This window comes from Sinohyriopsis cumingii, chromosome 4 (assembly GCF_028554795.1).
Source record: "Sinohyriopsis cumingii isolate HCF-2022 chromosome 4, ASM2855479v2, whole genome shotgun sequence".
In the NCBI taxonomy this organism is placed as follows: Eukaryota; Metazoa; Mollusca; class Bivalvia; order Unionida; family Unionidae; genus Sinohyriopsis; species Sinohyriopsis cumingii.
This window is the reverse complement of record NC_142964.1, coordinates 104,016,092-104,071,029: the sequence shown is the minus strand read 5'-3', so window position 1 is coordinate 104,071,029 and position 54,938 is coordinate 104,016,092. Positions and strand designations below refer to the sequence as shown.

Sequence of the window (54,938 nt, the reverse complement as noted above, 5' to 3'; positions counted from 1 at the left end):
TTTATTTAAATTTATTAATATAATCATTACGTCACCCGTTTGTGAGGTACTAGTTAATTCCATTATACTTTGTCAGCCCTTTTACTGATACAAGTTTTTATTGTACTAGAAGTAAAATATATATTTACATATTACAAATTATTACTATCTATTCAATAAAAATAGGTAGGTATGTAGGTAGATATGTTTGCAGTTGGGGAAGTAACCTTATGAGTACGGACATCTTTAATTATGGACGATAACTATAATATTATTGGAAGAACATGTATTTGGTAATCACATCCATGACAAACATAGCTTTGGTGATGAAATTTATCAAACAAGTTAAATTATACATGGTAGTAATTATTTTAACACAGACTCTCTCTCTCTCTCTCTCTCTCTCTCTCTCTCACACACACACACACACACACACACACACACAAGCGATGTGGTAGGTTAGTGGTTATCGTGCAGAACTCGCGATCCAAAGGGTGCTGGTTTAAATCCTACCATCGGATCAATACGGATTTGCTACCATGTTGTGTCCTTGAGCACGGCACTTTATTCCAATTGCATCGGCACCAAGTAACCTACTTGTGTCGTTCTACTGATGACCGAGCCCGAGACTCGGACCCACGCAGACACAGGTGAGAGGACATTACATTTAGTATATGTTTTCAAGGTTGTAAATAACAGTGCAGGCCACACAATGTGAAGGAGTCCGCAGCGGGTTCGACATGCACGGCTGTTGGTGTTGTTGTTGTAGGGTTTAACTGCATTTTTCAGCACAAAATAGGCTATACATGGCGGCAAGTATAAATGGTGGAGGAAGAACCCGGGAAAACCCCGGAAAGAACCACCGACCCACGAGAAGCTACTGGCAAGCTTTCTTACGTACCCAAATTGGCCGAGCCCGAGACTCGGACCCACGCAGACAGAGGTTAGAGGATATGCATGGCGTAACATTTAGTATCTGTTTTCAAGATTGTAAATAACAGAGAGAGAGAGAGAGAGAGAGAGAGAGAGAGAGAGATGTTTTACAAATATATATAAAGTTAAAATGCATCAAGGTCTTATGTCACAGTTTTGGATAAAGTGCCATATATTAATAAAATATTTTTTTTATCCATTACTTCAGAAAGAAAGATAAATTCTTTTCAGGAATTAAGAGGAATATTTTCTCTGTTTCTGTCTCTTCCTTTCTCTTATGTAGATATATGTTTTAGTACGGGGGAAATCATTTAATCTTTGTAGGTCACACTAAACGAGCGAACCATATTAATAAACTTATGTTTGGGGTAAATGTTAAACCTAAATGATGCTTTAGAATATCTTCTCTGCCTGTGTCTTCAGTTTTTCTTTTAAATTAATTTTGCTTTATTTATTTTCATCCAGATGGCAATGCCACATATTGAACAAATATTAAACGCCCTATTTTCTTTTTGCTTAATCACATGTTAAATGAACATAACGAGAAATCTACTGTAGCTATGATTATGTACAGGATACATTCTTGCTGCCGAGGTACACTTCACAGTAACACGACAAATCTACGGAAGCTCAGATCACATATTCAAAACCAATGAAAATTTCGAACTAATAAAAGTAGCATCTGATTGGTTGCTGGGTTTGATTGAAAAGCCGATTACCGAGGTTCTTAAAGGCATCATTTACATTACACGAACCTGAAAGTTGAATCAGTAGGCTATTACTGAAATGACACAAAACTTTTCTTCTGGGAATTATTGTCAAATTCTTCACTGTAGCAAAGGACTAGTACTCTAAAAAATATAGCATTCTTGTTATAAATGGCACAAAAACTGAACCCAAACGAATCCTCTATGGCGATGTGCATTCGCCTTATCTCTTCCTTGTATATCTTAGTGATGTGCTGAAGCCCCTGGAAGTTTACAGTATAGAAATAGCTGTTTGGTCAATTCCTTTTGAAAACCCTGATTAGCTAAGGATTTCACTGTTAAAAACGACAAGATATGTTCATTTGCATGCTTCATTTGATTAATCTGGCGTTATAAAATCAACGAAAATAAAAAAAATATCATTTTTTCGAAGGGAACAAACTGAAGATTGTAGTTTTAAGTGGGAATTGGTCGAAACACTGTATAAAGCCTTATATATTGGTATCTTGATTAATTTATTAAAGTGTCAGAAGTGGCATAGCAAAAGCAGTTATTTTAAAACAGTGAATGAGGATGCAGCAGCATTGCTGCTGCGAAATTATGAATTAAACCGACCCCATTATTCGTCCAGACTTTGCAAGAAAAATGAATCATGATATGAGGGGTATAACTCGTCAATGCAGTTGATAATTCAAATACAAGATGTAGCCTAGTAATGTTCCTATATGAGTCTTCTACATAAAATTTGCATCCAGCACGAGAATGTCGTTTAACAACGACTCTTGCAGCATAGGCGGAACAATGATATCTATGGTAGAATCGTGTTTGGCAATACTCTTTAACTAAATAGTGAGACCTTGGTTAAACAACAAACGCGACAGGTACAGCTAGCTTCATCACTCTTCAAACGTTAGTATTGTACAGTGATGCAATCTTGAAATGCACAAAATTTATAAACTAGCATACTGTATGTCACAATAAAAGCTGTATTGATGACTGCGTGTTATAAGATGTTTATGATAACCTTATTTGACTCATTTATAACATTGAATTGTTTAACATTTATTAATACCATTGAGATGTATCTATTATGATAACTGATTGAGGAAACCGGTTCTACTAATGGTTTTACTGATTTAGCTTCTACTGATTGACGATTTGACTCGACAGCTTTAATGACGAAGAATACCATTAAAAGCATGCTGATATACATCGACCATAACATCGACTTTAAATCTTCTATTGTTCCTTTCACAACACATACATACCTATTCTAACAGATTTGTTTCTAACTCATTAACGTCGTCTTCTAATTCATCTGCCCACTCACTGTATATGTAATCTAAAGTGACAACTGAATGAAACCTTTTTCTATGTTACTATATTTGTGTACAAAATACAATACTTATATTCCAACAAGTGTATACTATGTTGTGTGAAATAGTTGTATACTTTTAAGGTGAACTTGTTCGCTAGAAAATGAATTCAAATGCGTACAGAAACAATTATTTGAAGACCCTGTAGAATAGTAAATACATCATTCAAGGTGAAAGGGGGTATTGTAAAACATCAACTCTTGTTACAAAAAAAACAACACAAAATAGATAGTACTGTTTGGTATCTCGGTCCAAAAAGTCCATGTATGCGGCAACATGACTACCATCAGCAGTCCTATGCTGCGAATCGACATCACAAAATCCATGACGTAAAATTGAAAAACAGTCACTGTAAGAAGTGCTTTAAGCTGTAATATCCTAATGTATCCGAAAAGAAAAGAATGATGGACGGGATAAACGCGTACTGAATGAGCTATAACGTTTACAGTACCAAACCTTGAAATAATACAGTATGCAAATGTGAACTATTCAAACACGTTGTCTAAAGAAATTTTTCAAAGTGTTAAAATACAAGAAGAAGAAAAAACAAAACTTCAGCAGGAAAATGTTGAAATTTTACAGTGTTAAAAATTGAATATGCTAGGTTAAGAGAACAAAGTATCAGCAAAAGCTGACTAATAAATATCACAATTTTAGCTGTCTAAACATCAATGTCTTTTTTAAAATGTACGAAAAGAAACAAACATTGAAAATATTCATGGAAAAAATACTGTAAATTTCCGAAGTTAAATAATTAAATATGCGAGAAAACCAGAATCAACAAATTCTAGCAAATAAAATGTGAAATCATATAAACAAACCTCACAATGTTTTCTACCTAAATAGCAAAGGTTTTCCCATAATGTTAGAACACATGAATCAAGTACGGGAAAATTTGAGTAAATCAGAATATACAAGTTAAGGAACTGCGCTAGAATGTTAAAGTATAAAGCAAGAATTTCTTCAGTTCAAGTAATGAGTAAGCAATATCATCAAAACGTGCTTTTCAAACTATACTCCAAACAGTTATAAAGAGAATTCTCCACTAACCGTACTTATTGGTGAAAAGAAAAGAAAAAAACAATTGTAAAGAATAAATAAAGACGAAATAGAATCTGGATATCAAGAACACTAAATAATTGATGTGCGAAAGAAATGGTTTATATAAATAGTTGAAAGACTCAATGAGACCACGTAGAACACATGCGTTTTACAAAAAAACTGCTACAGTTTACAGGAGGTATTGAGCAAACGCTGCACTTCTTCTTTTATCAAGTTGAACCTGACCTCATCAAGCTTGGGAATTGAAAAGATGGGAAATCAACTTCTGTAAATTTGCATTTTAAATTGAAGGTTGGCCTCAGGAAAATGTGCAATTTTACCCAATGGACAATTTTTTTTATTAAAAAAATCATTATTCGAAGAAAGCCACTGAGCTCTTACACAGTTTGGCAACTGAAATTGTATTAGGTGATCTTTTCGATAATGTTACATTTTGATGTACACAGTTTGATCAAAAGTTTGATCAAAAGATCAGAGTAAATCTTACATTAAAGCACAAAACAAAGATAAAAATGTTTATGTTATGCCCTTGAATCAGTTTTTAATAATACTGGTGGAAATCATACGATTTTTATATAATACGGTTTTTCCGTACCTCATCACAAAAGTGGCTATGCATTGCCAACAAAAGATTAAGTTCAACAAATGTACAAATGAACTGCACAAAAAGTTAGGAAGATAAAGCATTTTAAATAAATGCACATGTACTTTCCTGTACAAAATACACACCCTCAAAACGTTGAAGATTTTATCGAGTGGAACGACCTCATAGGGTTTCTTCAAGCAGTTCCCGTCAAAGTGCTTCTGTTTCTCAGCGTGTCATAAGTATAGTGCGCCCATGTACAACGTTGACACTATAAAAAATGGTTCACTAGCTGTCTAATGATAACTTAAGTCAGAATACAATAGGAAAATTTATTCGATATATCAATGTGTATGTAATAGTAGAAGCGATAACTACAGAAAGTATTTCAGGCGAAAAACATAAAAGACTGCTACAACAACTTACGATGAACAAAGAGATGTATTAGTTTAGGTCAGCTGGATTAACAGAAAAGGAAATAAATCAATGCTCTGACAATTAATAATGTTTGATGGAACAGAAAGAATCACTATGCAGGAATCAACGATTGATATAAGCTTCTATCAGGGCAAACATGTGATAAAATGGTAAACCTTAGTAAATCAACAATAGCTGAAAGTACTGGACTGTTAAATGCAAACCTATCCCACAGATACCATTACATTTAGGCTGAAAAAAAAATCCATAAAACACTAAAGGCAATTCACAAAGAATATAGGTCAGTAATTTATAGATGAACTGATTGCTTTTATTTTACACGGGGCAAAACTTGTATATGTATATGATGAATTGCAATTAAAAAAAATCGAATCCTATGATAATCGAGGAAGAAGACAAACAGAATTTTGATGAAAAGTGTGTCACGTTTGTGATAAAGACACCTTAAAACAGGAAAATAAAGAGGCGTTCAAATTATTAATATTATATTGATGATGATGATATTTCAAACACTGATAAAGCAATTAAAGATAACGGTGAATTTCATGAAACAAAATCTAACTCACTCATCATGTAATAAATTTAGTAACTTCTTTGAAATGGCTAAGTCTCAACGTTTACGAGCGAAAGGGTTCAGATGGGAAAATGAGAACAAAGTCAGATTGATAGAAGATAATTTGTTAACTTTACTGGTTATATTTTGGTACTGGATTTGAAGATATCTACATTGGTGCAAGATTATTGTAGCACCAGATATACTTGTCCCAAACAAAAAACTCCCTTACCTAAACAATCCATTGATAAGAAAAAAGCGACTAAACCAATAATGCTTAAGCAGTTATGCACACTGAAGAACAAAAAAAAATTTTATGTGATACATGACAAAAACCAAAATTTATACATGAGGTTGTGAGTGAAATTTACAAATAGGGTGAGTCATTCCTTTCAATCAACAACCGTGGCTAAAGACATATCGAGCTCAATATTTCTTTGAGATAAAATGCAACTAATTTTTTTTTAGAAATGACTTCTTCAAATAAATGAAGAACCCAACGCTTGGGAAACCGTAGAATTTCAGGACAAGGACCAATGTGTAAATATATACTACTGCAATGAAGGTTGGACATCGCAAAAACATCTATAATTTGCAAACAAAAAGATATTTGATAAGAACTAAGTAACTGGGTGTAGAAAAACAAGATTAAAGTTATAAAACCTATTTATGGTGGATTCACAGTGTTAGGACTACCCAAACATGTAATGTACAAGTTATATTGATGAAAAAGTAAATACGATGCTTCTATAAGACTGCTTGGAACCAATACGGGTTCGCTATTCGTGGTGGTGTTTCTACTAACAAATCCTGAAGGAGTTTGTTATGCCATCGTTCTTTTTACATTCGAGGCAACAGAAGAAAGAAAAGAAGAAAAGAAAATTACAACTACGGGCATAATACCGTTCGTGGTGGAATTACTAGTACAAATACCCTTCCACTTGCAGATAAAATTTATCAGTAACAAGAAACTGAGACCCATAGAAGAGGAAGGAGAAGAAAAGTAACGAAGTTTTGCCTAAAGGACCATCTCACATTATAAGGGGATGCCCCATAGTTATTTTCTTTCTTTAAAAGAGGAGGCTCACTTCAGTAGAATGTAAATGCCTGAGAAGGCACGAATTACCAAAATTGAAGTTAGGTGAATATTCTTTAACAAACAGCGAAGCATCTCTATGGCAATTCCATAGTAATTTAAATTTTGCGAGTCGTAAAAACTTGATTCATTTAAGCTAGGAAAAAGCAAGAACGGAGTTAAATATCATGTACATTGTTTCAAACATGTTCCAACATGGCACACAAAGTCTCGTTCTACAAGCATAACTGCCATTCGATTAGACAGATATACTCGAGGACGAATCGGAAGATACAAAACAACAATTGGACCACCTCATACATTATGTTATAAACATTGCTCAGCAAAATGTTTGAACCACCTGGAAAGGCCATGGAAGCGGCTAATCAGTTATACCAAAATAGGAGAACAGGTCGTTACAAAGATAGCGAATAGGTGACATCTCAAAATAATTCTGTCTTATCAAGGGAAATCAGTAATAAGGAATGAAGAGTTTTATTTGGTAAGGTTATCACTTTCAAAGGATTGAAGAAATTTGTCTTGTTACAACAGATTACATACGGTCCTTTTGTGCATTACATGTGTTTAATTATTAAGCGTTGGTGGTTGATTTTGTCTATTTTTGTACCTTCATTCATCATACAATATTTTGTATTTCAAGAGTGTACCATCTACAGCCGAATGTTTGAAGAGTTTGTGAAGCGAAATGTTACTGTATGTTTCGCTGAGTTGCAAGATGGATAATACCGTAGTTATTGTCGTTGTATCTTAACATTGCAAATGCGCAGTGTGCCCTTGTGATGTTCAATTATTCCTATACGAGTTGCTCATAACACAGAACTTCGTAGCCTCTCTACAACAGTAATGTTGTTCGGGTACAACTCTTGTATTATTCCTTGAAAATCACTACGACACACCTGTCTGGAACTTGGAACAAATCGTGTACGGTAAGTTTACTATGTCACACAGAGTAATATAGATGTGAGTATTTGCATTATAATTGGGATGATGGGTTATATGTTACACATTCAATCTTAATTCATTTTGGGTTTAAAACGTGGAAGGGCAATGAGACTTTGTAACTTTAATTGATGTTTGCATCGAAGTCATTCCAATATCTTTCAATGTTTTAAATTCACACTGTGTTCACTGTCCACTTTTAAAACTCTAATAACTGAAACAGACTTATCAGGGAGTAGTCACAAATCGGATAAATAATAATGAAATATAATATAAACTTTCCCGTAGATCTACACGCTCACATCCTTATTGTCAAATTCCACAAGCCTTATAGTATTTCGACCCCTCCCCCAGCCCCTTGCATTATTAAATGTCCTCCATAGTGGCCCAACTCGTGCTCACAGAGAAAATCAAATCCACACCTCAAATAAAATTAATTAGAATCTCCACCTACCGGGTTTAGTCTAATCAACAGATCTTCAGATGTTGCTATACAGATAAAATAAGTTCAGAACAGTATCCCGGCTTTCTGAACAGGACAATGAATACCTTTACTACTCAGCGTGCAGGAAAACAGAAGGACGCGGAAAGGAAAGGTTCTATCCAACACTTTCGGTTTTTCTACTAACATCGAGAAACGAAAATGCGTTGCATTAGAAGTATGTGCATTTGCGAAAACAAGCCATCGAAATCGATTAAGTTTATTTCATTTTGGACAAAACAAGAGAAAGAAAGTCAAATTTCATTTTAATATGCTAGACGCACTCAGTACTAACATTAATATGAACTGGACTCCATCCCTTCCCAAGCAGCCCCTTTCTGACATTAATAGGAGGCCAAACCAAATCACAGCCAACACAGGGACAGCAGGCTATGTCCCATCATTCCTCTCATCTCAGAAGAAGCAGTTATCAGTTATTGTGTTCTATTGTTAGTCATTCTTTTTCATATCATTAATATTAGAACGATAATCTCCGATTGTAAAAGCGATGTTAACAAACGATTATTTGAGGAAAATAAATGAATGTAATCTGTGGCATAGCATTTGAATTAAGAACAATATGTATTAGGTAACGCTCTTTCATTTCTAAGTGATCAAATCAATAAATTAATAAAATGACTTGTCGTCTCATGTCTGTTTTCCCTTTGATGAGAGAAACCTTTGATAGCAATGAGGTTAGTCATATATTAATTATATCTGTTTCCACCGGTTGACTACCATAAGATTTAAGACCGATTTTAACTAGTAAATGTGAACGATACCAACAAATTGTACTGTGTCTAAGCCTATATCAAATAAATCTATATGCCTTGGGTTATATACTTTACTTGCGCTGTGTGCCGCCGATTTGGGTCACCCATGTGTGATTTCAGAATGCACTTATATGAAACAATAAAGTCAGTGATCTGTACCCTAGTTCAAGACAAAATGTTTCTATTTTATGAAGATTCTATTTTACAGTGTCCTTATAGTGCTTCCATCTTTTCGTTCAACATTTTAAGCTCGTTCGAGATTTTTGCATGGAACTGAATCATTTTAACATTCCATTACACTTGTTCTTGACATGCAGTTTTAAATCCTACCTGTGTATCTTGATATATAAGAATAATATGGTCATAGTGTTGGCATACAGGTAGGAAGAAGGGTCATACTTTGTTGTGAGAATTGTTAAAGACAAATTCTTGCAAATGAGCCAGTTTGTAACAGCCCAATGTTCACAAACGTGACCGTTTGATACAGTCAAATGCTTATGTATGTGCCAATATAATACCAACAAATGAATACACAGCTGCAAGAAACAGCTGTATAGTTTTAAGGTGACTTTGTTCGCTGAAAAATGATTTCAAATGCATACAGAAACAATTATTTGAAAAATCTGTAGCATAACAAATATATCATTCAGGATGAAAGAGGATGCAGTCAAGCATGGATTTCTATATTTGTTACAAAGAAACAATGATCATCAATGATTACTGTTTGGTATCCCTATCCCAAATGTTTAAGGAAAGTCAGTTTCCCAAATGCTTCAGGAAAGCCTGTGTCCCAAATGTTTCAGGAAAGCCTGTGTCCCAAATGTTTCAGGAAAGCCTGTGTCCCAAATGCTTCAGGAAAGCCTGTTTCCCAAATGCTTCAGGAAAGCCTGTGTCCCAAATGTTTCAGGTAAGTCAATGTAGTAAATAACAGTAGTACCCTTAGCATCCCTATGCTGCGGAAAAACATCACAAAAATAAATCAAGTAAAGATTTAAAAATTAATTGCGGGGAAATGCTGTGAGCTTAAAAATCCTGCTGGGCTCAAATGAAAGAAATGATAGTTTGGTGAAACGTAAAACACAAAAAATGTGCCAGTAAATTATGAAAATGGGCTACGAAGCTGTGATGTTTTACCCCAACCCCTTGTATTATACATGTATTTATAAGTCTGTAAGTGGAGCCAGGTAAGCTTTGTTTTTCCAAGTACCTAAGTTGGCTAATCCTCTTACGTAACCCAGTCTTTGTTTGAGCTCTTGAGTGGAAATCTGGCGGGAATCTTTGTACATGGGAACACGTGACGTAGACAACTTCAAAGAGCCGGAAGCCGACAATGGTAGGCTGGACAGTACATGGGGACACACAGACTGACATTTTTATGATTGACAGTTCGATCAAATGACCAGAGTCCGTCGCCATCCAATCGGGATGCGTTGGAGGTGGGACTTGATTCGAGAAACTGGCATAAGACTTGTACAAGCCTGAAATTCGTCAGTTGGTGTTTAAGAGTCGCAGTGACACACACTCCGTTAGCCATTCGTAAAAATTGGCGGAATTTAGGAAATTCATGAAATAGCTTCGATCAGGTAAGTTTGATGTTACGTTGATTCTGCTTGATACGACTGCTGTTAATTGAAGAGAATTTGTCGTATGTATACATTTTACTTGTATTGAAGTATGAATAGTTAATTATGACCTTAATATTTTGCATTTTTTTCATGACTTTAGCTAGTACCTTTGTTTACGATTGATTACGATGTTGATTCGTTGCATCATTATTCATAATGTTACTATGTACACCTTATTTGTGAGGCGAAAATGTTCTCTTCTTTCGCTAGTAATATGTGTGCATATTATTTCGTGGATTATTACGTTTACGCCCTTTTGAAAGGACGATTTGTATTTGTGAAGAATTGTATTGCTCGCTAGCCGCTATAAGAATTAATATTGTAATTCTTTGCGTAGTTATATTTTGGTAGACAAGAAATTTGTTTACGTAATGATAGATTTTGCCATTGAGTAACGGATTGCCGTTTATCACCATTTGAATGTGAATATTGTGGATTTGGTACGCTTGTGTAGGAAATATATATAAATATATATAAATATATAGATAGTCATATTACTAATCGTAGTAATATTTTAGTACAATCATATTTGAAATATTTTGTATGTATATACTGATAGGGCTCAGTATGTAGATATTTGAATCCTTTGTGTGATTGTGTTATGGCGCCATTTTTGTAAGCGGCGGAAGTGTATGGGAATTTCGATGTGTGCGCATGCGCGACCCAAATGTCCCGCCTTAAACTGATGGTTCAGTTCAGTGACGTAGTGTGAGGGAAGATTTTTATAACCCTATGCTAATGCATTATACCTTTCAACAGGAAGCTTTCGGGGGACGAAAGAATTTCAGAGAATTTCGGGGGACGAGAGAAGTTCAGAGAATTTCGGGTGACGGTGAGAGATACCGAGTGAATTTCGGGTGACCTCAAGGGATACCGTCAAGGGTTCCGGATACTAGAAGAGGAACCGGAAGTCAAGATAACGGCAAGGAACAAGGATTATAGAAGAGGAAGCGGAAGTGGAGATCACGAAAGGAGAGAAAGACAAGGGAACGAAGAGATTTAGATGAGTAGCACTCAAGAAGGGAAAAATCTCCTCACACTGTGAACTCACATGATGATCAAAGGGATCATTGGGTGAAAGAGAGACATTGATTACTTTAAATTCTTTTAAATTTCATTTATTAAATTGTTATTGTTTAAATTTCATCTTTGTATTTCTTTTAATTTAACTGTCGGCATTGCTGACTGGGGGCTCGTAGCCATAAATATATTTAGTCAATAAATAATATAGTGTCCAGAATTAACCTTCTGAATAAGGACCAGGGGAACTTCTCATAATTCGTTAAAGTCTATAAGAAGAACCCCACCCCTAAACAACCACTACACCCCCACAGAAGCTTAAAAGTAAAAAACTAGAGAAGCTACAATATTCAAAAGTGGACGAACATTCCAATTACGTTTTTAAATCCCTAAATGAAGTCAAACATTCACAGCGAAATAATGGAGAAAATATTAAAAATTGTCTGTGTTAAATACTCAAATATGCGAGAAAAAGAGAAGAAAAGTTTTTGTAAACATTAGCAAATTAGTTTCAAAATTTTCTCTATCAAAATAGCATTTTATTCTTCTAAATGGTACAAATTTGTTGGGATATATCCTGCCCGGGGAACACATACGTCGCGCATTCCCGTAACTTCAAGATAAGGCGGATCGGAACACAAAGATTATGACGGACTGTTCCATTACATTAACGACTAGTGGTTGGACAGCTAACTATGGTCTACACAGGAGTGGACAATCTATCGACAGACTGTCGTTACAAATAATGATGTGGAGGGTAAGTCTGGCACTCAAAATGCAAAATGCAAACAACCAAAAATACATTTGATCAAATACTCGTTTATATTTTCTTTCATTTGTATGTTGAATAGTATTATAACATATCATTTTAACTTCAAATTAGGTATTACACATGCTTCGTCTTTACGGGGTGGCATCGCAGGCTAAACTTCAAGACTACTTCTTAAGAAGATAATTTTTCACAGTTCTTGCTATGAAATGAATTTTTCTCAGAACTTGTTATGAAACGTTTTGACTGGTAGTTTCAACGCATTGTCATGTGATGATCATTTATGGCAAAGTTCTCTTCATCAGGGTCAGTCTATTTGCGGGCACTCTTATATCATCAGGAAGGTGACCGAGTTCTGGCCTCCTTTTTTTACGGAGGTGTCACTCATGGCGATAATGGCGTTCTTTTACAACGCTGAGATGCAGAGAGGTACTGAAATCGATCTGTAAGAAAATGAAGGCGAACGCTGTGAAGTCGACAAGCAAACTATTCTTTTTTTTGAAATTACAAAAATACCGGATTTAGAAAAGATAAACTAAAAGTTACACATTCTAGCAATAAGAATACATTACATTTTAGATATAAAAAATGAATCATCATAATTGATTTAATCAGCATGTTATGATATCTTGTATCATGTTGCTAAATTTGCTAAATTAAAACACAGCAGGGATCTTTGCAGTATTGTGTTACAATGTTAGACGTAATGTTGTATTTAAGCAACAGCCACAATCTTTATTTAAGGAATACAAAATTTAAGTTAGATAATAAATAGTGCATTTTCTACACACAATTCCTTGCAAATTATATTATAACATGTATATTAAGTATATATATTTGTGTAAATTATTTATTATGCTATATGTCTTATAATAACATTGATTATCAATTTTAAAAAAGCATAACTTTTCTTTACACTATTAAAATGGTTTCCTTCGAAGCTGGCATTCCGTTCCTTTGATTAATAAGTAGTATTTTCCTCACATGGGTCCTTAACGAGGTATGAATTACACAAGCCATTAAATACATTTCTCTTTGCTACACCTTACTTGCATACAACAGCTGGTGTATTTTTAACAGCTATACTGTCATGTTAAAAAGAGTGATTGTCCCTATGATACTAGAACTGCGACATATTTTTAATTATACATCATAAATGAGGTTACTTGTTCTTTGTTTGTTCATTGTTGATGTTTAGCTGGAGTTTAAATCTCCCAATATGTTTACAGCGACACATTCGTCTATTGTGTGTAACCTTTTATCAGCTGACCCAGTGGTCTTCCTTGTCTTTGACTACCTGTAATCATGTTTATAGAACAAAAGGTCATTGACCGTGTTGCACTATTATTTAACCCCTCATAAACACAATAAAATAAAATGGGGTCTAAATTTATTGGGGTTGAATTGTATTTGGAGTCGAAATATCCCGGCCGAATTGTCTTTCGTGTTGAAATGTTTTGGGGTTCAAATGTCCGAGATCCTTCTCCAGGTACCCTTGGTATTGTTTTCTTTGACGGAAAACGGGTAGATAGAATCACCGAAACGGACTTCATTTGTGCAAGATGTCTGTATTTAACATTATGGTTGTATTAGACTGTATCGTCATACATATAAATGTTTTGGGAAATAAATTTTGGGTACTCTTCTGATACTATTTCATATTATCTTCAGGGGACAAATATAATACTTATAGTTTCTGACCACATTATTAGATAACTATAAAAATGAATCTCATTGTGTCCTGAAAGAATTTTTTTTCTCTTAATTTAAAAAAAAGTTTCAATATCTGTAGAAACATTTATCAGTTGTGTTGTATAATTCTTTATAAAGTTTTACTTAAAATCAAGTAATTTTTCATTTTCTATAAATGATCGTTTGTCAGCAAGTCTATTTCGCTCTGTAAATAGAGACTTTATTTTCCATTTGTAATTTTTGCATTTTATTTGACTGCATGCTTTCTATTGCTGAGATCTATTACCTTCTTCAAAAGAATTCAAATTAAGTACAAACATCTTGCACATATTGCAAATCCGTTCTATCCACCGATCAGACCAGCAACTATTTTACACCAGAGTTCTAGTCTACAGATGGTGGTGGTGGCCGTGAAATTAAAAAAAAAAATGAGTATGAGCACTAAATATTTTTAATACACTCACTGGCTAATAATTGAATTCATTTTATTACATTAATTTTACAGACTTAACATAGCACAATGTCATCTGCTTTTCACATGGCCCTCATTATCATAAAAATGACCCAACAGTACTTTCTGAAAGGCAGCTAGAAACTTTGCATGCCAAGGATTGCTCAGAGCTTATCACAAACTGTTTCTCATTCTGTCTTGTTCCAACTTTGGTTTTTCATTGCTAGGATTGTTTGCAAGTATATTATATTTTTTTTAGATAATCTTTCTGTAATTTTATCTCATCATTCTCATATCGATTCGTAGTGAAAGTGTTCACCATACCAGCCCTATGACGCTCTAGATGAGATTGCATTCTGAGGTCAAATAGACCCTATTTTGGTCATGATTTTACATCACCAATATACTTTTGAACAATTATATTTGTACTATATGCATAATTATCAACTTTCAGACTGTATAAAATTGACCATAGGTGCAGAGTTTGTTTTTGTTCATCAAATTGAATGATTTGTTGGTGTGGATGACATTTTCTATCTGAATATACCTGAACTTAGTTGCTTGGTGGAATGGCATTTCCCAAACACCAGGATACATTCATTTATTGTACGTATCATCATAGTTAATGTCAATGGTGTAATCTGTGTCTCCAAAACACAGATTCACTTCTCATTTCGTCTCTGATCTAATTTCATATCTTTACTGTTTTCAGCCTCCATGGCCTATGCAAAAGAGTTTGATGCCATCCGCATGTCACTTTTTGGTGGTGTACGAACATTAACACTCACAAAGACTTGTCCGAGGCTGAAATATTGAATAGATGTTTGAAAAATACCACTCAATAACATCACTGTTTATCATTGCAGCTTTTCGACCAAACTATTGGTGCATGCCTCCTACAAACACAACAGACCTTTGGTGTGCATGTTGCATTATACACATTCTTGCCATGCTAGATGATGATCTCTTCACTTTCAATCTCACATTCTAGGCTCCCATCACACATGATATTTCCTCTGGAGTTTTCTGAACATCATAGTGACATTTCCAATGGTGTTATGTGAACATCACATTGCAAACTTTAAATTGTGTTCCGTGAGCATCACATTGCACATTTCCAATGGTGTTCTGTGAGCATCATATTGCACATTTCCAATTTTGTTATGTGAACATCACATTGCACATTTCCAATGGAGTTCTGTGAGCATCAAATTAAACATTTCAGATGGTGTTCTGCGAGCATCAACTTGCACATTTCCAACGGTGTTATGTGACCATTAACTTGCACATTTCCAATACTGTTCTGTAATCATCACATTGCACATTTCCAATGGTGTTCTGTGAGCGGCACATTGCACATTTCCAATGGTGTTCTGTGAGCATCACATTGCACATTTTCAATTGTGTTATGTGAGTATCAACTTGCACATTTACAACGGTATTCCGTGAGAATCAATTTGCATATTTCCAATGGTGTTCTATAAGGATCACATTGCATATATCCAATGGTATTCTGTGAGCATCACATTGCACATTTCCAGTGGTGTTCTGTGGGCATCACATTGCACATTTCTAAAGGTGTTCTGTTAGCATCACATTCCACATTTCCAATGATGTTCTCTGAGCATCACATTGCACATATCCAATGGTGTTCTATGAGCATCACATTCCACATTTCTAATAAGGTCATGTGAGCATCACATTGGACATTTCCATAGGTATTCTGTGAGCATCATATTTCACAATTCCAGTGATGATATGTGGGCATCACACTGCATATTTCCTATGATGTTATGTGAGCATTACATTGCATATTTCCAATGGTATTCGTTGTGCATCACATTGCACATTTCCAATGGTATTCTGTGAGCATCACATTGCACATTTCTAATGGAGTTCTGTGAGCATCACATTGCACATTTCCAACGATGTTCTGTGGGCATCACATTGCACGTTTCCAATGGTTTTCTGTGAGCATCACATTCCACATTTACAATGATATTTTGTGAGCATCAAATTGCACATTTCCAGTGCTATTCTGTGAGCATCATATTGCACATTTCCAATGGTAATCTGTGAGCATCACTAAGCACACTTCCAATGATTCTATGCAAACATCACATTGCACATTTCCAATGGTGTTCGGTGAGCATCACATTGCCCATTTCTAATGACGTTAAGTGAACATCACATTGCACATATCCAATGCTCTTCGGTGAGCATCATGTTGCACATTTCCAGTGGTATTTTGTGAGCATCACATTGCACAATTCCAAGGATGACATATGAGCATCACATTGCAGATTTCCAATGGTAATCTATGAGCATCAAATTGCACATTTCCATTTGTGTTTTGTGAGCATCAAATTGCACATTTCTAATGGCTTTATGTGAACATCATATTGCATAATTCTCTTGGTGTTCTGTGAGCATCACATTGCACATTTCCAGTTAAGATCTGTGAGCATCACATTGCACAATTCCAGTGGTATTTTGTGAGCATCACACTGCACATTACCAATGTTGTTCTTTAAGTAACACATTGCACATTTCCAATGAAGTTATGTGATTATCAAATTGACCCTTCCCAATTGTGTTATGTGAGAATCACATTGCACGTTCCAATGGTGTTCTGTAAGCATTAACATGCACATTTCCAGTGATGTTCTGTACGCATCACATTGCACATTTCTAATGGTGTTCTGTGAGCAGAACATTGCACATTTCTAATGGTGCTATGTAAGCATCAATGTGTACATTTCCAATGGTGTTCTGTGAGCATCAACTTGCACATTTCCAATGATGATCTGTATGCATTATATTGCATAATTCTATTGGTGTTCTGTGAGCATCACATTGCACATTTTAAATGCTGTTTGGTTAGCATCACATTGCACATTTTCAATGATGTTATGACGGCATCGATTTGCACATTACCAGTGGTGTTCTGTGAGCATCACTTTACACATTTCCAATGGTATTACGTGAACATCACTTTGCACATTTTAATCGTGTTCTGTGAGCATCACATTGCACATTTCCAATGGTATTCTGTGAACATCACATTGCACATTTCCAATGGTATTATGTGTGCATCATATTGCACATTTCCAATTTTATTGGATGAGCATCACATTGTACATTTCCAATTGTGAACCTTCAATGGTATGCTTTGAACATCATATTGCACATTTGCAATGGAGTTCTGTGAACATCACATTGCACATTTGCAATGGTGTTCTGTGAACATCACATTGCACATTTGCAATGGTGTTCTGTGAACGTCACATTGCACATTTGCAATGGTGTTCTGTGAACATCATATTGCACATTTCCAAATGTGTTCTGTGAGCATCACTTTGCACAATTCCAATGATGACATGTGAGCATAAAATTGCACATTTCCAATGACGTTATGTGTGCATTAAATTGCAGATTTCCAATGATGTTATGTGTGCATCACATTGCGCATTTCCAATGGTATGCTGTGAACATCACATTGAGATTTTTTCATTCCTCTTCATCTTTAATAGCCTTTATATCTTCTTTTCGCAAGACCTGACATGAAAATTATGAATGTATTACTCTTTTGCCCCATATTACTGTACATTTGTAATATTTTATATTGTCAGGTGCTTTGAAATGTATTAATGTCTTAGTTATACCTCTCAGTGTCAACATATTAGTGCCATTGAATATGTCATCTCCCCATATCCATTGTGTCAGAATGAGCACACAAATCATAGTAACAATCTGAACTTCAAAACGGACTTTTTATTATGTTATTCCACATTTGGGAATTGTGTGAAGAAATTTGCTTATCATAATATATGTGTTTCTACACATTTTTCCTGCTACATTTTTGAGGTGAACTTGCTTATTAATGGTTGATTTTATTTTCACTTACTTTACCTTGATCTATCATGTATGGAAATGAAAATAGGAAACCAAATTAACTGACAATGTGTTTTGTACCATTCAATAGTGATGAATTTATGTTTAACTTTAAAGGAACCACTGGCAAGCTGATCAAATTTTAAACGAAAAAAATTCTTGGCCATAGAAACACGTATTGCACACTGCACCAGCACTTCCTCTTTGTACCAGATTGTGAATTTGGTCTTTTTGTGACAAGATTGTACCTTTTCTTTGAAAGTTTTTATTTAGTGTTTTTGTGACATCGCTCAGTTCTCTCGCTTGTTACAATATTGTTTTGAGGAATATTTACTGGTCTGGAGTAAGACGAGCTTTGGCTTTTCTCTTTATTTTGGGCACTAACATAAACCTTGTACATGTACATCCTTTTGAGTTTCAAATGACTGAATTCATGATCCGTTTAGTACTGTTTAGATTCCCATTGTGCATGGTTATTATTAGTCATTCCATCAATAAAAGGCTAGCATCAGGATAATGTCTGCCCAGACAGTTATCGATTCTCATGTGCCAAGTGAAGAATAAAGCAAAATAAACATGCTAGCTGCCTTAAATTGGTCATGAAAACAAAATCACCAGTTTCGGAAAATTTGGGCATCCAAACTATCTATCTCATTTATATAATTATTTCCTAAACCCTTGTTTAACTGGGTATTTCACAATTACAATCATTATCCATCTCAACTTGAAGCATTAACCGCTGACATTCTCTATGATGATGTGACCACTTTAAATCACTCAATTTAGAACAATTCAAGAGGCAGATCTAACAGTCTCTCTCTAATTTTCACATTTTGGAAATTAGAGTACTGCAATTTCTACCCCCTTTGCCAGTTATTCAAAAGAGTATAGATACAGGGGAATTGTCCTTTGACCCAGGCAAGGTTGGTGACATCAAACACAGATGGGCATGAAAGAGTTGAGATCAAACTTAAAACAGTCATTTACACAGGATATAAACAATAATCCCATTTCACTCATCAATAGCCTTAACTCTAGCATCATCTTTGTAATAATTTTATCATAACAAATACATTTAGTACTGAGAGAGAGAGAGAGAGAGAGAGAGAGAGAGAGAGAGAAAGAGAGAGATATGCATTAAATAGTCAAGGACAAAATACAAGAAATACAACAGGACTAATGCCTTTTCATACTCTAACTTTATTTATTAAAACCTTTATCATCCTTTTGAAAATCTGCAAGTTAAAAAAGCTGGAAAAAAAAAATTTGTAATACACGGTCCTGGTTGTATGACATGAGCATGTGACACTGCATTTATATTTTACATGTACTCATCTGCTAAGAAAAATATATACTACATTTATCTAACATATTTTAAATTCAGCTAAAAATAGCTACATTATCAAGAAAACTTATGTACTTATCAGCACCGGAAGAAAACATTCATCAAAATCAATACACAACTAATATCCCACAAAAATTAATTTCCTATTATCAACATCAACACAATTGTCAAAACAAAGGAAAATCATACAGTTTCTTGGTGAAATCACAACTTGTTTTTTCATTGAAACAAGTAACTTTTTGGCATCGTATGATGAATATAAAATACATGTGGCATAAAAACGTGGTTATTTGCATGAAATGGGTCAAAAACATTGCGACTGGTGCAGTGTGACAGGTTTGAGCAGCATCTATTTCATGCCAAATAGTCACCTGATAGCATATATTTCATGCCAAATAGTCACCTGATCAGCATCTACTTCATGCCAAATAGTCACCTGATCAGCTTCTATTTCATGCCAAAAAGTCACCTGATCAGTATCTATTTCAGGGCAAATAGTCACCTGATCAGTATCTATATCAGGGCAAATAATCACCTGATCAGTATCTATTTCAGGCCAAATAGTCACCTGACCAGCATCTATTTCATGCCAAATAGTCACTGATCAGCATCTATTTCAGGCCAAATAGTCACCTGATCAGCATCTATTTCAGGCCAAATAGTCCCCTGATAAGCATCTATATCATGTTAGTTAGTCACCTGATCAGCATCTATTTCAGGTCAAATAGTCACCTGATCAGTATCTATTTCAGGGCAAATAGTCACCTGATCAGTATCTATTGCAGGCCAAATAGTCACCTAATCAGTACAGTATACTATATTATGACATTAGTGAACAGAAGCAAAAGAAAATAGGCAGATTTTGAAAAGTGACTGACCCATGATAAACCAAATAGAGGATGGGAATTCCAAATATTCAATTTAATTTGACTCATGAGCAAAGCCTCCTTAAAGGGTTAAACTGGATGATGTGAGTGCACCATTCTGTATAACTTTCAAGCTAAACAATGTAAAGTTCTGATGGAAACAGTCAAAACCACTATCCCAGGCTCAATATACAAGTTGTCAAAAGCATATTTACTTTCACCAATACTGAACCTAGCATGCGGTAAGCCAAAAAATTAGCCCCACATATCCAGTACTGACTAAAGGATTAGGGGTTGATCTTGCCTGTTCATTGAAAGTTGCAATTACTTGCAGACAGTTTCATTGGTGTAAATTTTATATACTTACCGGTATTTCTCATGGCTGTTGAGCTAATGTTGGTTGAAAGGTTCTTTTTGCAACATGTACACAAGATTTTCAAATCAAATCTTATATTGACAACTTGTAAATTCATGTGGAATAGCACAACCCTCTCTCCTGTAGCCATTTTGAATTTCATGCTAGATTTGGCCTACCAAATACCAGTACGTGTCTAAACTGTACACAGGACTTTTCCAGAAAGATTTTCATGCAGCAAAATTGCACATTTTATAAAACTGGTGACATCAGACCAACAAATTCTTCATCAATATCAACACAAGGGTGTGTGTGTTGATTTATCAGACTTAACATGTGTATTATTCTGTCAACAGATTTTTTAACCTTACCAATAAAAATAGGTTTAATATATATATATATATATATATATATATATATATATATATATATATATATATATATATATATATATATATATATATATTAGTAGTAGTAGTAGTAGTAGAAAACCATGTTACAAGCCTTGTAACACTAGAGTTCCATAAATGTGACATACATTAAATGTTTACAATCTATGTTTAATATTAGAATCTCTCCCCCCCCACAAAAATATTATAACCCCCAAAAGATGCATGTATAATTTATTGAAGTCTGTATATATTTACTGAGTCAGATCTTACATTTCTCACAGCAGTACATGTATGCAAACATGTAATTGACAAAATGGTGATATATATACAATTATTGACCTTTTGATTTCGATTGATACAAGGATTTATTAAGCCTAGATAAATGACATTCATCAATATCAAACTTCTGGAGTTGATAAATCCTTTTATCAACCAAAATCAAATAGAGGATATTTCCTTGAAACAAGCGAATAAACATATATATTTCATTGAGTGGGTGAACAACTCAGCATTTTCATGAACAAGTACTTGCCCACGAGATGAAATATATCCATTATTTACTTGTAGCAAGTGAATTTTCCTTTTATTTTTTTGCTCACACTTATTGGTTAGCAGGATGTAGAACATACTGATGTAGCAGATTTTTTACTGGATCCTGTGCAATCACAGCAGCTTATCATTTATGTTATGCTGTGTCTTGTGACTGTTCACACAGAACAAATATGAATAGTTACATAATTCTCCCTCCCAGTTCAATTTAATATAGTACATTTTTTTTAAAAACCAATAAACTATGCTTTGTTGGATTTGAATATTACTCGTCTTTACCTTGAGGCAGCTGTATTTACCACTAAACAACATACATGTATAAGAATAACTTTGAATTTCCTGGTTAACTTGTTGTCAATGCAGCAGTGAGATTGTCATAATTCAATAAGGTAAATTATTTACAATTATTTTACTTGAAAATCCAGTAATTCATCGCCTAGCATTAAAAAAAATGAGTAACTGTTATATGATGTGAAGTTGCTTTTAGTTTTCCCCCAAGCCATTTGGTATTAAATAGAGTACTTACTTATCAGGAGTTGGAATTTAAGATATCATTTTGCCTATGGCTTCATATAGGCACTGTGACATCAGAGACTTTAAAAAAAACATCTTATACGAAACTCTTGTGTTTTCATTAGGTAGCTGTAATGTTTTAAATAAGACAGTTAATTGTGGCTTAGCCAATTAGAACACACCAAAATGAGCATACATATAACAAAGCAAGCTGTCATTCAGCACAAAAATCATTGTCAACAATTTCTCTGAGGTAAAAATATGCACATTTATACACTTAAAAATGCGATATATTTTTATACTGAATTGGATCCTAGATAATAAATATATGTATCTGGTCCTTTGCATCATTTGATTATTTGTTAAATATTAATATTTAATTGGAAATATATATATATTGTAACCTCGCCCTCTTAGTAAGAGGGGTGGTTAATTGGGTTTGGCTGGTGTTATCTAGAGGATGACCTCCCTCAATATTATAGACTGGAGGGAGTGAAAGAAGAATACAATTTCTACAGAGAACTGAGCAAGAATACTGGAAGAAATAAAACAATACAAGCCTCCTTTGACAAGAAAATAACAAATTTAATCAGATGAAATTAATAATGGCAATTCCAATGCAAGTTAGATTATGTCATTAAAATTAAACAGGAGTGCACTGCAATTCAAAATTCGACACTTCACACACACACACACACACACATATATATATATATATATATATATATATATATATATATATATATATATATATATATATATATATATATACATGCACACATACATGTGTGTGTGTTTTGTATTTTTAACATAGCATTTTTTTTTTAAATTATCGCTACAATGTTTGCACAGTGACAGTTTGTAGTGATGTCCAGCACAGGGGCATGATGCCGTAGACAGGTAGCATGATGTCCCACACAATCACATTTTCCTGACACCAGGCCGACCAACCTAACACTAGACTCTTAATCCTGAGTGACAAGCGAGGTAGCTGTTATTACTATTTTTGTACGTGTCTGGTATGACTTAACCGGGGATTAAACCCACGACCTCCTGCATCCAAGGTGGACACTCAACCCACTAGGCCACATGAGCGGTATGCACATACATACTTAAGTAAAAATTTATATAAATATTTACTCACTTATATATACAATTATATACAGTTACATACAAAACTTCAATGTACAAGCAACTGGACATAACGCATACTGAGTGTGATATAAGATCAACAGAATATTTTAATATCTCTGAAGGGTTGTGTCTCTTGTAGCTGACCTAACACCTGTAATTTCACTGTATGGAGGAGGAAGGGTGGAATGAGACCTATTGATTTCTTCAGCAGTTCCTGGTAGTTGCACATTCTCAAACTTATCACCATAAATGTTAATATTTGACTCAGTCTGGCAGTAGGGTGGGGGATTCTCAACATAGGGTGGGGGCATTCTTATGACAGGCATATCTAAGCTGTTTTGTAGTGTCATTGATTCCTGCCCATTTCTATTCGTTCTTCGTATTTCTGAAAATATTTGAGTAAACTGTTAATTAATGTAACCTACTAACTTCTCGGATCTGTTGCTAATGAGGATGGTAACACTTATTTAAATGCTGCTGCTGATAATGATAATGACAATAACATTGCAATGCTTATGATTATGCTTATGCAGTAAATAATAATAATAATAATAATAATAATATTAATAATGATATCAAAACAACATAACAACAGCTTTTCTTCTTCCATCCAGTGTGCCCTTAAAATTGTACATGTTTTTTCATTTATTTTCTGAGATAATATACAAAGTATCCAAATTCCCATAGGAATATAGATTTGAACTCCACCTTCTCACAAATGCATGGGTCTGCAAGAATCACAGAATGCAGGAATAGTTAGTGAAATCAATAATTCTGTTAAAACCTCTGCTTTATTATATGATTCACTGCATGCACTTCACTATGTTAACTGGAGACCATCTAATCTGCAATGATGCAGACTCTCTGTATATCTATTAACCACTGCTCTGATTGGATGCTTCAAAATCCGTTGTCATATGTGACCTTAGATACCGATATCAGATAGAAAGGGAAAAGCCTAGTAACATATACAACATATTAGCAACAGCGGTCTGATGTTCAAATAGCATGATACAAAAGTCCTCCATTTTTAGACCAATTTGTTTTACATAATAATATTTTTAATCTTTAAAATCTTATGAAGTATCAATGTGGAGTAAATCTTGCTGGAATAAATTTATAATTAAGTCCTTATTACCTGCCCACACCAAAATCAAAAACAAACACCAGAACAACAATATGATGAGCTAGATTATGTATAATATAGACATAATAGATGATCAAAACATGCAGTATAGTGTTCAAGAAACATAATAGCCAATCTTGCAAAAATGTGAGTGGGTGGGGTGATTTGCTAGAAAAACTATTTTTGTCCTATTTTACTTATTGATAGTTTAATTGTTATGTGTCATTGTTATGTACCGGTAATACCTGTGTGTAGTCAGTGATTACACAGCTGACCTCTATCTTCACTAGCAGCCATTGTAAACATTATCATGCAAACTAAAGTGATCGTGTACCCTTTTGTAACTCTCGGATTTTCTTTTGCAATTTTTCATCTTTATATGAGAATTTTTAATCTTTTAATTTTAACTTTTAATTGGCACTAATGACCAGTATTGTACTGACATATTGTGTTCAGTCTTTAAAGTTCTTCTTTTCAAAACCATTGATCTCAGGATATTTAACAATAAGCATGAAATATGAAGACTTGAACTGTTCTCTGAAATATACCCCCAACTGGGAGCAGAATGCTTTTATATTTTACTCTTAATAGGAAGTAACTCCTGTTGAAATTGGTTGCCATGAGACTTGGAAAATATTATGGTCACCACCTGAAGATGGACATGTCCACAAATCACTTTGCTCCAGCGATTCTTGTTAGAACCATTGCCCTTTTTGTTTTGTGTAGTGCATGATGTAATCTTGTGAATGCACTAGTCCTATGGTTCTTGATGGGTTGCAATGAAACTTGGTAAATATTATGATCACCTGAGATGTGCACTGCAACAAATCACCATTTGTCAGCAATGTTTCACAGAGTTATTGCCCTTTTTGTCTGTTAGTGCATTGGATGACACGATTTTGTAAGTGACAGTAGTCCAGCTGTTTTAAATGGATCACCATGAAACAACGTAAACAGTATGGCCTGAGGGTGTGGATATCGACCTTTTACTTTGCTCCTGACATTTGAGGTGAAGTTATTGCCTTTGTTTTCTCAAAGCAGTGTATGATAGTCTCATTTGCACAACTAGTCCTTGAATTTGTCTTGCAGTCTTTAATGGATAGCTGTGAAACTTGAAAAATAGTATGGTCATCATCTAAATATGCATCATCATCATCATCATCATCAGTCTCATGACCTAGTGTGGTCGTCAAGGCACTGTGCTGTTGAACATCTGACCAGTTCCCTCCACTTGTCTTGATCATGTGCCAATGCCTGTGTCTCTGCAAAACTTTTCCTGGTCCATTCTGTGATGTTGTCAGTCCACTTTTTTTTCTGTCTACCTCTCCTTCTGCCACCCTGGACGCTGCCCTGCAGGATTGTTGTGGATAGACTGTTGGCTCTAGTGACATGGCCATACCATTTCAGCTTTCTCTTTTTGACGGTGGTGAGGAGGTCCTCATATTGGCCTACTTTGCGCCTGATGGTGTTACACACTTCTTCATTTGTGATGTGGTCCATGTAAGAGATGCCAAGGATGGTTCTGTAGCATCTCTAAAGATGCACACACTGACAAATCTTTGTGCTCCCAAGGTTTTTGTAAGAGTCCTTGCCCTTTTTAACTTACAGCTGTATGGCAATGCTAGAATGTTGTGAATGAAACTACACATACAGTTTTTAGTAGACTGCAGTGAACATGTTGAGAAATCGCTCTACTCAAGCTGTTTTCAAAATTTATGTGAAGTTATTTTATTTTAAATTTATCTCCATTATGGAGTAGTGGTATGGGGGGGGGGGCATTTACATGAACAAATTGCTCACCATTTCTCTGGTTATATTTTTCCCCTAAATAACAGCAGTCATCTATATATTTAGGAGGTTCACACTTTGCTTCATCTGCATTTGTGGCATTGTTTGTCTCAACGCATCTTAGTGTAACTCTTACATTTTCAAGCTCAATATTAGAAAAAATAAAAGATCTATATGATGCAAGATACAGTTGATTTTAGCTATTATAGAAAAAAATGGGTTCTATTCTCAACATTACAGAAACAGATCACATGGAGAATCCAAAAAGAAATTATAATATTAATTTACAAATGCAACATAGAATGACAAAGACAGGCATTTATAAACGAAGACTACACACCTCTATTAGCTCCACTGCGAGTGTTTATCCTGCGTGCCTTTGTCTTATTAGTATGTATTACGCAGAGTATGCACATGAGCAATATTATCAGGATGATGGCTGCACCCATACCAAGCACAATGGACACAGGAAAGTTTGAAGGTCTGTAAAAGAATTCATACAGAATTGTTTTACTTGTATGGTGGCAGCTTTCTCATTTGATATTTTCCTTCTTCTCAATTCTGGTAACCCCAAGTTAGGCCGTGCTCTAAATTTAATTGGTATTGCACAAATGAACATTAACAAATGGGATATTGACTAATGATGTCAGAGTCCATGCCTCTAGTCACTGACAGAACTAATCTATATCACAAGAGTTGGGGGGGGGGGGAGTAGAAACTTAACAACTAAGCAAAAATAATTAAGAGGTATACATTTAAAAATTGTTCATATTCAGTGCTGGATTAAACCCTGTGCAGGCCCTTAGGCAGTCGATATATGGCTCCCCCCCCCCTCGCAAATTATCTCCTAATACGTTTTATCAATATTATTTTGATTTGTTGTCGTGGGGCACCTAAGCCGGTGCCTGCTCTGCCTATATGGCAATCCGGCACTGCTCATATTTATTGTGACATCTCATATGTAAACAATGAAAGAAAACATGCAGTCTCAGAAAGGTACAAACAAATAAAAACAATAAAAACTATAGATTAAAATGAGAGAGAGAGAGAGAATTAAAAAGTGTTTTCAACCATGAAAAGACAAAAATTAATGTGCTCATTAAAAGAATAAAGAAACAAAAAACCACCCACACTTGTTAACCATTGCTCCACAGATGAAATCCATAAATTACTAAGGTACAGTATAGCATGGCTGCCTGTATTCAGCTGGACCTATTTAGGTGATTTGAAGATATAAATTAATTTGGCAATTTGTAGGTATTAATTCCACAAATGTAATATTTCCAGATAAATTAAGGTTTAAAAACTTTGTTGTGCATTTTTCAAGCCAATATTATTTTGCCATATGAAATAATCGCAGTCTCTTTTAGAAGCTGAAAATTATCAAAATGCAGACAAATTCGCACCTCAAACTTTATTATACACTCCTTTCTCCTAAGCTAACTTTCCATTGTCAGAATCATTCAGTATTTTACGATATTGAACTTGCGCGCAAGTTTATATTGCACTCATAAAGGAACTACTTTTCTATTGTAAACAAACAATGGACGCAGCAGAAGCCAGCACTTTTAATTTGTAAACAAATCATGTACACTTACGTAGTTAGCAGTTTCAGTTTTGGTTTATTAAATCTGTTTCTGATTGAAATAAAGCTAATGTTTCGTGGACTGCTTCATAGCAGCTGCTTTGCCACATTTCGCATTAACTTTTGATACAAATTTCGGATTTAGGCGGACGATAGACGCCAGGTTTCATAAAATGCTGGGTTCCTACAAATAACATAACAAGTGACCAGGCATAAACTTTCTTCTATAGCTGGTAATAAGAATGGCAAAAAAATAAACTTACTGTTTTACATTCCTCAAAATGTATTTTCTTAGTTCTACAAATCCGAATTATATGAGCCATGTCATGGGTTCTCAAGCTTGATTGCACATTTCGAAATTGTATTGTAATTTCGACTATATTCCAAATGCAATTACATCCTCCTTACTGCACTCAAAATGAAATAAACATTATATTCTATAGCGTCTTTTTTGATAATTGCAATTCAAAGACTTCATATTTTTCCCACATTATGATTTTAACTTTCAATGACAGAACAGAAACACACTTGCAGATGTCAACACGCTGCTCCATCGCCGCTGAAGTCCGATGTACTTCATGTAAAATTAGTAAAGATAAACCAGTGAATATTCACAGAATTTCGTAGAAACGACAAACGTACAAAATTCTATTCATTCCAGATCAAATGGAAAAGTTGTTGCAATGAGCATTCATTCACAATATGACTCCAAATTTCAATTTTAAGTAGACATAAACGCCATTTTCTTTCGAAAGTTATGTCTAGCGCGCGACTATATTAAAATTTATCTGGGCGGAGGAATGTGCGCAAAAGTAATGTTGTTGTGTAATGATAAATTTGCGCTTGTGTATTTCGTTTGGAATGCGGCATACCTTCAGTTGCTTTGTTTCTTGTAGTGTATTTTTGTTTATGTAACTAAGCTTTAGGTAGAATAAGAAAATGAGCATATAATGAAAAGGTTACTGCATTTGTATGGGAAAACATGAACTCGTTTTGTCGGATGGATATACTGCACTACCATGGTCGTGCAGTATTTCCATCCGAAAAACTCGTTCATATTTTCCAATACAAATGCAGTAACATGTAAGTACCAAATGGTGTGTAATTCCATTTAGGATTCTTAGCCTTATATAACGTCTTCACTTCCCACCCCACCTTCAAAATGTGTGAAAACAATGATACAGAATAGTGTTGTTCAAATCATCACAGCACAGTGCAACACAGATATACAAATAACAATGTTGGTGATTCCATTGCTTTGAAAGAGACAGGAGTATGTAAGCAGCTGAAAATGACTGATAACATTTCGATTTATATATGATGTTACAATAAAATGGGGGTTCTATGAAAAAATGTGTATAAGGAAAAGATTCATGGTTTGGTCAAAGCAGCTGATCAAAAAGAAGATGAAAAGACATCTGCAGTTAATCTGTCTTCCAATATTCTCTCGTGTGAGACCAGTCATATCACAGAATGGGGAACACAAAGGGTATTGACAGTGAAACCCAAGGCAACCTCGATTTCTCAATTTTCACTGGCCTACAATACTTTTGGTATCCTCGTCAAGCATATCGTCTCGCTAATAATTAATGCATTAGCATTTTGAATATATTCAAATTCAATGTTTAGTTTCAAATAAAAGCTTCATATGACGAAAGTGAAACCAAACCATTTTAATGAAAGCTTCTGTTGAGAAAATGTCAATACTATGCAGTCTTTCCCAGTTAAACCTACGATTATATATATAATGATTTCACATCATTTTGTACCTGACAGCAATATTGTGCCGTCAGTGTGTGTGTGTGTGTGTGTGTGTGTGTGTGTGTGTGTGTGAGAAAGAGAGAAAGAGAGAGAGAGTGTGTGTGTGTGTGTGTGATTTGGATTTCTAACGTAACTTTAACATTTCTTCAGTCATATCGCTACGATGTCTGCAATGTGACAGTTTATAGTGGCACTGGGGCATCATGCCGCAGGCATGTAGCATGATGTCCTACCCACTCACATTATCCTGACACCAGGCAGACCTGTCCTAACACTAACCTCTTAATGCAAAACACCAAGCGAGGCAGCTGTTGACACCATTTTTATGTCTTTGGTATTACTCGGCCGTGGATCGAACCCACGACCTCCCGCATCTGAGGCTGACGCTCTAACGGACGCTCTAACCACTAGGCCACTCCAATAAGGAATATAAGGCATATATATATATATATATATATATATATATATATATATATATATATATATATATATATATATATATATATATATATATATATATATATAAATTCTTTATAATTTGTTACATAGAAAGATGTAGAATGAATATACAAGAGTAATCGAGAACTACGTTTTGTGGTTATGTGACTGGTTATTCAGCTGTATCGTTGTTGGCCAAAACACAAAATAATGAGTAACGGTTTATTTTAACCGAGGCTGATATATCAATCGATGCTTCCTTAAAATTCAGTATGGTAAATTGTAAAATTTGCAACAACTGTATATTATTTGAGCATTCTATATCACAGATATTATAAACTCGTTGTGTCTGTGCCCACTAGTGAATTACACAACATAGACGTTGTCATTATTTGTTTGCAAGCACACTTACTAGTGAACATGAATGTGAAACTGATAATAACTGTAATATGTTGCCAAATTTAACAAACATAATGAAATAATAAACTACTACTACTACTACTACTACTACTAACTAATACTACTATTACTAACTATTACTACTAATACTACTACTACTATTATTACTAGTACTAGCTACTACTACTATATATTACTACTATTACTAACTACTAATACTACTACTATTACTACTACTACTAACTACTACTACTGTTACTAACTACTACTACGAATATTAATACTACTAACTACTAGTAATACTACTACTAATACTAATAATAATAATAATAATAATAATAATAATAATTTGCCCTACAAATGGCATGCACATTTTTATAGGGTAGTAAATCTGATCCTCTCTCTCTCTCTCTTTCTCTCTCTCTCTCTCATAGAGAAATGAGTTATCACCTTTCATCATGTGTTTTGTCCTCTCCATTCTGATCTTCTCTGCAACAATAAATGTAGACTGACGTTTGACAACACTTGACTTCACAAGTCAGGTATTCAATAGCACAGGTTCTGCAACTTCTGTATGGGCACCTCTCCAAAGCAAAGCAACATGGCACTTCAAATATATGCAAGTCATAATTGGTGTAACAATTTAACTATATAACAATATAAACTGGTGACTAAAAAACTAGATAAATTATAGGACTAAATGTATATAATAGTGACAGTGTAAGAATCAATTTGGCAAAACTGTCCGAGTATATAAAGATAAAGTTTAACAAGAAGGAAACCCAAGCAAGCGGGTGACCTGGTTTCATAACTGCTAAGATTTTTAACACACTCAAATACCAAGTACATGCAAGATTGGATTAAAGGCAGCTACAAGACTTACTGTGCAAATGGTATGGAAGAATAGGAACCACTATATAACTGGGTGAAGATAATATATATTGGTTTGGCTTAACAGGATTGGTTGATAACGAAAGTAAGATTTTTAGTAAAATGAATCTTTCGAGAGCTTATCTTCTGTTTTATATATGAAATTAAAAAAACATCACATCAGCCCCAGAGTTTTATTAAATCTATGTCCTGTTACAGACTTCAGTTTGGAAAAGAAAACTCGCCACTTAAATAAGCACCTGACTCTTTGGTGTGGAACTGAATGCACATGTGGGTGCGGGGTGGAGGCCGCAAGGAAGTGAAATGGAATTTTTATCCGGGGAAGGGGGAGGGAATTTATACATCACTTTCGGCCCCGTACCACCCAAATCCGTATTGAATACATCTGGAACTTTGCATTCAAACGACATAAATGGCACCTTCGCATCCATACGGCAGACGCAGTCAAATTATTTAAATAAATAAAACTTTTCCTACACTTACACTTTTATCTAAGTCACATGAGCAATCGGACTTCTGGTCCCAGTTATGGTTATGCACAATACAAAAGGCGCAATCTGAATGTGTTCAGTTGCATTGCTAAGGGAGTCTCATGCGCTTCTCGCGTTCGACGGCATTTGGCGCCAGACGAGTCCGTGGAAAGTCCTAGAGAGAATGTACAGTTTGGTTTTGTGGGGTTTTGCGCCATATTTCAGTACAGCATACGCGATAAATGGTGACCTGTATATCTGGTGGAGGAAGACCCTGGGAAGAACCACCATCCCACGGGCGCCTATAGGCAAGCTCTCTTACATAACCACGTTGATCGACCCGAGACTCGAATTCGCGCCTATAGAGGTGAGATGTGTGATTGACCTGTAATAGCGAGCGCCTTTGACCATCTGCCCTCTGGAGCCCTGTGCAAAAACGTAACGACGACAAAACAGATAGTGCAGCTGGACTCTGAGAGGCAATTATGTTTCTATAATGGAAAATTATACGGATTTAGGAGCTACCTGAACACCCTTGATACGATTATAGTCTGAAAATACCTCCTTGTTTGTTTGCACCATACCGATTTAAAAAAGAAAAGCACAAATGAGAACTCAGTTCTTTCATTCATTGATTTGTAATTTGTAACTAATTGTGACACGGGTGGCCCTAATACAGTCAACGTCTGCGCGTTTCATGCTTAACGGATTTTACATACTAACACGGCGCCATACTGCGTACATTATGGGCGAGTGTATTTTCGTCGGACAACACGTATGTAGTTCATCATATTCGGTAACTACCGGATAATTCCGTAAATTACCATAAAGTAGAGAGTTGATAGTTATAGCCCTTTGCACACTTGTACACAGAAATTACACAGCTTGTTAAATCGACGTGAAAGCATGGTTCCCATGCTACCGGGAAATCGGGAAAAAGTCGGGAGAAATTATAATTTTTTCCCGACCGTGAAAAGTCCTTGAATTTTGCAAATATTGATGTAAGTCGGGAAAATCCCGGTAATTTTCCGCCAACACTTGATGCCCGAAACAATTACGTAATTGACTTTTTTCCCCACAGACAGCTCGATATCTATAATTTTTCTTACATGGAAGACACGAAAACCAGTCTAGTATCACAAGAGACCAACGAAGCGTAGCCGCTTACCAGATGGCCAAGCAAACATAAACGTTGTTAAATCAAGTCAGACCCGCATTAAATCGATATGAAAATTATTTATTTTCTCATAAATTGCGAGTATTAAACTCGTTATGTCTTTAATCTGCGTAAAGACAAAATAAAACTAAGACATTGATAAAATTTGACCTGGTACTCGTGATTTGCATTAGTAGTCATACGAATACACAAATTTCACAACACACATGTTCACGACCTCATAGATACCGTAGACACGTGATATCTAAATGTCGTAGAAAAAAAATATTAAATGAAAGTTGCATGCTGGTTGTAATAAAAATACAAAATCGAAAGAAGAAAAATTTATACATATTTATTCCTAGAACAACTGCCAGGGTTTTATTTTCTCACCCGTACGACAGAGAAATCTATCTGTTTTGCTAGCCTTACTTTTCTTATCTCAGTCTAGTCATATCAGACCAGTAGTTTCAGTCAAGATGTCCACGTGCTAAGAACTACTTTTAAAAAAAAGAAAACCTTGTTGTCTTCTGATGTGCTGAAAACAAACAACAAGAAATATATAACAAAAAACATATTAACTTAAGGTTAATCCATCTTTGAGAACATACCATACAAAACACTTCGAGACAGACACACACACATGCACACGATGTCGAGTTATTTGGTATTTTGCTAGTTAGTTTCACCCAGCATAGTCAATTTTATCCTATATGCAGGCCTAACTCAGTACATTTTCAGGCCAGCGTCATTAAATGTAGCTAAAGCCACCTAACCATATTTAAATACTTCATGTGAAATATATTATACAATTTTAGCTACATTTAATGACGCTGACCTGAAAACTTACTATGATACAAATAGGATCAACGTCTCAATGCTGTGTGGAATGAACTATGACAGAAAACACTGATCCATGCGCATAGACTAAGCCTACATATTTCATAGCCTCGTGGAGAGACAAATAATATAACCCCTTAACTGGAATTTCCTTGTCTTGGTCCAGAATTCCAACAAAGATTCTATTCATCAAGGGACACTGAGGCTATAAACATTACCGGCCACAAAAATCCCAACTCTCTCAACAACTACAGGAAACTTAGTAACAGCCAGAAATTTTGTCCAGCATCTGAAATTGTGCCCCAGTTCAATCAAACATATACCTACAATCTTTAATAACAAATAATGCACTTACCAGCCAGAATAAATCATTTATCCGTCCAAACATTAATCCATAAGAAAATTTCACGGTAGCACTTGCCATATTTCCAAGACAGAAAAAGTAATTTTTATAGAAACAGTGAACTTGAAAGTTCAGCACATTGTTATCCGCTAGGGTCCGTATTTGGAGGGTCTTTCATACACGGGGGTAATTGCGCAATCAATATTAATTACAACACAAGTATGTCATAAAACAGTTTCACCTCCTCCAAAGAAAAGGAGAGTTATATACGATAGTGACACAGATCTCTAATTACCCATGAATAATTTAATGCAACATGTTACTCTTCGTTACAGCTTGTACTAAGTATAACTACAGTAGAGATGTGTACCCAGTATCGTTTCATTATTTACAATATAAGTTTTCAAAATTGGACCTAATGAAAATAAATATTTTCTTCTAATAAATATTAATTATTTATTGGTTATTTCATATAACATTCGTATATTAAATGTGATAATACTTCATTACTATGCGGCGTTTTATGTTGTTATTTTTCTTTGCTCACGCTTATAAAGTGTGTACTTTGCATACAACGTCACATCACAGCCCTCATCAACATATTTTTGGTAATGAGACGTATGTAAACATTTGGACGTGAACTTTATTACACTAGTGAAGAGTTCTTTTTATTTTAAAGGAAAATATTGGGTGAGAAAAATAATCGACGTTGTGGTTGGGATCGAGAGAAGGAAATCCCAGTTGCGGAGTTACATTATGTCTCCCCACTTGGCAAGCCTCGCGGGGAGACAAATAATGTAACCACTTGAGTGGGATTTCCTTGTCTCGGTCCAAACCTCAACATAGATTATATATGTATCACGTGACTAACACGTTAATTTGTGCTCTCTGCTTGATGAATCTGACTGGCCAGATTGCAGCAACAGTGACAGGTTTCTTCTTGTTGTTCTCCAAATAAATATGTTGAGAATTATATGCTCTTTCAAGTTTTTACAACAAGTATCTGACTTTCATTTAATATAATTGAATTTTGTACAAAAAACATTAAAAAGGAGTGTGCTGTTGATATCACGTGAGTATTGAGATTTGTGAGGTCATGGGACTAGTAATGCGAATGGCGAGAAGAGGAATAGGTTTCATATAAGCTGTAGTTTCGTCTAGACTGTCGGCGGATTAAAGACATAACGATTATAATACCTGCGCTTTCTGAGAAAATAAATCATTTGCCTATCAATTTCATGCATGTATGAGTTAACATAACATCGTTTAAATTTGATAGGCCCGCTAGTAAGCCACTACCATATGCAGCTAGGCTTACCGTACGGTGATGGCAAATTCCAAATTGTCATTATGCAATTCCTCTGACACATTATACCAACCTAAATGTCCATGGGGTGAGAATATGTGGAGGAAATCCGGATTAGAAAACAGACTACAATTCTTTTTAAGCCAAATTTGTTGTCCAAAATGTTGAATCTGAGCTGAAATTTGGTGAGAAACTATTACACACTGACATGTGGCTGGAAGCATTGGTTTCAGATTTTAAATGGAACACCGGAGAAATGGGTAAATTGTCGTCCCTTGTATTAAATTAAAAGATGACACAAGCTGGTATCAATACAATTTTGAGGACTGGTTTATCGAATTACAAGAAGACAGGATGATTTTACAGAAAATTAAGTTCTTTTTAGTACAGCAATTATAAATTTGAAGGTCTTCTGTCAACGTTTAAATCAACCCTTTTCTAAATGTTTTTTAAATGATGGATTTTTGACCAAATCGTCGAAAGGAGTTTAAGTTGCTTGAAAAATCTCGTTTGGTATTTTATTGGCACAGATAAATTCAGGGTTAAACTTTTATCCTTACAAGATAAGATCTTATATTTTGCCTTTATTGTTTTTTTCATACTGTGATATGAAATGTTACCTGTATAACATGCATATACATTGTTATATAATTATTTAGAGTTAAAGGGTTGAGAGGAAACAAAACCAATTTATGTTCATTAAATTGTTTCCACGTAGCTAGAATTTGTATTCTGTGCATTGTAATTACCTTACATGTCCATTTCTAGGAATACAGTGTATAATAAAACTTGTTTCGTGTAATACATTTTGTGGTTTTGTACATGATCATCTTTTTTGACTTAGAAGTTTTGGAGGGTACTGAAATAGAAACATTTTCAGATTTAGAAAATGCATTTTTTTATAATCTAAAGTGTTCTATAATTCCATTCAGTGATGGTCATGTGTGAACATTGAAAAACGTAATTTCTTCCTGGAAAAAACATGGAAATGACCTGGAAATTTATCTTCAGAAAAGCGCGGGAACCATGTGAAAGGCAAATTTGCAGTTAGCCCCCTATCATTCTTTTCCTTAGCTTGATTTGACTAAATATCGAAAGCAGACGACGTAGTATTTATCTTCTATGTACATGTATATGTAGATGTGCCACCAAACGTTCCTTGAAAATGGACTTGTCCAGAAAATGGAAATGACCGGCGAGCCGCCTTCGCTAGCCAAAGTTCCCAATGTGTTAACCTACACCTTGGCGGATCGAACAGATATTTCAGTACAGTGTCGTAGCAACATTTATTATGGATCATAAATTGTCTCCCTTAGTATGTAGTGTTAACTAACCAACATCGTGTAAAAGAGGTGTATTGTACATAGGCCGAAAATGGTGGAGGTAATTGATTTCAAAAGGATAACTTGCAAGCTTAACATCGAAAGTTTGACTAAGTACCAGAGCAAAGTCGTCAGTACATGTGTATTGGAGGGAAAGTATGTATTTGAACAAACACGGGCCAGCAGTGCAAAATTGCTTATTCAAGAGTCCATTCCAGTTGCGTGCTCCCATTGTCTCGATGGTGTAGGAAGAGTGTTCAAATTTGTTGTCATTGTTGTTGTTGTTATAGGGTTTAAAGCTATTTTCAGCACAAGATAGGCTACACATTGCAGCCAGTATTAATGGTAGAAGAAGTACCCGGGAAAACCCCGGAAAGAACCACCGACCCACGAGAAGCTACCACCAAGCTTTCTCACATAAAAACATTGGCTGAGCCCGAGACTCGAACCCACGCAGACAGAGGTAAGATGGCAGTGATCCGTAACAGTGAGCGTTTTAGATCACTCCGCCACTCGGGGCCCACTTGTTAAAATTTGAACAACTTGATTTTGATTGAATGTGGTGGCTTCACACACCCAACGCAATAAAATATATGTTCGATCCGCCAAGGTGTAGATAGGGTTATGCCGGCGAGCAAGGTTGTCTTTTACACTGAAAACTTCCATTTTGTATAAACGCACAGACGATAACGGTATTAGCCTCCCCCCCCCCCACCGATCACAATCATGTTTGAAATTGTAAACGAATGTATAAACTAAATGCTGTGCCTTTTACATCTCATGTATGCTTTTCATTTTTTAAATGGTGGTGGGGGGTTTTACAACAAATAGGGAGATATATTCAGACTATAATTTGCGAGTTGTGAAATTTTTCCTCGTATGTGCCCCATACTTTACATTACTTATTACGTGTTTGTGTGGGTGTCTTTGGTACGACTCGGCCGTGGATCGAACCCACGACCTCCCGCATCCGAGGCGGACGCTCTAACCACTAGGCCATCGCAGCGGTCCATTACTTATTACGAAAAGCCCAAGAAACATTTTGTGTTGTCGATTTATGTCAAAAATTTGCCTCACGTATAAAAAATCATACAAGGAAGTGACAAAAATAGAATTCCCAAGTTTAGTCGTACTGTTTAGACAACGAAAAGAAGAAACCCTTATCGATGCTTGAATAATTAAAAGGATTAATTAAAAAAGAATATTCACTGAATTTAATGCCTTGTGGAACACATCCGTAAGATAAGGAGGCAGACACACACACACATTTAAAATTGTTCGAAGCTTATTCTGTTACATTCAATCTAGAACTTCATTTCTGTCTGCATAATGTTTACTGCTAACTAAATCTAAATCCATTTACATTACTGTATTTAATTTAGAACTTCATTTCTGTCTGCATAATGTCTACTGCTAACTAAATCTAAATGCGTTTACATTATTGTATTTAATTTAGAACTTCATTCAGTTCTGCATAATGTATACTGCTAACTAAATCTATATGCGTTTACATTATTGTATTTAATTTAGAACTTCATTTCTATCTGCATAATGTCTACTGCTAACTAAATCTAAATGCATTTACATTATTGTATTTAATTTAGAATTAATTCAGTTCTGCATAATGTATAAAACTAAATAAATCTAAATGCGTTTACGTTATTGTATTTAATTTTGAACGCCATTTAGTTCTGCAAAATGTATACTGCTAACTAAATGCGTTTACATTATTGTATTTTATAATATTTTTTCGTATTTTCTTTGAGGTAACTTGATGACAGACGACAATGACAAATAATATGTTCCCATGTTATAACAGATTTAACTACGATATACATAGAATCAAATTAATCCTCGAATATATGAAATGAAATCCATTCCCGCGAAAGCCAACCAGCCACTCCATTTTTTTTGTAATCTGCTGCCGATTAGCAAGCATATCGTGATTTAACCATTGGCCCCATCCCCATCTGTCCCCCCCCCCAAAAAAAAAACAACAACAGCAAAACAAAAACGTTTTTAGAAAAAATTCTTGCGCTGTCACTCGTACAATAACTTATCTACTTCATTTTATTAAAAATAATTATTAATAGTTTTATAATTTACCTTGCGACCTGACCAAAATATATATTTATTTCGATAGCAAACACAGGCCGGAGGCACTAAATCAGTTGAAACGATAATGCGAATGTCAATGTATAGGTTTCTCAAAGCATATGCTTTGAAAATGTTTTGTCAACCGACTTTTTTGCCGTGAAATCGAATTGTTGAACACTGGAAGAAGAAGAATAAAAAAACCTCAAAGACTTGAAGTAAATTAAGCCCATTGGTTAAGCTGCGATGTGCAACTTGTCATTTACAAAACAGTCAACGAAATTTAAATTTAGAAAAATAAATTCCCAGTAAAAATGGACAACGATCGATAAAAAATTCAAGATATATACAGTGTAAGGAGGTCTTGTTTTTATAACATTCTCTCCTGCGTAAATAACATGTCTAACTGCCTTTTTAATTCAGCTACCGAAGCCATCTTCAGACTTTTCAGAATATTTTAAAACTCGCACATGCCTTTTAACCCTTGTTTCAAATTTGACACTTACGTCACATCGCTCAGTCCGTACATTCGAGTTAAGTACCACAATACATTTTGTACCGCTATGTTTCTGAACATTCTGCAATTACGGATGACAGTATACAACAGTTAAATAAGGGACCAACAATTTATTTTCTGGGGCAGGGGCCAGACACTTTTTTTTAGATATTCATCTGGAAATGGACAGTAACAACCAAATACTAAAAGGCATTTCCAAGACAGAGAAATGGACAGTAACAACCAAATACTAAAAGGCATTTCCAAGACAGAGAAATGGACAGAATCAACCAAATACTAAAAGGCATTTCCAAGACAGAGAAACGGACAGTAACGGCAAAATAATAAAAGGCATTTCCAGCGAAGTGGAAACTAGGTCTAAAAACATGCCAGATTAATCTTGCGATTAGAGCTGGAAGATGATCTGTGTGGCGTGATGAGTTGTTAAGCCGTCACTGTGATATGTTTCTGATGGTTGGGGTGGGGTGCTCACAATATTGTATTTAAATTATTATAGAAGTTCCGACCAGGCTCGATTTTGGTTGGAAGTTAAATTAGTGAAAGATAGATGTAAAGCTCCGAGCCCCCAGTCGGCAATGCCGACGGTTAAATGATTGAATATACTAAAAAGTGAACTTCAACGAATAACAATTTAATGACAATTGAATAGTCAAATGATTAAAGTTTCCCATGCACTCTCCTTCCGCTCGACAATGTGATAGTCTATTACATCATTTGATTAGTAGTGTGAGATAGCTTTCCACCTGTCCTTGTATTCTACTCATCTGTGCATTCTTCTATCCTATTGTTCATATTTCTCCTCCTCTTCCTCCCGACTTTCCCCAAACTCCTTCTCCTCCTCGACTCCTCTAAACCCCTTTTCCTCCTCCTCGACTTTCTCCTCCAGACTACTTTTCCTCCTCCTCCACCTTCTTTCCACCTTCTCTCCACCATCTAGAATTTGTCGACTCCAACTGCTCTGCAAGTCTCACTTCCGTCTCCCCTCTCAGAGAGTTGGGATTTAACTGAACCGTAAGTTCTATCCACCAAATAGCTTCCTGTGAAAACATAAGGACGGTACAATATTTTCCTTAGCCATCTAATTTCACACTATACCCGGCCTAACATCAAATAACGGCTATTAAATTTCTTCGGTCACGCATTCATACACATCGAAATACTCAAACGTTCTTGTATGGTAAAACAATGTCGTAATAAAAGCACGGTATCAATTACTTCACATATATACATCAATAAATTGCGTCACATCAGTACGTATTCCTAATCTCATTATACTAAACAATATCACAGCAATCTGACGCATTTCTTTACATTACAACTCACACAAAGTACACAAATATTCAAATATCCATGCTCTGATATATCCATACATCCATATTAACTAATCTTACACGCTTAAACCATTTTCCAAATTTACAATTCAAGCATGTGTAAAATCTAACATATCACATGAATAAATGCATTAGTTTACTACGAAGTAACCTAATAGCGAATTACTAAATCAGTTCTGAACACAAGCTAACAATCTACATAATTCTCTACATAATACTCAAGCTCATTTCTCAAATACGCATGTAAATTAAACACTACAAAGGTAATTATACGTACTATACGATCATATTCATTAAGCAGACATACTACACATAATTACAATTGCAATGCCGTAATAGTCTGGAAAAATAGAGCAAATAACTTACTGACCTTTACGAAACTTCGTCTTTCCTTAGAATCTCTTCTCTAAGTTTTACCGCCAAATTACGAGTGGCTTCCTCGGAGTAACGCTATATTGCTCAGCAATCTTCCTTGGTGAGACTAAATTTTCGCTTGCTAGTTAGAAAATATAATTCGGATCGAAATTGTTATCACAATTCCGACTGGTTATCGCTGTGACCCGATTCAATCAAACTTAGCGGGCAATGTCCTTCTCGCTGTCTGTCCATGTGGGGACGGGTTTAGAACACGCCCCGTTTACCTCACAGGTTCCATTGATCTTAAGACTAAGCTGTAGCACATGGGTGGGAAGTCGCTCGATCTAACGCCTGTGCCGATTCAAGATGCTGGGTCTTCTCTCTGGTCACGGTAACTTTGCGTAAGAGATTAACTCTAGCCTGCGGAAATGTTTAGACATCAAATCATGGCTTGTAATAATACCAACATGACTTACTAACTGGGGCTGAGCAAACGTGACAATCTGAAATTTTGTGTCATTTTGTGTATCTATAAACATTTTGTGTGACACTAATCTCGTATTCTATCAGTCAAAATGCATATCGAAACGTAACAGGAGCTGACAAAGCACCAGTGGTAGCGCGTGCCAGTAACATCATGAAAATGCAATTTTCTTCGCGGTGGGGAAGGAGGGTTAAACATTCAAGCAAATAAACATCAAAATGAACAATGACGTCTTCGCCGTGCCAAAGAATAATAATACTAAAATAATTGTACAATACTGTCGCCCTACCCATTCTGTTGTAATAAACTTGAAATTCAAAATACAACCAAAAAAAATGCAAACAAACCCCTTCTACGCCGATGACATTGGATTGTTTTCAAGTGGACCCATAAACACACATAGGTATATATATAAAATATATATATATATATATATATATATATATATATATATATATATATATATATATATATATATACGAAACATTGAAGCCTTGGTGGCTCAGAGGTTAACGTGCCGGACTCTCTCTCTGGAATAGGTGCGGGTTCTTATCCTACCATCGGGCCAGCCTCGGTCAGACACCGTGGTGTGCCGTTGGACACTTCAGTTCATTCGGCACTAAATAACCAGTTACCGTAAAGCACCAAACCAAACCAGAAAACCCCAACGCTAACTAAATTTTGACTAGTCATGTCCAAAGAATGACAAAGAATACAAAAATAATGAATGTGGCCGTAAAATCTACTTAGATCATTTATTTATGCATACAAATATGCTGACCATATTTCATTCACCTCTATCAGATGTTGTCAATGAGTATTTTGACTGAAAAGGTCTCATTCATAAAAGAGTGTGGGAGGTATAAACACAATAAACGTCTCGTAAATGGTTTGTAAACTATCTAAGTATGTCATTTCATAGGCACATAAAGGTGCGTCAACGTTTCAGGCATGGTTTCGTCGAAATCGCACCGAAAATGATTCAGGAGCGACCTAAAGGCGAACAGCTGCAAAAAATACGCTCCATTTTGTAAGGGGGGGGGGGGGCCTTAAAGGACGATGGTACTGGTTTAAACTATTTTATTATTCATCGGAACCATATAGTCCCCCGTGAGCAAGATTGTATTATTAGTTTCTTTCGATAATCTTACACCACACTCTTTCGTTGATAACCATGTCTTTCGTTTCATCTTCACGTTTGTTGTCTGAAAGCAGTACAGGCGATCACAATTAATATCTATCTTCAAGGTACACGGTCTCTTAGATTTTTTTTTTTTCCTTTTTATTTAAAAATAATAATCTTGAGTGACTTCAGAGGATAAATTATGACTAAGTTCTACACATGTTAACTTATTTAAAAGTGAATTATCTATACAGCGTGCAGCTTACCGTATCTCAGAAATCTCATGGTTGTTGTTGTTGTGGTGGTGGTGGTGGACTTAATGCCGCTTTTCAGGACATGATAGGTTAGACACGGCGGTCAGTATAGTTATTCCGGAAAACCCCAGGAAGATGGCAGTGATCAGAAAAGACGAGGGCTTTCGACAACTCGACCACCCGGGGCCCCAAACATCATTGTTGAGCTAAATATTTAAACCTAAGGGTCAATTTTGTTTCACTTCTTCGACCTGTAGAGACAAAGCATAGCAACAAGTTTAATACTGGCCGCCATGTATAGCCTATCTTGTGCTGAAAAATGGTGTTAAACTACACAACATCAACACCAAAACCTTACATGGGATTCTTCATATAGTACACAGGAGATGTGCTGTTAGCAAGTCTGATGGTATGTCTTACATCAGCCGGAATGCGTGTAGAAATTTTAAAAATGTTCTTGTAAAATTATTCCTTTTTTATTATAGTATATATATATTGACCGCTTGGTGGCCTAAGTGGTTAGAGCGTCAGCCTCGGATGCGGGAGGTCGTGGGTTCGAACCCCGACCGAGTCATACCAAAAAACTTACTTTTAAAAATATTACTAGCAGCTGCCTCGCTTAGCGCTCAGCATTAAGAGGTTTGTGTTAGGGCTGGTCGGCGTGGTGTCAGGATAATGTGACTGGGTGGGACATATGCTACATGTCTGCGACAGGATGCCCCAGTGCTAGAGATTCCTAAACTGCCACACTTCTGACATCGTAGTGATATGACTACAAAATTGTTAAATTTACGTTCAAATTTCAAATCACATACACACACAATATAGTACCTAGTTAAAGATATACTCGGATATAATTAGTTGATTACACCACATTCGAACTCCACTCGTTTGATTGCATCACTAACCGATAATACTTATTATTACCAGATCCATTTCAGCAATAAGTTATTTTTCTATTGGATTTCCATCACATAGCAATGAAAATAGAAGGGGCTGGTAGATTGAGGTTAATCACTCGTCTGGAACGCAAAATGCATTGTGCTTTTTTATCGTCAATACTGCTGATAATACAGTGGGCCCAGGACGAGGCGGGTTAATCGTAGCATCAGTATTTAACGATTATGGCACTGTGCTGTGAAAGTTGTTGACGAGCAAGCCCAAAATCGACTATCTTCTTTTTTATCCTTGTATGACCCACATCAGCACGATAAACTTAGCTGAATTCCGTCATACGATACTAAACTGTTCTTAATCAACACAGATCATGTCATCCCTGTGATAAACAAATCAGTCTTCGACATTCTAAATTTGTTTCCCCAGAGAGTTAAACATATAACAGTCTAGTACCCACAGTTGATTATTTTGCTAACCTAGCCGTGGTCCGCCATTTTCAAACAACTTACTGCGACTTACCCGTAATGACAATAAGTGTAAGGAACAGATCCCAGCGAATGGAAAATTGAGGTATGCTGTCCAATCGCGAGTCCATTCCGGTCTTTTTCAGATTTACTTTCACTTTCTGATAAATGTTTTTGTTGTCTCGTAACCGGCCGTTCTGTTTGAGTCGTTATGTAAGGCGAAGAACGCGTATACCTTACCAAGCGCATACAGGTGTACATAGGATAAGCTTATTTGTTTGACCCAGTTTTTATACTGAACTGAAAGCAGCTTAGCATGTCACAGGTGAAATTAATCACATCCTTGACTGGATATTATAAATGACACCTTGCAGTGAACACTCTAAATAAAGGGTCGGTAAACGTTTTTTTTTTTTTGTTGTGTTTTTGTAAGGGGTCACATTATACATATTTTAGACTTTGAGGAGCAAGGATCAAACTCAAGGATGTTTATGTCGGTTGACTTATATAAATAACAAGAAAAAAAACAATTTTTCACAAATGTATTTAACAAAATCTAACGTAATAATACGCAATTGTTTGAAATACAGCTCTACTAATGAGAAGAATGCAATTGCTTTTTTTGAGATCCCAATTGGGGTTCAAAGTTAGTACTCCCTAATATCTAAATTGATTGTAAATGTTAATCTGTTAGGGCTGGCCTGTATGGAGATTTTACTTATTTCAGCTTTGAAAATGTCTTTTCACACAGGTAGGTGCTGCCAAATACAGATATAAATCCATGGGCATGTGATCTTAATTGACCATATTCATTGCTTGGAAGTCATTTACATAATTCTGTTAGACTCTTCTCTTGAAATTTGCCTTTTAGCGTGTCATCACGCTGCAGATTAATCACCTCCAATTGAAAGTTAGGTGGAAGCTCCTCAATTGTACATGTAAATGGATTTTTAAATATGGAAATGCTTACTGCACTTGCATCGAGAACTGATAAAACGCTGCTGGAACTGCAGTTTGAGCTCAGAAATATATTCGCTGCAAATTTGTGTGGGAATGGAGTTTTCACTTCTTTTAATTTTTGACAGCAAGGGAAATGCACAGAGCAGCTTGACGTGACTTGTGACTCAATCAACGTCAGTTGTCGAAATTATTTTACCGCAGTATAAGTTTCACATATGAGCACTGTTTTGCCTTATTGTTTCAAAAAGAATACTTTAAGAAATCCAATGATATATGCAGCAAAAGCTAATTTCCAACGCCATTCAGCGTTTGATAATAGTAGTTGACAGCGATCACGTGGCACTGAAAACGCTGCCGAATTATAACTGTGTGGTGTCACAGCGTCACGGCCGAGGCCACCACCAATCAGCGTTAGAATGCGAAGCAACAATAGTGCCCCATACGGCCTTTCTCGCACCTCCGCAGTCGCAACAAAGTCACAAAACTCGGCAGTCGGCCGTTCCGTTATAGCGCGTACTTTGCTTCAAATACATGCATAATGCATGGTTGACAGGAGAGGCTGCAGTGCGGCGGCATATGATCAGAGTATCGCCAAAATGCCCACTGTGTAAAATACATAATTTTCGTAAAATTCATACAATATTACAATGTGACAAAAGACAGATAACAAGACAAAAAGTAATTGAAAAAATTAGGGAGAAAAATATATACAAAACACAGAACTTACTCTACTTGGACGGAAGCTTTGATAAAAAGACTCTATACACAGTAACGAATTACATAGTAGACACTATGATGGCTTGTGGACAAGTTATAAAAATTGGAAAAGACTAGACGGAACGTTATCCCACAAAGTACTCTCCTTCGCTCTATGGAGGAAGTACTATCAATGAACCACAGGGTTATACCACAAGGCGCCACGCGAAGTGGGCAGGCCTGGGGAAGAGATAGGAAATAATCCATAGAGGAATACACAGGATCACTAGCCAAATATACTAAACTGCTTTCTTTTCTTTCTTTCCTTTTTTCCTTCTTTTTCTTTATAAAAAAAATTTTTTTTTGACTCTTTGGAAATAAATAATTTAAAAAGATAACCTGCCCGAGCTGGGAGAAATACATCAAAATAAAATAAGTATGGACCCCACCTCGAGCACAGTTATCTTATTTAGAAATAAACGAGAGCGTTATTATATAGCATACACTCTAAACCTTCAGGGTTTAAATTTCATAGCACAAAACGCTAACTCGTCAAAATTCAAAAAATAAAGGAGCAGATAGAACAAGCGGGATTTTAAATTTGATTAGAGATGGAGTCCCAACATGAAAACAAAATATAGCAAGCACAACAAAAAGCACCAACATATAGCATACATGGGACATAGGAGACCACTAGCAAGGTCACCAAAGAGAGTTAAGGGAAGGAACTCCGAAAAAGGTGACACAAATCATTTTCGAACGAACAACCCTTTAGATACACTAGGGCCTCTTTAGAAATACCCCATGGAAAATTTCTAAAAATAAAATTTTGATTATCAAATTCTTAATTTAAAAAACAAATACAACACACCTTTGGGGGAAACAAAAACATATAAACAATTTCTTCTTTGGTTAAATGGGGGGGGGGGCATCTGTCTGGTGCCCCCCCCCCCAAAAAAAAGTACTTTTAAAGAATTTGAAAATGTAAAATCCATTATTAGCTCGCGGGCAGTAAAAAAAGAGGCGGCGGGCCTTAGTTTGCCGACCCCTTAGAGTCTAAGTCACTAAGTACATTTATTAGGTGAATACGAGTATACTATCTTTCTTTCTATTTGTTTTTTGGGTTGTTTATTTTGGTCTGTGCATGTTAATTTGATCACACTCTAGTTACTGGTGATGTTGCAGTTTGTGATTCCATGCGCATCTCCATCACCCCACACCTGGGTGGCCTAGTGGAATTTACCTATCACTGTCATCTCACGTCGGTCCAAGTAGGTTTCAGACTCGGGCTCGACCTAAGTGGCCGTCCATTTTGTACATGCACATCGGGGTGGGTGTGGGGGTGTTAACCCAAATGCATACGCTTGCGTATGGGGGGGAGGGTCTATTGATAATGTACGTACGCATAGGAAATGCGTAACTGTGAAACCTCGATAATAATTTGTCTAATACGTAACCTGTTCGACTTGGTTCAGTCGGCGTTTGAATTTTAGCGGACACTAGACAAACTGCTTAAAGTTACGCAGCATATTTATTTGATGCAGCCAGACATTCCACGTCGGTGGACTATGTTTTATTAAACACGTTACTATTATTAATCCTTTATGGTTTATACGTGGATTAAATATAGGCCGTTCTTTAGAATTGGGGGTGGGTGGCTGCGTCAAGCTAACGTATGCAGGTAGGGGGGTGCAAAAACAATACTCATGTGCACGGGGGGGGGGGGGTGCGTCTAGCTTTGCCAGAATTTGCGTACGTACTAGTTTCTCATGGGTCGGTGGTTCTGCCCTGGGCTTTTCTTTGTTCTTCCAACCACTAGATATAATAATGGCGCCTTAGACCACTCGCCCTCCCCCCCCCCCCACCATATAGTATCTTGTTTAACTATTCATCAGTGTCTCTACACGGAAAAAAAAAACTTATATACAGTTGAACCCGCGTATGCTTCATTTTCTATTTTGTCGCCATATTCCAGTTATGATTACTATGAATGATGCATATAATATAGCTACAATATTTACACCGAAGACTTCATCCGCCAACCTGGTATTCCTTCATGTTTATAACTTGGAGGCAGATGTTTCAAAAGTCTCTCTCTCTCTCTCTCTCTCTCTCTCTCAAATCAGTTTGTGTATGAATCACAAGTGATTCTTTTACAAAATCTGTCTCTTAGGCAAACATCTTATAAGTTATTTGCAGGTTAGTTTAATATTCAACCTTTCTGATGCATATCAACAATATATACTAGCTAACATAACTGACTTCCGCCATTTTCAGACAACTAACCTATGGCAACTTACCCGTAATTACAACAAGTACAAGGAACAGATCCCAGCGAATGGAAACTAGATGTACGCTGTCCAGTCGCGAGTCCATTTTTGTCATTTGTCTTCACTTTTACGTTCCGATAAAAAAAAATTTATATATATTTTAACCAGCCGTTCGGTCGGTTGATACATATGACGAAGCACACATACATATCTACTTTAACCTGTCGTACATCCAGATGTAAATATAGAACACACCTTCGTTATGTCTGACCCTGTTTGTGATTCCGCGTCCTTCTAAATATAAATCGTGAGAGCGAATTAATATTTAAATTAATACTGACGATAGGTGAAATCGATAAGCAAAATAAATAACATCCCGGATATTGTAAATGATACATTTAATTGAACATCTACCAGGGTTAAAATCAAGTACATATTTTAAAGACTATGTATAATTTATTTTATTTTTCCTTTCTTCCTTGCTCTGTATATATTACGTCAATTCCAATATAATTAGTGCCGTCCACTCAACGCAGAATAGGCAATGGAATACGCACAAAGGAGACTACCAGACGACAACGAGGTCTACTCAGTCGAGTTTATTGCGTTCCTATCAGTGCTTGACGTAATAAGAAATTACCAGATTTACAAATCAGTTGTACTGAGCGACACCCTCATTGTCCTGAAGTCACTGGCCTCCGACTATGGCAGCCAAATCGTTCAAAATGAATGAACCGAAGAAATCGTAGTGTGAGCTGTAGTAATCTAAGGGTAAGCCGAAGTAATCATACTCGGAGCTACAGTAAGCGTAGTGTGAGTTAACAAAGGTAGCGTAGTGTGAGTTAAAGTAAGCGTAGTGTGAGTTGAAGTGAGCTGGAATAATCGTACGAGGAGCTGGAATAAACGATAATTATTTGTAATGGTGAATGAAATGATGGATAATTTTATCAGGTAACTGTTTATTAAGCTCAGCAACAAAAACAAAAATAAAAACTTGCCATCGCAGAACCGCAATAAATTTCAACGACTATCATATCAAATAAATACACTCAGAAATCATACAGGGGTGACTCAAATTGGTGGCAACACAAGCAATAATAATGCAACTACATGATGAAGTATGTCTTGCATATATATTCAATGAACTTCGATTTTCTTTGTCTACTCACCTGTATTTTTACCAAAGTAAAAATGCTACTTCGATGGATCGTCATTGCGAATGTGCATGTTTTTCATATGTTGCTGTTTGTTTCCCGACTTTGGAAGGAAAACGGAAACTATTAAATTTAGCCTTTCCGAGCTGTGACCTTCCGTGGTTACTGTGGTTCCTTGATTGCGCATGTTCAGGAAGTTGTGATGTTTTCCTGGGTGACATTATCTACATAGCGATCTCTGAAGGTCGTATGATTAAATTCAGTCCGGAAGATGGAAATTTAAAATATATTTGGGGAGATTAGTCAAGGGAGCGGGAAGCTGATTTACTGCAGGGACGTGTTGGGCTATTTTCTAGAAATGGGGCATGGGATGGAGGGTGGAAGCACTATGTGGTTTATAGGAATTTAGCGTTTTGGGTGTCACTATTGCTAAATTCCCAGTTTAGAGTAATGGGTGTTATTATTGGACCGCTCCGGTGGATTGGTGGTTAGAACGTCCGCCTCGGATGCGGGAAGTCGCGGGTTCAAACCAGGTCAAGTCATATAAAAGACTTTTAACAATAGTACTAGCAGCTGCCTTGTTTGGCGCTCAGCATTAAAAGGTTAGTGTTAGGACTGGTCGGCTTGGTGTCAGGATAATGTGACTGGGTGGGACATCATGTTACATGTTTGCTGCATGATGTCCGTGTGCTAGATATCACTATAAAATGTCACTCTGCAGACATCGTAGCGTTATGACTGAAAAGTTGTTAAACCTGCGTTAACAATTTAAAAAAAAAACACGTGTCACTATTGGGGTTTATGGATATTGAACATTGCGTTTTGGTAATAATAGACTCAAGTAGTACAGAAATGGCGAATTCTAGACTACCTACCTTGTATTTCGATTAATTTATTAAAGCTTATACAGTGGCTTAGTTCAAACAGTCAAACAGAGCTAGTTCAAAAAAATTGAACGGTATTGGAACAGCTTATCATTTAATAACCAAGCAATATCTGTACTATTTGTAATATGCATTCTATAAGCATGTAAATGATAATGATAATAAGCTATATAACTGAAGTAAAGTCACCAATGCCACCTAATTTAACTGCGGACTGGCGCAAGGAAGGAGTAGCCAGTCCACATTGCAAGTTTAATTTTAGGAAGGCAGAGAAAATTTAATCTATAATTTTATATTATCATATTAAAAGAAATAATAAAATTTGAAAAATAAATAACGACGAATTTTAGGACGATGACTGGCTAATCGGGAGCAAAGCAATGGGGTCTGCTGGGTGAGATGAAAGTAACCTGCATATAATCTTTGTACAATAAACAATTTCATCTCCAGATTAAAAGATCTTCTGCATCTACTTCCGATTCGCAGCATTAGCTCGTGAAATTATTTGGCTGCTTCGATGTTTGACAGGTGTAATCCTGTCTCTACAAGACTGTAGTGTCTTCCGAGAGAGTGGTTTGTCTTAGATGAAGCAAATGAATAGACAGCATAAGGAAACAAAATGCATGCCGAGACCAAAATAATGTTGACTGTTCAGCTGTATTTTGATAATATGCGTTTGATCTAGCTCCAGGAATTCACTGCTGAAACCGACTTTTCTTGGACCAGATTTCATGAAGAGCTGTAAATTTGGATATCATAGAATCATCTTTGAAGGTAGGTCCTACTTCTGATGCAGTCATTAATTGTAAGTTAATTATTAGAGATCCTCATTCATGTAGTAGTGTAATTACGGAGGTTTTGCCTTTTATGCTCCTTTGTTATTTTTCTAGGTCACAGCCTTTATCCCACATGGCTTTTGCCCACAAGCCACACACGATGTGCAACTTGTGGATTATTACCATAATAATCAACGAAAGTGAAGTTTTCCAAGCTAAAGTCATTCAGTGAAGCAGAGTAGCAACCGACAAAATCGCTACTATTACTCACGTCCTCACCCATCATCCACGTCCCATTGCTAGATTTGGAATCACTGAATCTGAAAGTCTTTGTGAGTTACTTCATAAATAATTTTACCAGCCGTAGCCGGCATAGTTTCTGTTGATGGTAGCGTAATCACTTTTGATGGTTCTCGTGTCACCAATCGCCATAGTCGATCTCGAAGCAATTGAGCCGCTTGTAATCACAATTTTTGTTTCATCAGATCCACATTAAACAATTTTTGATGCAAACGATTCTCATTAGGACTTGTTTACTTATTGGTGCATCGCGTGACGATAAGGTGTGAGCACACTTGGTGCGCCTTTAAAAATCTACGAACAACGTCGCTGAGGCCAGTTCAATAAAATGTCAGGTACACGGGTTTCTCGTGTTTACAGCACGCATGGACCTCACAAGTCCACGTACGACTGTCATTATCATATTTAAATATCAGATCCATCTTTAATGTAGTTGTATCGTCATCATTTTACTCCGCAAATATACAACGTATCCATCTTGATCTACTAGGGTAAAATAAAAATGTATCAACCGATTATTATGACATGGAAGATGCAGAAGTGCCGCAGGTATAATTGATATTAAATCAATTGGTTCTACGGTTGTTGAAAATACAAATAGTATATAATCCTTAACAACTACGCCTTTCGTTTCAGACCTGCTGTGAGAACTACCACCAATGGCTTCACAAGCTAAACTGATCTGCGTGCAATATATTATCTAGCCCCCGTAATAGGCAAAACTGCTGATTTTCGGGAAGCTCTTTAGGCTAACCAATAATTGTTCTCAAGAACGACTGATCAGTGTGAATCAAATACTGCGCAAATTCATTTGTAAAGACAGAGCTAAGAGTGGGCGCATGTTCACGTGTAGAAATGCTAGAGTCTTTACTAGTAATCCCTGAAATTCTTAGTCTGACTTCATAATTAATTGAGGTAATAAGATACACGACTGTTGAAAGTTCTGCTATATACCACGTTATTCCACGATCTGCCGAAAAGACAAATAAGTTGTTTGCCACTAAATGGATGTGATCAAACATTAGGACAACTGTATCAAACTCGCAGCGACGCAAATGCGATCTCAGTGTACGTGATTCTACAGTTCTAACTATTTCAGAAAAAGTGACACTGAAATCTGGCCTCATTGATGAGATTGTGATCATCTCGAGGTATCACTCTGTGCTGTATTTACAACAACCTGTTGCATTACAGCATATACTTTACTCAAAACCTCCCCAGAACTCTTCATCCGTGTAAGAGCTTCGTTAGTTGTATACATCATTGTATTCAACAAGTTCATGCATTAACATGTGACTTGTTTTTTCTGTCCATGATGCTATTGGTAAGTAGTTGATGCCAATAGATGTCGCCTCATTAATGACTTCGGGTGAATTGTTGCCGGCATGAATTGATCCTACGAGTGTTACCAACTGATCTGAGAGTCGTTAGGGTCACACAGTCCACCGAGACTTTCCCCTTGTTCGGTTGTTGCTCCATCCACCTCCTTGATTCTTCCAGTGGTTCTACCATAGGAGGCAAAGCCACAAAGCAAAGCATTTGTGCGAGAGGAATTGCAAGTCGTTCTAGCAAATACGGAATTGCCACCAATATTTGTTTGATGCACTAGTGGATGAACTTGGGCATCAATCATGTCGACGTATCGGCGTAAACTGATTCACAACAGCATGATGGCCAAATGCGTAGCTGCTGATTTCGCCGGGTCGAATTTATCGCTCGGTAACAAGCGGTGAAAAACTCATTAGTTCATCGGTAAACACCCATGCGATATGTTTGAGATCTCTCTGCGCAATGACCCATGGAACACATTTGGCCGTTAATATGTTCTAGGAGCTTCCAGCACAAACAAGAGAAGCAACATTCAGTTTCATTTTATATTGCAGTCTCACAAACTTTTCGATTGGTTTACCCGAATATCATCTTTGAACATACCAACAATCTTTTGCTCGGTGTTATTAAACAACGATGTTTTTTCGAACAATCGCTGATATCAAATTCATGTAGTAAGGTTGGTTCAAACATGTAAACGTACACATCATTGGTTGTTATTTAAATCAGATGCAAGTCAGTGTCGGTGTACATCATCTTGACCCAATCCTAGTAAAACAGTTTGATCCTCTCATAGTAAAAATCGTACATCAGCAACTTTGACAAATCAGGTACTGCCGAACAAACATTGATTGGTTTGTATTCTTTAGTTTCGATATTTTACAGTGGACGGCAACAAGACCACCATCAAAGATCTTTCGGAATTTAGAGACCGGGTCAGCGATGAGCCTTCACGGTTTGCATTGATCACTACCCGGAACAAGATCTACACGGATTAGGTTGCGAGCATTCTGCATGGTTTTTCTGAACACAATATTGTTCATTAGTTTAAAAAGTCTTTCTCAAACTCATTTGTGGCCGCTGTGCTCAAACCCGTTTTCATTTGCATATACAGTGTTATACAAGGGTGCTGCCGAAATTCAAGCACTCGATGAATCTTGGTAATATAATGGAAGGTTTAGCACGTGTATTTCACAATTGTGTTTGGTCCTACGACTGTGTACTAATTTGGTGTCTTCAGTAAATTTACTTCGGGAATCATCAACAATCATGCACTTATACGGAGACAACCACTTACCAGGCACCGACAACGCTTCTCGTGACAGCGGATATCGCTGTGTACGTCAAGTAAATATTCCGGATATTCTAGATTAAGTATCAGTGATCACCGTTGATGTTGTAATCGCGTAAGGTTGCATCATTGCCTATTCATATAGGTTATTGGGATCTAGATACATGATGTTAGGGTAGATGGGTCATACCCGTCTATGTTTAGTTTGTTTGCCTGAGCCTATCTGCGACTCGCTACAGAAATTCCGCCACGAAGTGATCGTTTGATAAATAGATTTTGGCCAATATCATTGAGCAATTCCAACTCGACTTGGGGTTTGGATAACAACGCATCCCAAGCCATTCCCGGTAATGAAAAGGAATGTACACGATCTAACTTGCACCCTAGATTTGACAACAGGACATGACACTCACTGAGTTACATACGTGGTGATATCTCACAATTGTTTGTATTTCGACTCTTATTATCTTGCACCAACAGTTGATGTTCATTATACCAGGCACGGTAAATGAACAACATTTTATTGGACTCTACTAGCACAAACTCGGTTGGATGGACTAATATGCGTTCATCTTGTTGTTGAAGAGTATCGTGGAATTGGTGATCTAAAGCCTCGAAAGAACGTGTTGATTTTACATTAAAGTACGTTTAATATTATATAAAATGACCATTAACATTAACATTTAAGGACATTACTGAGCCCGACGATATGGTGTTGATGTGGATCTGAACAGGTTTTCCACCAAAACGGATTTGACTGAGTTTACTAGTCGTGTTGATGCTGTTGATCAAGGTGATCTAGTGATT

The 54,938-nt window shown here is 36.1% G+C and overlaps 1 protein-coding gene across 3 annotated transcripts; it reads right to left on the bottom strand.

Moving 5' to 3' along the window:
* Nucleotides 1–19,551: 19,551 nt before the first annotated feature.
* Nucleotides 19,552–48,644, bottom strand: LOC149801820 (uncharacterized). Of its 3 annotated transcripts, XR_016420725.1 has the most exons (5): nt 48,428–48,644; nt 31,073–31,229; nt 26,780–26,922; nt 20,153–23,910; nt 19,552–20,119 (listed from the first exon to the last, which is right to left on the bottom strand). XR_016420725.1 is itself a non-coding variant. In XM_089956179.1 (4 exons), the coding sequence occupies exons 1-4, from the start codon at nt 48,510–48,512 to the stop codon at nt 23,633–23,635; spliced, it is 663 nt and encodes a 220-aa protein (XP_089812305.1). In that variant the 5' UTR covers nt 48,513–48,644; the 3' UTR covers nt 19,552–23,632. The 3 variants fall into 3 exon arrangements, 2 of the variants coding, with proteins under 2 accessions (XP_089812305.1, XP_089812307.1); XM_089956179.1 differs by having other exon boundaries at nt 19,552–23,910; XM_089956181.1 differs by lacking the exon at nt 48,428–48,644 and adding an exon at nt 44,527–44,742 and having other exon boundaries at nt 19,552–23,910.
* Between the last annotated feature and the right edge of the window lie 6,294 nt (nt 48,645–54,938).

Excerpts from the sequence above, each read along its gene's own strand:
- LOC149801820 (XM_089956179.1), bottom strand. The coding sequence starts at position 48,512 with ATGACAAAAATGGACTCGCGACTGGACAGCGTACATCTAGTTTCCATT. Across the intron at positions 31,230-48,427 it reads TGTACTTGTTGTAATTACGG|TGCCATGTTGCTTTGCTTTG; the intron begins GTAAGTTGCCAT and ends ATATATTTGAAG. Across the intron at positions 26,923-31,072 it reads GACAAAACACATGATGAAAG|ACCTTCAAACTTTCCTGTGT; the intron begins GTGATAACTCAT and ends ATTCTTTTACAG.